Genomic DNA, 67,720 nt, shown 5'->3' on the forward strand with positions numbered 1-67,720 from the left:
TGAGGAATGAGCTGGAAGAAGGGAAAAGGCGTTTCTAAAGGAAAGGAGGAGTGGGGAAGGCTGGGGAGCTGCCCTGCCCTGGGAATGTTGGCTAATCCTCTGGGAGGAGCATCGCTCCGCTCGGGCCGCCCGGGCACCAGGGCGCAGGAGGAGGGGGAGGGCAGGGGGTGATGGGGAGGGTTTGGGGGGGTTTTGGTGATAAGGAATGTTGGGTTTTTAAGGGAGTGTTATGTTGGGGTTGAGGTTGTAGGGGGAAAAAATTCCAAGATGAATTGGTAAAAATCGGAAGTTGATTGGTGATTGGTAAAAATTCAAAATGCATTGGTAATTGGTAAAAATTCAAAATTCATTGGTAAAATTCAAAGTTAATTGGTAAAAATTCAAAATGCATTGGTAATTGATAAAAATTCAATTCAAAGTTCATTGGTAATTGGTAAAAATTCAAAATTGATTGGTAAAAATTCAAAATTCATTGGTAATTGGTACAAAATTCAAAATTAATTGGTAAAAATTCAAAATTAATTGGTAAAAATTCAAAATTAATTGGTAAAAATTCAAAATTAATTGGTAAAAATTCAAAATTAATTGGTAAAAATTCAAAATTAATTGGTAAAAATTCAAAATTAATTGGTAAAAATTCAAAATTAATTGGTAAAAATTCAAAATTAATTGGTAAAAATTCAAAATTAATTGGTAAAAATTCAAAATTAATTGGTAAAAATTCAAAATTAATTAGTAATTGGTAAAAATTCAAAATTCATTGATAATTGGTAAATATTCAAAATTAATTGGTAAAAATTCAAAATTAATTAGTAATTGGTAAAAAATCAAAATTCATTGGTAAAAATTCAAAATGAATTGGTAATTGGTAAAAATCCAAACTTAATTGGTAACTAGAATTGTGTGTGGTTGATTAGAAGTGTATAATATCACAGAGTAGAAAGCTTAAAGTTTAACCTTAAAGTGCTTTACAGCAACAAAACAGTTAACCATTATTAATGAAATACTACGAAACTCACTACTATAATATAAATAAAAAATAAATAAGAAATAATTAGAAGAAGTACTATAAATAAGAAAAATAAAGATAAATAAGAAAAAGTAAACAAGAAATCATTATAAGAAAGGTAAAAATTCAAAATTAATTAGTAATTGGTAAAAATTCAAAATTAATTGGTAAAAATTTAAAATTTATTGGTAATTGGTAAAAATCCAAACTTAATTGGTAACTAGAATTGTGTGTGGTTGATTAGAAGTGTATAATATCACAGAGTAGAAAGCTTAAAGTTTAACCTTAAAGTGCTTTACAGCAACAAAACAGTTAACCATTATTAATGAAATACTACGAAACTCACTACTATAATATAAATAAAAAATAAATAAAAAATAAATAAGAAATAATTAGAAGAAGTACTATAAATAAGAAAAATAAAGATAAATAAGAAAAAGTAAATAAGAAATCATTATAAGAAATAATATAAATAAGAAAAAATAAAGATAAATAAGAAAAAGTAAATAAGAAATAATTATATGAAATAATATAAATAAGAAAAAATAAAACCATCTAAACCTAAACACAAAATTCCATCTCGAACCTTCAATCCCAACCTCAACAAAAATAAAAAATAAAAAAAATTCCACCCAGTGAAGAAGAAATCCATCAATCCTCATCTCCCTGACGTGGGGAGGGAGCAGGCTGAAAAGCAGCAAAAAAAGGGATTTTTTTGGAAGCTTTTGTGATTACAGGCACTGGTGAGCAATATTTCTCCCAATTTTCTTTCCTCTCCCCTGGGAACTGTAAAAAAAATAAACTCACCAGGAGTTCGGGCTGCTCAGAGAGGAAAAAATCTGTGTCCAAACCCATCGAGCATTAAATTAAAATCGAGCTTTAAATTAAAAACCCATGGATTCAGGGAGCTGAGGACACTTGTTTGTGCTCCCCTCCCAGTCTGCACCCCAGGGTGTTATGATTTCATCATTAAAATGATAATTTATTTAAATTTTTACAAACTGAGGTGCAGCCCCTCTTTCCAAAGGCTGTGTGGAAAACTTGAGAGGGAGGAGAGGCTGAATCAGATCCCCAAATTCCTAAAACCTGACCCAGACATCCACCACATCCCATCATATTCCATCAAATCCCATAATAATAAATAAAAATAAATAAAATTTAAATATAATAACAATAATATCTCATCTCCAGAGCCCCTTGCTGGATAAATGCAGATTATTCCCTTCCATCCCTCACTTCCCAAGGAACAGCTGAGGGCACTTTTGTGTTCCTTTCCCAGTCTGGGGCCCATCTGCATTATAAATATAAATATAAATATAAATATAAATATAAATATAAATATAAATATAAATATCATCCCATCTCCTCCTGCCCCATCTCCAGAGCCCCTTGCTGGATAAATGCATTTTTTTTCCTTCCATTACTCACTTCCCAAGGAAGTGTTGCTCAGCCCTCAATAATTCCCTGGATTTTTGGCCCGTTTCTCCCTGAGGATGCTGTTCACACCCTGCAGGCAGTTTTGGTCTCCCTCAGTCCTGCTGGAATAGGTGCAAGCAGGAAAAAGCAGCCTGGAAAATCATCAGATCTTACAGGGCTTTGGGTTTATTTTTAAACTTTACAGGAATTGGCAAATCCTGTTTCCATTCAGGCTGGTGCTTTCCTGGATTCATCCCGAATCTGGAGCCAGGGAGTCACTCCAGCTCTGCTCCTGCAGAAATCCCAGAAATCCCACCAAAAATCCATCCAGAACACCAGAAATCCCAGAAAAAATCCCAGCAGAAATCCCAGAAAAAAATCCAACCAGAACACCAAAAATCCCAGAAAAAATCCCAGCAGAAATCTCACCAAAAATCCATCCAGAACACCAGAAATCCCACCAAAAATCCCAGCAGAAATCCCACCAAAAATCCCAGTAGAACACCAAAAATCCCAGAAAAAATCCCAGCAGAAATCCCAGAAAAAATCCCAGCAGAAATCCCAACATCCCCCAGATTTTCCCCCAAAACCACCAGGAACAGCTTGGGACAGATGAGTAATGCCATGATTAACTGACACAATTAAAAGGCAAATATAGAAATCCCACCAAAAATCCCAGCAGAAATCCCACCAAAAATCCCAGTAGAACACCAAAAATCCCAGAAAAAATCCCAGCAGAAATCCCAACATCCCCCAGATTTTCCCCCAAAACCACCAGGAACAGCTTGGGACAGATGAGTAATGCCATGATTAACTGACACAATTAAAAGGCAAATATCATTATGGATGTTTGTAGAAGCTTTATACATTTCTAGTTGTGTTTTATACATTTCTAGTTGTGTTTTGTACATTTCTAGTTGTGTTTTATACATTTCTAATTATGTTTTATAGATTTATAGTTATGTTTTATACATTTATAGTTATGTTTTATATGTTTTAACCCCCTTGGGTTGTTATCAGGGTTTGGGACATTTGGGAGGGTGGGATTGGCACTATGACCTCTAATCAAAATTTAAGGATTTAAACTCCACCACTGGACAGCAAAGGAGCTGATGGACAGAATTTTGGGACAGAATTAAAAGGTTAAAAGGTAAAAAATCCTGGTGGGAAAAATTTTAATATTTTAATAATTCCCCTATTCAGTCTTCTGCTGTATTTTTTATAAGGTTTTAATAAACCTTTCTAAATTTTTTTCGGAAGTGAGCAGCATTTCTCACAAGCTCGCCCACTCTGAAGGTGATTTTTGCTGATTAATTTTTGCTGATTAATTTTTGCTGATTAATTTCTGCTGATTAATTTTTGCTGATTAATTCCTGCTGATTAATTTTTGCTAATTAATTCCTGCTCAGCTGCAGGCCAGAGGGCTCCAACTTCAGCTCCCTGAGCCCAGGAATGCCAGGCTGGGCTCAAGCCCTGACTTTGTCCCTTCTCAGTTACCAGCAGAGGCCTGGAGGGCTCAGCCTGGAGTCATCTCTTATTTTTGTTTGACTTGGAAGACAAACTACAAAAATAGATGTGTTTACTCCCAGCATCCAGCAGTTTTATGTTTCTCAGAGGATGAGCAGTGCTGGGAATGACTCCTCACTGAGGTGACCTCGAGCTTGTGGATGATTCCTTTTATGCCAAAGCTCCCCAAAAGACAGCCCAGCACAAGGATAAGGTTATTTGTGGGGTGAGGAGCAGCAGCCTGAGCTCTGAGCCCTGAATTTTGGGTTCTTCCAGCACAGAGATTTTATTTTTTTCGTTGTTCTTGTCTGGAATTGAAGGAATTCCACAGCTGCAGCAGGCCCAGAAACACTGACCCCAAAAAATCAGGCAGGACGCAGCTCAGAAACATTGATCCCAAAAAAACCTTTTTTTTTTTTTTGTTGTTCTTGTTTGGAATTGAAGAAATTCCACAGCTGGAGCAGGCCCAGAAAGACTGACCCCAAAAAATCAGGCAGGATGCAGTTCAGAAACATTGATCCCAAAAAAACCCCCCAAAACAGGCAGGAAACACCTGAGAAACATTGACCCCAAAAAAAGAGGGAGGAAACACCTGAGAAACACTGACCCTATAAAAAAAACCCACAAAACAGGTGGGAAACAGCCTCAGAAACATTGATCCCAAAAAAAACCAGGCAGGACACACCTGAGAAACACTGACCCCAAAAAAAGAGGAGGAAGCAAATTCAGAAACACTGACCCCATAAAAAAAAAATCAGGCAGGAAGCAGGTCCAGGAACACTGACCCCAAAAAACCAGGCAAGACACAGGCTCAGAAACATTGATCCCAAAAAAACCCAAAAAAACAGGCAGGACACACCTGAGAAATATTGACCCCATAAAAAAACAAGGCAGGAAACATGTCCAGGAGCACTGACCCCAAAAACCAGGCAGAACACAGGCCCAAAAACACTGACCTCATAAAAAAAACAGGCAGGGAACAGATCCAGAAACACTGACCCCAAAAAGCAGACAGGAAACAGGCTCAGAAACACTGATCCCAAAAAAAAAAAAAAATAAAAACAGGTAGGAGACACCTGAGAAATATTGACCCTATTAAAAAAAAACAGGTGGGAAACAACCTCAGAAACATTGATCCCAAAAAAAAACAGGTAGGAAACACCTGAGAAACACTGACCCCAAAAAACAAACACTGACCCCATAAAAAAACTAGGCAGGAAACAGATCCAGAAACACTGACCCCAAAAAACAAAACAGACAGGAAACAGTCCCAAAAACACTGACCCCAAAAAAAACCAGACAGGAAACAGTCCCAAAAACACCGACCCCAAAAAAAGCCAGACAGGAAACAGTCCCAAAAACACCGACCCCAAAAAAAGCCAGACAGGAAACAGTCCCAAAAACACTGACCCCAAAAACCAGACAGGAAACAGTCCCAAAAACACCGACCCCAAAAACCAGGCAGGGCACAGGGTTGTATTGATTTTTAAATAATTTTGTTAATTATTTGTTGAATGTATTGGAGAAAATAAAATACTGTGATTACTGTAATTATTATGATGATTGAAATGCATAAACTTATTTTTATAAGTTTTTTTTTTTTTACTTATGGTGTTAAATTTTATTAAATAGGTTCTGTAATGAAGTTTAATTATTAACTTTAATTTTTGACACCTTTTTTTGAGCTGTTGTATGTTTTTGTGAATAGATTTTGAGTGATTAGCTAGATTTATATAATATTTCTTTTTAAATTTATATCTTGAAATGTATATTATTATTATAAAATTATCAATAAAATAAGAATTAAAATCAATATTAATTCACATTTATGTTATTTATCATTCAAATTTGCATTATTTATCCTTATTAAAATTGTAGCAATTATACTTTATATCAATAATTATAATTTTTATCTATTATATTATAAAGTAGACACTGTAATTTTTATATATCATTACAATTTACATCAAATTTTAACAAACTGCACCTCTCTGAGAACCTCAAGAGAAAAAAATCCCCCAGAAATCTGAAATTCCTGCTCCATTTCCTTCAGGAAACACGATCTGAATGCTTTTTTCCCCCCATTTTTTTTTCAGTTTCCTTGCCAGGAACCCCAAATAGCTCCAAAAATTGGATTCAGTTCTGAGCAGCACAAGCAAAGTCTGCAGGGAGAGGGGAATTTTTAGCCTATTCTTTGGAGGGGATGATTTCCTTTATTTCTTGACTCCTTTGTCCTGTTTCCATCCTGTCAGGAGAGCCCGGAGCACTTGGAAAAACCAAATTTGAGAGAATTCCCCCAGGACTGAGTTTCCTGAGGGATTTCCACCCACGTCAGGAGGCTCCAGGAGCCCCGAGAGCTCCCGGCCTCCCCAAGAGCTGAGATCTCCTACAATTGTCCTCTGGGAGAGAGAAAAAAAACCAAAAATAACAATTTAGGGTGGTTTTTTTAATGTTTATTTTGTTGCTGTTTGGGGTTTGTTTTTTGGGTTTTTTTTGTTTTTTTGATATTTTGTTTTTGGGGTTTTTTTGTTGAACGTATTGGAGAAAATAAAATGCTATGATTAGTGTAATTACTATGATTATTAAAATGCATAAACTTTTTTTTTAAAGTTTTTTTTACTTAACTTGTTAAATTTTATTAATTTTTTGGTTGGTTGGTTGGTTTGGTTTTTTGTTTTTTTTGTTTTTGGGAGTTTTTTTGTGGGTTTTTTTTTTGTTTGGTTTTTTGTGATTTTGATGGTGGTTTTTTGTCTTTTTGTGTGTTTTTTGTTGCTGTTCTTGTTGGTTTTGATTTTGGGTTTTTTTGGTTTTTGTTTTTTGTTTGTTTAGTTTTTTGGTTTGGTTTTGTTTTGTTTTGTTTTGTTTTTTGTGGGGGTTTTTTTTGGTTTTTTTGGGGTTTTTTTGGGGTTTTTTGAGGTTTTTTTGGGGTTTTTTTCCTCTGCAGCAATGCAGAGAACACTCCAGGCAGCAGGAACCCACCACACCTTTCCGTTAAGCTCTAAAAACCCTCCCCAAATTAATTTCTCCTTTTTAATTGACGGATTAACAACCCCAGGGCAGTGCAGAGCCCTCTCTCCTTCCTCCCTGGGGAGCAGCTCCCCCTCCAGCAGCTCTTGGAGAAAAAAAGGTGCCTGAGATTTGTGCAAAACCACCCAAACAATCCCCGTTTCTTCTGGGGATAAAAGACTTTTGTTCCAGAGCCGGCTGCTGCCGTTCCTGAGCGGGAAAGAACAAGCAGAGCACAAATATCCCCCACGAATAAGTGGCAGAAATGTCCCCTCTGCTCTTCCAGGGGGTGTCAGGCTCTTTCTGAGGGATAAATTTGCTTTTTCAGCCACAAATAAGTGGCACTGTTGGGTAGAAATGTCCCCTCTGCTCTTCCATGGGGTTTTTTGGCTCCTTCTGCACCATAAATTTGCTTTTTCAGCCCAGAATGTGAGCAGACACCACTGCTGCAGAACCCAGCAAAATCCACAATTTTTTCACCCCACAAGTCAGAGCTCTGACCCCGCCCTGAATCCAGCATTTTTCCAGGGTTGCAGGTCAAAAAGCAGATGGGTTTAGTGCAGGGATTCCTGGAATCATCTTTTGTTACAGTTGATCATTAATTAACTCTATAATCCTGAATCATCTTTTGTTACAGTTGATAATTAATCAGGAGCGGCAAGGCTTTGCTGGGAACAGCTCTGGAAGGAGCTGGAGACTGAGCCAGGCTGTGGATCCTGGAGGGCCCCAAGTCCTGGAGGATCCCAAATCCTGGAGGATGCCAAATCCTGGAGGATGCCAAATCCTGGAGGATCCCAAATCCTGCAGGATCCCAGATCCTGGAGGATCCCAGATCCTGGAGGATCCCAAATCCTGGAGGACCCCAGATCCTGCAGAATCCCAAATCCTGGAGGACCCCAAATCCTGCAGGATCCCAGATCCTGCAGAATGCCAAATTCTGGAGGATGCCAAATCCTGCAGAGTCCCAAATCCTGCAGGATCCCAAATCCTGGAGGATCCCAAATCCTGGAGGATGCCAAACCCTGCAGGATCCCAAATCCTGGAAGATCCCAGATCCTGCAGAATGCCAAATTCTGGAGCATGCCAAATCCTGCAGAATTCCAAATCCTGCAGGATCCCAAATCGTGCAGATTCCCAAATCCTGGAGGATCCCAAATCGTGCAGAGTCCCAAATCCTGGAGGATCCCAAATCCTGGAGGATCCAAAGCCCCTTTTTCCCCACGCTGGAGCAGAGTGAGACATGGGAGGGGTCACAAAGCCCAAAACATTTGAATTTCTGGTCGTGAACGTTCCAGACACGGGAGGAGCTCCAACAGTGACCTCATGGAAATGCCTGCTGCCAGAAAAACACTTGGCCAGGCTTTGGAGGGAATTTTCCTCGTCTCCAGGATGTTCGTGGGGATTTTCTGAGCAGCCACATCCAGCAGGACTGACAGGGAAATGCTGCATCTGTTCTGGAGCAGCCACTGCTGCAGTTCCATCACCCAGGAATTGTTTTCCTCTCTCCTTCAAGGCTCTCCCGGGACAAAAAATGGGATTTTTTTGGTCTCCTGTTTTCCCCTCTAGTCATTATCTTGCTGTGGAGGGGCTCAGCACCACCACAGCTTTGCTGCTTCTTGGTGGCACTGAGGGAATTCTGCTGCTGCAGCATTTGTACACCCAGAAATTCCCTTCCAGCTGCCTTTTCCCAGCTCCCAGGGCACAAAAACCCTGCTCCTCACCACTGCTGTCTCCATGGGACAACCCCAAAATCTCCCCATGAACTTTGCAAGCCACGTTGGTGTGGCTAAAATCATGCTGTGCTAAAATAATGTGTGGCTAAAATCAGGGTGTGCTAAAATCCTGGTGTGGCTAAAATCCTGGTGTGCTAAAATCATGTGTGGCTAAAATCCTGGTGTGCTAAAATCATGGTGTGCTAAAATCCTGGTGTGGCCAAACTCATGCTGTGCCAAAATCATGGTGTGCCAAAATCCTGGTGTGCTAAAATCATGGTGTGCTAAAATCATGGTGTGCTAAAATCATGGTGTGCTAAAATCATGGTGTGCTAAAATCCTGGTGTGCTAAAATCATGTGTGGCTAAAATCCTGGTGTGGCCAAAATCATGCTGTGCTAAAATCATGCTGTGCTAAAATCACGTGTGGCTAAAATCATGGTGTGCTAAAATCATGTGTGGCTAAAATCATCTTGTGCTAAAATCATGTGTGGCTAAAATAATGGTGTAGCTAAAATCCTGGTGTGCTAAAATCCTGGTGTGCTAAAATCATGTTGTGCTAAAATCATGCTGTGGCCAAAATCCTTCTTGCAGGAGCAGCAAGAAGTGAAATGATCTCAGCAAGCACCAGAAATCCCGAGAACAAAGGGCCCTTCACGCAGGAAGCAAGCACGGAGGCGAGCTCCTGTGCAAGCCCAGGGAAAGCTGATTTTCCAGGTGCTGACAGGAATGCTCTGGCCCAGGTAGGCAGAGCCACGCCCAGGTGTGAGAACAAAGCAGAAAAATGAGAGTTATTCACACCCTGAGTGACTTTCGTTTTGAATTCTTTAAGATAGAATCATCTTTCATTGCAAAAGGGTTTTTTGTTTTCTTTCTTCCTTCTTCCTCTGTTTCTGTGGGATATGGATGAAGATATTTCTATATTTGGGGATATTTCTATCTGTGGGATATGGAGAACGGGCTCATGAACAAGCAGGAAACCAGGAGGATGAATGAACCCTTTCCTTAAAACCCAAATTAAAATTCCCTGGTGCTCTGAAGCACTGCCTGATTTCCTCTCTCTGCTTTATTTTTCTCTGGATTTCTGAGTGTCTGGTCCCAGCTGTGCTAGAAGGAATATCCCAAGCAAAGGGGATTTTTCTGCTCAGGCTGGGCCAGGCTCCACAGCAGATGAAATGTGTCCAGCAGCAGGTGAAGGGCAGCTGGTGCTTGGGAGAAAAGTGCTCTTTGTCACAACATCTGTGCCCAAAAGTGACACAATCCCAGCCAGGACTGAGAGCTCAGAGGGGAAAAGGAGTGTGAGAGAGGGGAGCTGGCTCCAGGAAGAAATAGGAGCTCTCCCACACCATAAATGCCTTAAAGCCAATCATCTAAAATTAAATCAGTCTAAAATTAAAATAATAACCCCTCGTGGGTCCTGCTACAATGCATCTTTCCTAGTTCTGTTCCTCCAAATAATCCAGTCGTATTTACAAAAAGATTCTAATTCTATTTCTCTCTCAGCCATGTCTGTCCCATCCCATGGCATTTCTAAATCAGCATTTTTTATCTCAAGGTTTGCACACAGATGCACTGGGTGAGCCTTCAGAGGGGGCACAGGGTCTGAGACAGCTGCTCCTTCCAGGCACCAATTCTTCATCAATTCTTCACTGATTCTTCACCAATTCTTCACCTATTCTTCACCAGCTCTTCATCAACTCTTCATCAACTCTTCACTGATTCTTCACCAATTCTTAATCAATTCTTCACCTATTCTTCACCAGTTCTTCATCAATTCTTCAGCTATTATTCATCAATTCTTCACCAATTCTTCCCCAATTCTTCACCAATTCTTCACCAATTCTTCACCGATTCTTCACTGATTTTTCACTGATTTTCACCAACTCTTCACTGATTTTCACCAACTCTTCACTGATTCTTCATCAATTCTTCACCAATTCTTCACTGATTTTTCACTGATTTTCACCAACTCTTCACTGATTTTCACCAACTCTTCACTGATTTTCACCAACTCTTCACTGATTCTTCATCAATTCTTCACCAATTCTTCACTGATTTTTCACTGATTTTCACCAACTCTTCACTGATTTTCACCAACTCTTCACTGATTTTCACCAACTCTTCACTGATTCTTCACCAACTCTTCATCAACTCTTCACTGATTCTTCACCAATTCTTAATCAATTCTTAATCAATTCTTAATCAATTCTTAATCAATTCTTCACCTGTTCTTCATCAATTCTTCAGCTATTATTCATCAATTCTTCACCAATTCTTAATCAATTCTTCACCTATTCTTCACCAGTTCTTCATCAATTCTTCAGCTATTATTCATCAATTCTTCACCAATTCTTCACTGATTCTTCACCAATTCTTCACTGATTCTTCACCAATTCTTAATCAATTCTTCACCTATTCTTCACCAGCTCTTCATCAACTCTTCATCAACTCTTCCCTGATTCTTCACCAATTCTTAATCAATTCTTCACCTATTCTTCACCAGCTCTTCATCAACTCTTCATCAACTCTTCCCTGATTCTTCACCAATTCTTAATCAATTCTTCACCTATTCTTCACCAGCTCTTCATCAACTCTTCATCAACTCTTCCCTGATTCTTCACCAATTCTTCACTGATTCTTCACTGATTTTCACCAATTCTTCACTGATTTTCACCAACTCTTCTTTTTTCCCACCAGTTCAGCAAGCTCTGGAGGTGCCTCGTGGAGCCAGGAGCTGGGATGGGACAACAACAGGGAATGAATCCTGCAGGAAAATCCTGCCTGGCTATCAGCAGAGTGGAGCATAAATCACACATAAATCACTAAAAAAATCATAGATAAATCACACATAAATCAAAAATAAATCACACACATATCACAGATAAACCACATGTAAATCACACATACATCACATACAAATCACTCATAAATTACATATAAATCAAAAATAAATTTCACTGATTTTCACCGATTCTTCTTTTTTCCCACCAGTTCAGCAAGCTCTGGAGGTGCCTCGTGGAGCCAGGAGCTGGGATGGGACAACAACAGGGAATGAATCCTGCAGGAAAATCCTGCCTGGCTATCAGCAGAGTGGAGCATAAATCACACATAAATCACTAAAAAAATCATAGATAAATCACACATAAATCAAAAATAAATCACACACATATCACAGATAAACCACATGTAAATCACACATACATCACATGCAAATCACTCACAAATTACATATAAATAAAAAATAAATAAAAAAACCACACATAAATCACAGATAAATCACACACAAGTCACACAAAAACCACACATAAATCACACCCAATTCACACAAAAATCACGCAAAAATCACACATAAATCACACATAAACCCATCCCTACCCCATCACCCGACCCCACAGAGTTTCCACAAGGAAATTCCATGCTGGAGGGTGACAGCTAACTCAGGGCAGCATCCCCAGTGTGCCCCACACAGATAAATCACACACAAGTCACACAAAAACCACAGATAAATCACACACAAGTCACACAAAAACCACACATAAATCACACCCAAATCACACAAAAATCACGCAAAAATCACACATAAACCCATCTCTACCCCATCACCCGACCCCACAGAGTTTCCACAAGGAAATTCCATGCTGGAGGGTGACAGCTAACTCAGGGCAGCATCCCCAGTGTGCCCCACTCTGCAGGATCAGCTGAGAGAAGGGGCCCTTTCAGACACTCCCAGATTATTCTTTCCTTAATCACTTAAAAAGTCTCTCTTTTTTTTTTCCCCTTAAAAAGTCTCTTCTTTAATCACTTCCATCCATCCTAACCAGCAGAGCTGGAAGCAATCACCAGTGCCCAGTTAGAGAGGGGAGGGAGAACAGGGAAAACTTCTCTGAATTCACTCAGATTTCAGTGAAGCGACGGAGCGAGCGCGAGGAACCGTCCAGGACATGTCAGTGTGAGTTTATTACCATGTTATATTGCCATGCAGATCCTGCCAAATTAGCTGGAGAGTTTTCCACAGAAAATGAAGCACTTGGAGCATTCAAGTGCCCGGGATGAGCTGGGGAGCAGCAGATCCTCTCCTGGTATGTGCAGCGGGTTCCAGCTTCCTTTCCCCTGGCCTCCCTCAGAGCAGGAATGGAGCATCCTTCCAATAAATTCTCTGTTGTCCTTGGCTCTGGAAGATGATCTTCCTGATCTCAGCTCAGCTTGACAGATGGTTTGTGTTTGCAGCACCCCCAGCTGAGTGTTCCAACAGCTGATAACCACTGAGACATCTTCCTGTGCTTCACCTGGGCCAGCCAGGGACAGGGAAGCACAAATAATAAACACGGAGCTGACCAAAGGAAATGTGGTTTTGTGTCTCCTGAGGGGCCTCTGAGCATGGAGATCTTGCAGGGGAATTAAATACACACGTAGCTGAACTTAAAAAAAAATAAAAAAACAACAGTGAAAATGAATTTCTTTCTGTCCTCCCTGCAGTGCTGGTGTGGGAGCTGCCAGGACAAAGCTCTGCCTGTGGGAATGGAGAGGAGGCAGAGCCAGGGATCCCCCACATCCGTGGGCACAGTCCCTGCCTGGCCCTGCAGGCTGGCACAGCTGCCTCAGGAGCTGATCCAAGGCTCAGCAGATGGCTCTGTTCTAGTTCTATTTATCCAAAATATCTCTACAGGAAATTTAGGATGAAACCAGCTTCACCTGAGAGCCCCAGCACTGCTGGGAATGCTCGGCTGGGGCTCTGCCCTTGCCTGGACACCCTGAGCTCCAGCCTGGGCTGTCTGCTCTGCTGCAGGGAAATTCATTTCCCCTTTGTTATTAAAATACTCTGAGAAGTAAAATACCAACTGAAATACAATTTTGCTTTATTGGGGAGGCTGTAGCAAATAACTCTGGGTTTCTTTGCAGGGTTCATTACAATACTGCAGCCCTGCCAGGCTGAAGGATGTTTTCCTTTTAAAAGCAGTTGGATTGAACAACAGGTGAGCAAAAGGAGCAGCAGCTCATATCAAATATCTGTACCCAGTGAGCAGACACTGCCCTCAGGCAAAACCTTGTTATCCTCTAGCAGGATCTCCTTGCCTGGAACAGAACTCTCTTGTTTTTCTTCAGTCTTGTCAGAAAATGTCATCTCGTTTTCCTCCCTTTTTTTTTCCCCCTCCAGTTCACTTCCCCCTGTAGTCACCCCTGGTTATTCCTCTGGGTGGTATCAGAGCAAACAGCAGGAAAAAATCAAACAGAAAATTGATTTAAAATAAAAAAAAAAAATTAAAAAATATCCTCAGAAAGAGAGCAAAGATTCCATTTTACCTCACAGTGCTACCAAGTGGAGAACAAGAGGTGGTTCTGCTGCAGGCAGGGTTTGAGACACAACAAACTCCTCCAGGGGGGGATTGGCCACAAACTTTATTTCTACAGAAAACTGGGAACGGCTCTAAAGGGGACAAAGGGGACAGCAGACAGTGATGAGCAGGAACAACAACAATAAACACCAAAAACAACACCAGAGAGGGTTTGGAAGGATGAAGCTGCCCTGGATTTTTGGGATAAACCACAGGGGGATTTGGAGGGATGAAGCTGCCCTGGGATTTTTGGGATAAAGCACAGGGTGGTTACCTTGATTTGGAACGATGAAGTTGCCCTGCCCTCCCCACACCTGTCCCACACTGTGTTTTCAATCCATTGCAGATTTTGGGGATAAACCAGAGGGTGCTTTGGAAGGATGAAGGTGCCCTGGGATTTTTGGGATAAACCACAGGAGGATTTAGAAGGATGAAGCTGCTCTGAGACTTTTGGGATAAACCAGAGGGTGCTTTGGAAGGATGAAGGTGCCCTGGGATTTTTGGGATAAAGCACAGGGTGGTTACCTTGATTTGGAACGATGAAGTTGCCCTGCCCTCCCCCCACCTGTCCCACACTGTGTTTTCAATCCATTGCAGATTTTGGGGATAAACCAGAGGGTGCTTTGGAAGGATGAAGGTGCCCTGGGATTTTTGGGATAAAGCACAGGGTGGTTACCTTGATTTGGAACGATGAAGTTGCCCTGCCCTCCCCCCACCTGTCCCACACTGTGTTTTCAATCCATTGCAGATTTTGGGGATAAACCAGAGGGTGCTTTGGAAGGATGAAGGTGCCCTGGGATTTTTGGGATAAAGCACAGGGTGGTTACCTTGATTTGGAACGATGAAGTTGCCCTGCCCTCCCCCCACCTGTCCCACACTGTGTTTTCAATCCATTGCAGATTTTGGGGATAAACCAGAGGGTGCTTTGGAAGGATGAAGGTGCCCTGGGATTTTTGGGATAAAGCACAGGGTGGTTACCTTGATTTGGAACGATGAAGTTGCCCTGCCCTCCCCCCACCTGTCCCACACTGTGTTTTCAATCCATTGCAGATTTTGGGGATAAACCAGAGGGTGCTTTGGAAGGATGAAGGTGCCCTGGGATTTTTGGGATAAAGCACAGGGTGGTTACCTTGATTTGGAACGATGAAGTTGCCCTGCCCTCCCCCCACCTGTCCCACACTGTGTTTTCAATCCATTGCAGATTTTGGGGATAAACCAGAGGGTGCTTTGGAAGGATGAAGGTGCCCTGGGATTTTTGGGATAAAGCACAGGGTGGTTACCTTGATTTGGAACGATGAAGTTGCCCTGCCCTCCCCCCACCTGTCCCACACTGTGTTTTCAATCCATTGCAGATTTTGGGGATAAACCAGAGGGTGCTTTGGAAGGATGAAGGTGCCCTGGGATTTTTGGGATAAAGCACAGGGTGGTTACCTTGATTTGGAACGATGAAGTTGCCCTGCCCTCCCCCCACCTGTCCCACACTGTGTTTTCAATCCATTGCAGATTTTGGGGATAAACCAGAGGGTGCTTTGGAAGGATGAAGCTGCCCTGGGATTTTTGGGATAAACCAGAGGAGAATTTGGAAGGATGAAGGTGCCCTGGGATTTTTGGGATAAACCACAGGAGGATTTAGAAGGATGAAGCTGCTCTGAGACTTTTGGGATAAACCAGAGGGTGCTTTGGAAGGATGAAGCTGCCCTGGGATTTTTGGGATAAAGTACAGGAGGATTTGGAAGGATGAAGCTGCCCTGGGATTTTTGGGATAAACCACAGGAGGATTTGGAAGGATGAAGCTGCCCTGGGATTTTTGGGATAAACCACAGGAGGATTTGGAAGGATGAAGCTGCCCTGGGATTTTTGGGATAAACCACAGGGGGATTTGGAAGGATGAAGCTGCCCTGCCCTCCCCACACCTGTCCCACGCTGTGTCTCCACTCCATGCAGATTTTTGGGATAATGCACAGGGTGACCTGTCAGAGCAGAGGCAGCTCCCCAGGGAGGGCTGAGGACGAGGATGAGGCACAGGGAGGGGACACTGCCGCAGCTGCAGGGTCACACCCAGGCCTTGAGCTGGCTGCTGCAGCCCCTGGCACAGCACGGAGCCCCCTCCCCAGGGCGGCACCAGCGGCCCCCCTTGTACAGGGCCAGGCTGTAGGGCTGGAAGCACACCAGGAGCTGCAGGCGCCGTGCCAGGCTGCAGTAAATGGCCATGGCCACCACCAGCAGCGGGGACATGATGACAAAGCCCAGGATGATGAGGGCAGAGGAGCTGTTGTCGTCCAGGATGCTCTTGCAGTAGCGGGCAGAGGAGTGCAGCACCTGTGGGGGGAGAGAGAGGCACAGCCAGGATCATTCAGCTGGAAAAGAGTGACCTTGTCACTTCCTATAACTCGAGAGAGGCACAGCCAGGATCATTCAGCTGGAAGAGTGACCTTGTCACTCTCTATAACTCCTGAAAGGTGCCTGTGGCCAGCTGGGGTTGGGCTCTTTCTCCAGGAACTGACAGAACCAGAGGACACAGCCTTAAGTTCCACCAAGGAAAATATAGGTTGGATATTAGGGAAAAGTTTTTTATACAAATGGTGATAAAGTTTTTTACAGGAAAGGTGATAAAGTGACCTTATCACTCTCTACACTCCCTAAAGGTGGCTGTGCTCAAGTGGAGTTGGGCTTTTCCTCCAGGAACTGACAGAACCAGAGGACACAGCCTTAAGCTGCACCAAGGGAAATACAGGTGGGATATTGGGAAGAAGTTTTTTATGGAAAGGGTGATGAAGTTCTGGAATGGCTGCCCAGTCACCATCCCTGGTGTGTTTAACAAAGCCTGGATGTGGCACTGGGTGCCAGGGTTTAGCTGAGGTCTTGGGGCTGGGTTGGACTCCATGGTCTTAAAGGTCTCTTCCAACTCAGTAGTTCTGTGAATTCTGTGAATTCTGTGAATTCTGTGAAAAGTCCCACATGAACCCACTCTGCCAGGGCCTCCTCTGTCATGTGGCCTGGTGCTGACAGCAGTGGCCAAAACACCCCTGAGTTTCCAACGTTTTCATGGAAAAAGAAAACATTTTCTTTTGCTCCCTCTCTCAGAGCTGAGCGATCTTCAGGTTCAGTCTGGGACTGATATCACATCTTAATCAAGCTTTCAATTATCCCAGCCTCCCTGTGAGAGAAGAGCACTGCACACTGCTCCTGGAGCAGGCAGCACTCATCTTTATTCAATCATCCAACAGCATTTGATGGGCACAAACCAAATTAAAAAACCTTCTGGTGCTACATTGGTGTGGGTGGCATAACACTGGGAATAAAAAAAAAAATTAAAATTATATATAAAAAAGTATTTTAAATTCATATTAAATATATAAATTTATATTTTCTATAAATAAAAAATAAATATACAGAAATCTGTTAGCTTCTGCAGACAGAGGTCAATCATTCCATGGCTCTCCAGACCCCTTTGTGATCTGCTCTCTGTACACTCATTTCTGCCTGAAAAACCTGCCAGGAAACACTCATCTTTATTCAATCATCCAACAGCATTTGATAGGCACAAACCAAATCCAAAAATCCTCCTTGTGCTACATTGGTGTGGGTGGCACAGCGTTGGGGGTAACAATAAATAAATAAAATTATATATATATATAATTTATAAATATACATAGTATATATTTATATTATAGCTATTTATGTAAATAAATATAAATATTAAATATATAAATTTATACATAAAAATTAAAATACAGAAATCTGTTATCTTCTGCAGAGGTCAATCATTCCATGGCTCTCCAGACCCCTTTGTGTTCTCTGCTCTCTGTGTACACTCATTTCTGCCTGAAAAACCTGCCAGAAAGGACCATTTGCAAAGAAACCCTCTCTGGGCCTGGCTGAGTGGTGTTTCCAGCCCTCCTTCCACGCTGGCAGCAGCAGGGCTGAGCTGAGCACTCGCTTGTTCTGCACTCCAAATGCTGCAGGCAGCCCCTGTGTCCCCAGACTTTATTCTGTTCTCCTTTCAGCACAAGGCATCAAGCTAAAAACCAACAATAAATCCATCTAATGGAGCTGCAGGGCAGAAATCAGCCTCTGGCTGCTGGGCAGGCTCTGAAAAGTCGTGGCCCAAAGACAGGGTGAAGCCACAATCCTTTGCTGTGATTGCATTAAAGGAAAGGTTGAGTTTAAAAAACTCCTCACAGCTCCCAGCAGCTCGGGGGTTTTCACTTCTGGTCCACTTGGCTGCACTCAAAAACATTCTGCATCTCCTCAAAGCCTTTGTGTGAGTGTGCAAAGGAGAACTTGAGGTTTTCCAAGGTGAGGGAAGCTGGAAGGGGCACTTCTGGGAGGTTTTTTCCCATTTTCAGTCCAATTTGTTTATGACTTATGAAAAAGGCACATTGGGCTATAAGGAAAACAGGGAACTGCTTTTGCACATCCACCCTTGATCAAGTGATCCCAAAAATGTTTAAAGGAATATACCAAGAAGGGATTTGTAAATAAGGAAATGATGCAATGCAGAGGGCAGCAAGCAGAGACAAAGGAGACAAAGGAGCTCATTTTTGGTGTGAGGAATGCACAGGATGTTTGGGAGCAGGATTGTTAGATTGGCATGAGAAGGGGATTGGATATTCTGTCAGATTTTACTGATCATTAGGCAGGTCCTAATGAATCTTAAACTTGCTTAAACAGAAAGCAGCAAACCCTACCAGAGCCCAGGCTGGCAGCTCTCAGTGACAGAAATCCCAGGGAAGAGAGAAATAATTGTGAAATTAAAATGCAAACAGCAATTCCATGGGGGCAGGGAGTGTGTTCACCTCACCTGGCACTTCCATGGAGACACAACTCCATTGCCCAATTTCCCACAAGACCTGTCCTTGTCAGCCCAGACTATTCACACAGGGAAAAAAAATCTGTGCCCAAAGCCAAATTTTGGGGAGTTTTGCCTGGCCTTGACAGGCACTGCTCACCTGGGGCTCAAAGGAACCCTCAGGTGTGGCCCTGCCCTTGAGGAGTGCCACTTACCTGGGAGTGGCACTGGAAGCCAAAGTAAACCACCACGATGGTAGGAAGCAGCACGACGGTGAAAATGACAAACATCAGGAGCAAATTCAGGAGGAAGACCAGGGAGTTCATGGTTCCTATCACCAGGGTCCAGGCCAGGCAGCACCAGGGGCTGCGGGGCTCCCTGGGAAGGAGCTGCTCATCCATGTCATATGGGGGCAGCCCAGGGATCATCCGGGATTTTTCTGACAGGATTTCTGCTCCAAAGTCCTCAGGGTCCTGGCCAGACATCCTTCAAGAAGATCCACCAACCCACGCTCTTATCCGACATCCTTCAAGAAGATCCACCAACCCGTGGAAAAAATATTTCCTCGCTTTTGGTCTAACAGAGCTTGCAAAGGCTTCTTCTGCCTCTTCCACACGTGGGCAGGAGCCCTCAAGGAGAGATCATCGTGGAGCCAGCAAGGAAAGGTCTCCTTGGGCCCCCCAGGCCCTGCTCAGCACAGTTTGCTTCCTTCAGATGCTTTTCCCAGCCTCAGTCCCAAAGCAGATCTGCTGGAAGGTTAGCAGTAGCTTTGATTTTGGTTTAGAATCCAGAATCCTACTGAATTTGCTGTTGTTTTTCCCAGGATTACAATCCCAAAGGGTTGCTGTGGTAGCTGTGATGGGCTGCTCAGTGGGCTTTGGTATCCCCCTCCACCTTCCAGCTCAGCTGGGTGTTCAGGATGGCAGGCTTAGGTTCAGGATTTCAGGCTCAGGTGCTCAGCAGATCAGGCTCAGGTGTTCTGCAGATGAGGCTCAGATGTTCAGAATATCAGACTTAGATGTTCAGGATGTCAGGCTTAGGTTCAGGATTTCAGGCTCAGGTGTTCAGAATATCAGGCTTAGGAGTTCAGGATGTCAGGCTTAGGTTCAGAATTTCAGGCTCAGGTGTTCCAAAAATCAGGCTCAGATGTTCAGAATATCAGGCTCAGATGTTCAGAATATCAGGCTTAGATGTTCAGGATGCCAGGCTTAAATGTTCAGCAGATCAAGTTTAGGCATTCAGCAGATCAGGCTTAGGAGTTCAGGATGGCAGGCTTAGGTTCAGGATTTCAGGCTCAGGTGCTCAGCAGATCAGGCTCAGATGTTCCACAGATCAGGCTCAGATGTTCAGGATATCAGGCTTAGATGTTCAGGATGTCAGGCTTAAATGTTCAGCAGATCAGGCTTAGGTGCTCAGCAGATCAAGCTGAGGTGCTCAGAATATCAGATTCAGCTGTTCAGAATATCAGCTTTAGGCACCCACAGGCAGTTCCTTGTCTTCAAATCACCTTCCCACGCTCTTCACCCTGCACCCAAGCAGATATTCCTGCCCAAGTCTCATGCCAAGGAGGAGAGCAGTGAAGATGAAGGACAGGAGCTGTTTCCCAGCCTCCGAGCCCTGCTGCCCTCCCCGTGCAGCAGAGATGGAGCAGCGTGTGGTGGTGTCACTGCTCTCAGCTGCCTGCAGCCACTCACACCCAGCAGTGAGGTCCCTTCTGAGCTCAGCTTTGCAAGGCTGCTGTGTTTACAGAACAGCCTCAGTGCTCTCTGTGCTGGCCAATCCTTCACATCTGTCTCCCCACTGATGGGATTTAACACGCTCCAAACATCCATCCCCGGGTCAAGATGGTCCCTCTCCACCTTTAATTATTTTGCCTCTGATTCATTTTCTAAAATACCTCTCTAGATTAAAAAAAAAAAAAAAACAAAAAACAACAACCTTAGAGAAATTGATAATAATCACTGTATTCCTCAGAAATCAGCTGTCCCCTGCAGTCATCTTTTATTGTTTGCAGAACATATTGATACTCTCGTGGAGGAGGCACAGCAATTATCAATTATTTCATCTCCCTCATAAGATCAATATTATTTAAGAATTTCAGTGCCATCTCCATGTCTGTGCAGCCTCCAAGATACAGTGGCAGTAATAAGAGAGAGATATTAAAAAATACAGAGAGAAACAACCCCTAAAGCAGACAGCAGAGTGTGACAAGTCCATTTCCATCCTGTTCCTTCCCTGCACTCCAGGGCTGGATGGCTCCCAGGGGGTTTGCAGGGCAGCAGCCTCCACTCAAGCTGCAAAATGTGAAATCTCTTCTCAGATCTGTCCAGACATCCCAGGGGAAATAACTGCTGGATCCATCCTGTTTTCAGTGCTGCACAGGCCAGAGACAGCGTTAATAATAAAATCTGGAGCTGTGCAGGAAACCATAAATGTGACAAGCGGCAGGGAGCTCTGGGAGTCTCGGTGGTTACTCTGCCTGTCTAAATTCTGGTTAGATTTAAAGACATAATATTTTTCAAATTTGATTTATGCCTTTGAAGTGGAAAAAAGGACGAGTCACACAAAGAGAAAGAACCCAAACCCAAATCTATAGGAGGAGAAATCAATTTTAGGCTTAAATCGTGGGGAGATGAACTCAGTGCTGGGCAGCTAAAAATCCTACAGCTGCTTTTACCATCTGCTGGTGATGGCACAGGGTGTGGTGAAACACAATCTGAGCATTCATAAAAGTGCCATAAATTCTAAGAAGCTTTGCTAAATCCAGGGAAACTTTCCAAAGTTCTTTTGCTGTCGTGAAAATGCATTTTAACCTTTTCAGGGAGGTCTGAAAATTGTGTTCTGTGCATTTCTTTTCTAGTGGTTCTTGTAATAACCGAGCCAACTTTGTGTCAGACAAACATCAGTGATATGAAGAAAGATTTCTCCATAATTCTCTGAAATTTCCACATTCTGGACAAGAACTTTCCCAGAAGTGGGGAAGATCTTGATGATGGAGCAGTTTATAACAGGAGCATGATTGCTTCGAGATGCTGGAAGTGGTGATGATTAAAGAGCATCAGAAAAATCCATCAGTTCTCTGACGCCGAGTACTGCTGCTCCCATGGAATCATTTTCTGGCAGCACCATCTTGTGGTTTGCACAGTTCATAAATTTTCAATTTATGTCTCCCATTCTCTAACCCTAACCCTTGCAGGATGCTTTAATACTTGTTATCCACTATGGAATCCTTCCAGCCACTGAAAACAACACCAAATCTGCTCACACTGGTGGCTGGAGCACTGCTGGGGATACAAAATCCCAAATCCCTCACTGAGCTACGGGAATGCACATTCCAAGCAGCCCAGCTCCTTTTTCCAGGGAATTTTGGTACAGCCACACTGTGTGTGCCTGCTCCCAGCTGAGCTGTGGGTTTGGGCTGCTTTGGGTCACACCTCGGGCAGGTGACGAGGGCGTTGTGGTCACATCAGAGGGCTGGGATCAGGTAAAGGTTCTTCAGCCAGAGGGTGAAGGTTTCTGGTGACCTGAGGGAATGGCTGGAGCTGTGTCAGGAGAGGTTTAGGTCGGATTTTGGGAAAGGTTTTTCCCCCAGAGGGTTTTGGGGCACTGACCCACTCCCCAGGGAATGGGCACAGCTCCAAGAGCTCCAGGAGGGTTTGGACAACACTCCCAAAGATGCACAGACTGGGATTGTTGAGTGTGCAGGGCCAGGGGCTGGGCTGGATGATCCCTGTGGGTCTTTCCAACTCAAAATATTTCTTGATTCCACGGCTGTCCTCGGGCTGGGGCAGAGGATGCCCAGCACAGGGAAAAGCCACTGTGCTGTGAGAGAGGAGCCGGGGGAGGCAGAAAGGGCTTGGGAAGACCTGGGAAAAGGGTTGGCGAAGGACTGGGAAAAGGGTTGAGGACAGGGGAAGGACTGGAGGAAGGGCAGGGGGAGGGAGGATCGGGAGAAGGAGGAAAAAGTGGAGGAAGGGCTGGAAGAACGACTGGGAAGGATCGGAGCAAGGACCGGGAAGGCTCGGGGGATGGACCGGGGGAAGAACCGGGGGAAGGGCTGGGGGAAAAACCGGAGGAAGGACCGGGGAAAGGCTGGAAGAAAGACCGCAGGAAGGACCAGAGGAAGGACCGGGAAGGCTCGGGGGCAGAACCGGAGGACGGACGTGAGGAAGGATTGGAAAAAGCACCGGGAAGGCTCGGGGGCAGGATCAGAGGAAGCAGCGGGGCAAGACCCAAAGAAAGCCCGGGAACGCTTGCGGGCAGGATCAGAGGAAGCAGCGGGGAAGGTCCGAAGGAAGCTCCGGGAAGGCTCGGGGGCAGGATGAGAGGAAACTCCGGGAAGGCTCGGGGACAGGATCAGAGGAAGAAGCGGGGGCAGGCTGAGGGAAGGCTGGGCAGGCTCGGGGCAGGATCAGAAGGAGCCCCGGCACTCTGGGAGCAGGCTCAGGGCAGGCTGAGGGAAGGCCGGACAGGCTCGGGGGCAGGATCAGAGGAAGCCCCGGCAGGCTCGGGGCAGGCTGAGGGAAGGCCGGGCGGGCTCGGGTGCCGCCCCGGAAGGAAGGCAGGCAGGCAGGCGGTCAGGCAGGAAGGCGGGCGCCGTGCCGCAGCCATGGTGGTGCTGAGCGCGGCGCGCTGGCTGCGCAGCCGCCTCTCGGATCGCTTCTGGAGGGTGCAGGAGGTGCTCAAGTACGCGCGGGTGAGTGCCGGGTCCCCGGCGTGTCCCCGCATCCCCCTGGCCTGGCCCTGTGCCCCGGGCAGGGTCCCCAAGCCGCTGCCCCATCCCTGCAGAGCCCCAGGCTGGACGGGGTTGGAGCAGGGAGGGGTCCCTGCCACGGTGGGCTCGGAGCTGCCTTTTCCACCCAAACCATTCTGTGCTTTCCTCGTGCTATAAAGCGGTCTCTGTTTAATTAAATACGGCGTTCCTTCACTGTGTTTCCTTCCTGAGTGCTTTTTTTCTTTTTTGTTTTACTGGGCAAAGAAGGTGGGCAAGAAAATTAACCTTGTTCTCAAGTGCATTTTGAGGTTTTTTGCGTTTTGGATTTTTGCTGGAGTTTAAGCTGCTGTGCTGAAGCTAGGGGTGTACCTTTCTCAAGGGCATCCCAGGCTGTATGTTAAAATTCTTTAAATTACATCTTGCTGTAATGAGGTAGAAAAAGCTGAAGGAAGTGAGAATATTTTGGTTTTGCACCAGTAATTCCTGGTGCAGCACCGGCTACATTTTCTTGTAAATTAAACAAATGAAATTTTTTGTTTTCTGTTTGATAAATCAGAGGCTCATGCCCCATCCCTGTGTTCATACAGACACAACAGAGGGGAGCTCAGGAATGAGAATAAACGCGAATTCAGTGTTGGATGAAAGCACTGCCTGTGATTTTGTGATTGCCTTTCCCACAGAACCACGGCACAAAGTGAGGCCTGGTTTTGCCTCTGCTCAGCTGAGATTTTTCCACCCTGCTCCAACTCCTCAGCTTCATGTTTTTCATGATAAAAATTACATTTCCTTGATATTATATTCCATATGCTATTATATTCCATATATTTCCACTATAAAAACCAAGCAAAGAATATTTTCATTACGTGCCAGCCGAAGGCTTAGGGCGTGCTTGTGAAAGCTTCAGTGATCCTTATTACGGAGAGCTGTGAATGCAAATGAGCTTTATTAGTGTTATATATTCAAATCTAATTGAATAAGACCATTCTGGGGGCTTTTTTGCAGCATTTTCGTGGCAGGAAGAACCGCTGCTACAAGCTGGCGGTGAGGAGCGTGCGCAGGGCTTTCGTGAAGTCCACCAAGGCCAGGAGGGAGAAGAAGAGATTCCTCAGAGCGGTAAAGAGCAAAATGTTGGGTGGAAACATCAAAATGGGAGCAAGGCAGGAGTGAAACAGCTGCTTTTCTTACTCTGGGGGGGTTTTAAAAACAGTGGGTGAAGAGTTGGAGTTGAAAGCAGCATTTTTTTTGTGGGTCCCTTCCAGCTCAGGATATTCCATGAAAATGTTGTTTTTAATAAGTGTGAGCAGACCAGCGTGGCAAAGGGTTTATTTTAAAGTGTTTTGTCATGCAATAGATTGATTTTTACACCCTCAGCTCTGGATCACAAGGATTGAAGCAGCTTCCCTTGAACATGGTTTGAAGTACCCAGCCTTCATAAGCAACCTGGCCAAGGTAAGGATGTGGTTTGGAGGATAATTACTTACTAATTAGAGTGATGAAAGGCTTGTGAAAGCAGTTTCATCCACTTCAGGAACTAAGTTCTGCCCTAAACTATTTCTCTTCCCTGTATGGATTATTCCCTTTTATCCTGGTGAACACTGTGGCTCTACCTCATGTTCTGTCCCCAAAACTTAGGAATGAGACTTTTAAAATGCTTTTTTATGCCATTCAATGACAGCTGCTTTTCCTTTTTACTTCAAGAAATTTAAAAATACAGAGCTTGGGTTAGCAAAAAACCCAAAAACCTAAGAAATCCTTATTCTTTTCACTACAGTTGTGATTTGGTGAGCGTGAGAGTGCAGAAACTTGGTGCCATCGTCCCTTGTTTTTAAAATATGCTGGGAATTTGTTTCAGTTTGGTGATTCTGTTTTAATTTGAGCTGAAACAGATGCTGTGGATTAACCTGGAACACGTGGCCTTGAGGCAAAATTAGAGAGTCTTCTTCAGATCTTGGTTTCTACCACAAAAACTTTAGAGAAAGTCAGGAAATAATTTTTACATGGTGGGTTAATGAGACATCCATGGCCAGGGAGTGTCTGACAGTCTTCAACAGCTCCAAATTGCACAGGGCAGAAAAAAGTTAATCTGCTTTAAGACCTCAGGTCTTAATCCTTAAGAGTGTTTAATCATACTTAATGAAGGGTGTTTATATAAACAGTAAAGACTGTTCATTATATTTAATAAAGTGTTTAATAAATTTAATTTTATTTAATTAAAAAATTTTACTATATTTAATAAAATCTATTTAAATTAAATATATTTAAAACTAAGCACTGCAGTGTTGTTCCTAAAAATCACAGTCCTTAACCAACAATTTTTCTTGCCTTTAGTCCCAGGTGGAGCTGAACAGGAAAGTTCTGGCTGACTTGGCTATTTATGAGCCAAAGACATTCAAGTCCCTGGCAGCTTTAGCCCAGAGGAGGAGACAGGAAGGGTTCCTGGCTGCCCTGGGAGATGGAAAAGAACCAGAGGGGATATTTTCACGTATTGTGCACCACCACTATTGATATCAGAGCCTGGGTGTGTGTTTCAGAAGCAGGGATTTGATTGTGAAGCAAACCTGTCGCTGCTGAAATGGAAAATGCGGAACAAATGCTCTGAGGATCGTGTGGGTGTGAAGCTGCTCCTTGATGGCCCTTTCCCCGTGTTGTTGTTGTTGTTGTTGAAACCTGTTAAATTAAAAGCACACTTCAAAGTTAGCAGTCAGGCCGTACAGTGACTTAAAATAAAGGTTTTTTTTTTTGGCAACTGCTAGTAGGAAAAAACCGAATTTGTGTGGTGAATTCTGAACAGGGAGAATGCAGCTGGGATGGGGGGAAATGTTGACCCTCACAGGTGGAGCCTGGGAGTGAAGGATACACATAGTTTGTATTGTTAAAGATTTAATAAAGACATTTTTATTCAAAACTGCTATGGGGAAACAATTTGTGTTAATTCTGGCACTTCATTGGGAAAATACAGCCGGGGGATGGAGGGTGGGCCCTCACACACATCCCTGTGTTAAGGACACACATAAAAACTTAATAAAAGTAATTTTTTGGTAATTGCTGGCGAGAAACAATTTTTGTGGTGAGTTCTGGCGCTGCACAGCAAAAAAGCAGCCCAGAGCGTGAGGGAGATGTCAGCCCTCAGACACAAGCCCCTAGGTGAAGGACAAGCATAGCCTGTTCTGTTAAGGACTTGACAATAAACATCTTTTTGTTGGTAACTGCAACAGGGAAACAATTCGTGTGGCGAAACTCTAGCGCAGCACGGGGAAAACCCAACCGGGGCGGGGAGCGGCACCTCGGCCCTCACACACGAACCTCGGCGGGCCCCACGTTGAGGACACGCGTAGTGTGGGTTTTTAGGGAGTTCACAAAGATATCTAACTCGGTGAGCGCATAGTCTGTTTATTTACGGAGTTAACGAAGATATTTAACTCGGTGAGCGCACCTGTGTTAAGGACACACATAAAAACTTAATAAAAGTAATTTTTTGGTAATTGCTGGCGAGAAACAATTTTTTGTGGTGAGTTATGGCGCTGCACAGCAAAAAACCAGCCCAGAGCGTGAGGGAGATGTCAGCCCTCAGACACGAGCCCCTAGGTGAAGGACAAGCATAGCTTGTTCTGTTAAGGACTTGACAATAAACATCTTTTTGTTGGTAACTGCAACAGGGAAACAATTCGTGTGGCGAAACTCTAGCGCAGCACGGGGAAAACCCAACCGGGGCGGGGAGCGGCACCTCGGCCCTCACACACGAACCTCGGCGGGCCCCACGTTGAGGCCACGCGTAGTGTGGGTTTTTAGGGAGTTCACAAAGATATTTAACTCGGTGAGCGCACACTCTGTTTATTTACAGAGTTAACGAAGATATTTAACTCGGCGAGCGCACACTCTGTTTATTTACGGAGCTAACGAAGATATTTAACTCGGTGAGCGCTGTGTTCCAGCCCCCTCACGCCCCGGCTCTGAGGGCGCCGCAGCCCCGCCCTATCCGAATTCCCGGCCGCTGCGTCACCGCGCCGCGCGCGGCCCGGGCGGCGTCGTGCGTCACGGCCCCTCAGCCAATCAGCGGCCGCGGTCCTTCCGCGCTCCGCCAATCGGCGTCGGGCGGATGCTGGTGGGGGAAGGAGAAGGAGCGCGGAGCCAGCGAGGCGGCAGCGGCACAAAATGGCGGCGGCAGCGGCAGGCGGCGGCCCCGCGGGCCCTCAGGCGGCCGGCGCGGCTCCCGCTCCGGTACCGGGTCCCGGCGCGGTGCTCATCGGCGACCGGCTGTATTCGGGCGTGCTGATTACGCTGGAGAACTGCCTGCTGCCCGAGCACACGCTGCGCTTCACGCCGTCCATGAGCAGCGGCCTGGACCCCGACACCGAGACCGAGCTGCGCGTTACCGGCTGCGAGCTCATCCAGGCGGCCGGGATCCTGCTGCGGCTGCCTCAGGTGGGGCTGGGCGGGGAGGGGAGAGAGCCAGCACTCAGCTGGGCCCTTCTTTGTGCGGGCCTCGACGTCCCGGTTGGCGGGCGGGGCCGCCCCGCGGTTACCGGCCGGGCAGGCCGCGGGGCCGCCCGAAGGTCGGGGGTCGTTCGGGGTCGTTCGGGGTCGTTCCGGGGCCGCTCCGGCCTCGCCCGGCTGCCGGAAGCGGGTGATGTCAGCGCCTTCCTGCGCCGCCCCCGGCTGAGCATTGTGCAAAGGCGGATTTTCTTAAGGCTCTTTCAGAGCCGTGGTGACCTCGGGAAGGTTTCGGTTTCCCCGGAGAATTTAAAGGCCGAAGAGCCTCGTTGCTCTCTGAGCGTGAAACTTTCCAGGCAGCTTCTAGCTAGCGATGCTTAGCATATTCAAATGTATGCAAATCGTGACGCGATTAGATTGCTCCTCACTTTCCACGCCCAAAAAGCAAATATTTTTCTGACGTAGTTTCACAACTTTGAATTTTTTGGTTTTTTAGGTTTTTCTTGGGGCCGCGGGGCCGCCCGGTGCCCGGGGGTCGTTCGGGGTCGTTCGGGGTCGTTCCGGGGCCGCTCCGGCCTCGCCCGGCTGCCGGAAGCGGGTGATGTCAGCGCCTTCCTGCGCCGCCCCCGGCTGAGCATTGTGCAAAGGCGGATTTTCTTAAGGCTCTTTCAGAGCCGTGGTGACCTCGGGAAGGTTTCGGTTTCCCCGGAGAATTTAAAGGCCGAAGAGCCTCGTTGCTCTCTGAGCGTGAAACTTTCCAGGCAGTTTCTAGCTAGCGATGCTTAGCATATTCAAATGTATGCAAATCGTGACGCGATTAGATTGCTCCTCACTTTCCACGCCCAAAAAGCAAATATTTTTCTGACGTAGTTTCACAACTTTGAATTTTTGGGTTTTTTAGGTTTTTCTTGTTTTTTTTTTTATTATTAATTTAACAACTCAGAGCATATTTTCACGTTTTTTATAAAAGAAATTTGGGATTTGCTGTCTGTATTTGACTTGTAGGCACTATTTCAAGCGTTGATAACATTCTAGGCTATTTAATTACTTCAGCAATTCTAGTTTTCTTTAGATACCATGAAATTTCTCCCACGTTTAGTTAATCTAGGTCTTAAATCTGTTCAATTCTCTTTGCAATTGGTACTTTTGTTCATGGCTGTTGTGGTTATCTCTGCTTTTAGGTGGCCATGGCTACAGGACAGGTGTTATTCCAGCGTTTCTTTTATACCAAGTCTTTCGTGAAGCATTCCATGGAGGTAAGAAGGCATTAAATGACATTTGTTGCCATATTTATCTTCTGATCTCTCATGGCAAGCTGTTATCTGAGGTGTGATCAGTGTTAGGAGCTAGTCTGGAGTTTATAGTTGTAGAGAAATGTGATTTTACAAAGCCATTTAACAGTGATTTTTGTCAAATATTTGGTATTTTCTTGTTTCACCACATTTTTCCCCCCCTCATTATCCATCCTTACACTGTTGTAGGAGCTCAGTTCCTGAACTGGAAATAAAATGTAGAAAATATTCTGTTTTCTGCTTATTTTTCAGCATGTTTCCATGGCCTGTGTTCATCTGGCATCCAAAATTGAGGAAGCCCCCAGACGCATTCGGGACGTGATCAATGTGTTCCATCGCCTCAGACACCTGAGGGAGAAAAAGTAAGCTGAGAATTCAGAAGAATCTGGATCACCTGTGTTGTGTTGGAATTATTAAACTTCACAGCAGCATCATTCCCTTTCTCATAAATCAAAAAATATTTTGAAGGGATCTCGTGAAGTGACCTGACCTGTTTTAATAAATACTTTTTTTTTAAAGTTATAAATAATGATTTTTTAAAATTATTTTGAAACAACTCAGCCTGAGTGTCCTTAAGGTTTAAGATGATCATCTTGTCTTGCAGAAAACCTGTGCCTCTAATACTGGATCAAGAATATGTGAACTTGAAGAATCAAATAATTAAGGCAGAAAGAAGAGTGTTGAAGGAGTTGGGATTTTGTGTTCACGTGAAGCACCCTCATAAGGTTTGTACTTTCTAAATTCACTACATAACCAACGTTTCACGTCCTCTAAAGCTCTGAGGAGGCTGCCTGGACTGCACACGATGATCAGTGAACTCAGTGAGATTAGTTTCTTACCATCCTGATGTTTTCTTTCTCATTTAAGAGGCTCTTACTAATTGCTCTCGTATCACTGCTGAGTGACGGCGAGGCGGATGCGGGTGCTCAGTATTCCTGGAAGGCAGATTGGATCAGTAGGTAGCTGTGGTGGTAGAAAAAAAATCACCTCAACTTAGATTCCCCCCAAGCAGGGAGGAATTTGGAGGCCTGGTCACTCCTGGGAGCGTGCTGAGGTATTAAAGGTCTGTGAGCCAGTTTGGGGTTTGTTAAAACCACGCTCAGGCTTGGCTAGAACTGAGGCAAGGCTCAATATAAAAGTAACAAGTGTCAGAGTGGATGATGCTTGAAAGATACAATTGCCTCAGATGTTGAAATTGTGCCTTAACTGGTAAAAGAACTTGTATTTTTGTGCCAGCACGATTTGGGATCTTGTGTTTTCTCCTTTAAAAACCTCCTGTTCAGAGCTGCCTTTTTGAGTTTCTTGACATTCAGAATTTCCTTTTGTCACCCGCCCCAGGGGGGCAGCTGTACTTTGTTAATGGGGTGAATTCTGCCATTATTCTTCCCCTCTGCAGTCTTGTTTTCCTTCCAGACTTGAGGAAAAACCCTCAGAGCTGAACAAACCGTGGCACAGTGTTAGCTGTGTTCTCTGCAAGCACTGCCAACTTCCCTCACTGCTGATTGCACTCAGCAGCTTTTTCTCCCCAGGCTGCAGCTAAAAAAGGATTTGTGAGGTTTGTAGGAGAACAAAATCCATCCACAAAAATCCCTAAATGAAAATCCATCCACAAAAATCCCTAAATGAAAATCCATCCACAAAAATCCCTAAATCAAACCCAGGTGGAGACAAGGCCTGGCCGAGTAGCAGGACAGAAGGTCAGATAAACACTGGGGATGGTGCAAACACTTCATGTGGAGTGTTTTAGGCCTTGAAAGAGGATCACAGATGCCTGATGGATGGATGTCCCTCTGAAATAAGCAGGTGGCTCTCCAGATGCTTGTTAATAACTCAATGACCCATATCTTCCAGATAATCGTTATGTACCTTCAGGTATTAGAATGTGAACGTAACCAACACCTGGTCCAGACCTCATGGTAAGTTGATTTTCTTTGTTCTAAGAGACCAGAAGGGGCAGTAGCAGAAATATGTCACTTGAGGCACTGGGCAGCATTGCTCAGCAGTGCTTGGGGCCACCCCAGACAGCTCCACTGTCCTTGGTGTGCCCCAAACTCCTTCCCAAATGTTGAGCGGCCTCTTAAGTTCGAGGCAGTGTTTTAATGGTAAGGTAGCTTTCCACCCTGACTTCTCACTTCTCTCTGCTCTCACTTTCCAGCTGAAGGGAAAAGGTTTGGGGGGGTTAGAGTTGTTCCCTTGGGGTCTTCTTAAAGGAAAACTTGGGGGTAATTCAAGTGTGTTGCCAGGGCCTGAGTTTGATTTCAGGTGTATCTAAACCTCAGCACAGATCAATTTCTTTTATCTATGTGGAAATGCAAGATGTGAGCTTCTGAGACTGGATAGATGGATAGCCTGGATTCATATTTGCCAAGAAATGTTCTCTGCCTTATTGCTCTCATTTAATAAATATTTGCTCGGGGGTGGGAAGCTTCTGTAAAATTCCACATCTTAAACTTTATACCAAACAATGCTTTTTATAAACCACAATGCTTTTTTTAACAATACCAATGGTCTTAAAAAAAAAAAAAAAAAAAAAAAAAAACCACCTTTAGTGAATCCAAAGACCATATTTCTGCTGACTGAACTGTCTGGTACTGTGAGCTGTGTGTAGAGAACCAGTTTTGACTTTTCTTTTCTGTACTCTTTTGATCAAAGGGTAGCCTCTGAGGGTAAGTGACTAAGACTTCTCCTCTGCTGCCCATGGTGCAGGGATAGCTGCCGTCTTCAGTCAACCCAAAGCTCTCCAAAGAGAAGGCTGGCTCTAGACAGGTGGTATATACATGATAGTAGAGTAACTGGCCAACTGCTTCTTGTGCTTATATTTTTTATTTTTTTATTTTTTTTACTCTGCATTTTTTCATTGTTTGTATATTTGATAACCTGAGCGTTGAATTTTTGAGATTTTATTTTTGTTTTCTGATGTTCTATTTCTCTTAACTGTCATAATGTGGTGTGTTTCTTATAGGATAAAGTGAATTGAGGTGGGGTTTAAATCTTTAAAAGGGATGAGTTAACAACAAAAAAAAATGAGTAGTTTGAAAGCTACAATTACCTCGAATGTTTAAGTGAAAAAACTAGTACATGTGTGAAGCTTGGAGACAAAATGTGATATTTAGAGACACTTCCCAGAAGCATTGCATGGAGCAGTGGAATGGGAGTTCTGGACTGCCAGGAAAAAGCTGGTTATGGAAGGAAGGGAGGGAGGGGCAGGGAGGGAATCACCCCAGCTGGGAAAGGGGTCAGAGGTTACAATAACACATCTGTGTGCTGTGCTTGTTGCTTCCAGTACCCAAAAACTGGTGGGTATCCAGTATCCTTGGTTTTTGAAATGTGCATTTTTACAACATTACCTTTTTCTTAAGCTATTGTGACAAGGATTCATCTCCTCCTGTGTCTGACTGAGCCCACAGGGAAGATGTGCAAGAGGCCAAACTTGGAAGCTGCCATGGTTCTCAATTTGGCAAATCAGAAAAAAAACCTTTGTAGCTTCCAGGTGTTCAAAGTCATCCTTTCCTTTATCACTCCTTTGGCCAAAAGGTTTGTGCTCCCTTTGTAGAGGGACACAACAGCAGGTTTAGAAGTTCCTTTCTCCCAGAAAGATGAGCTGGTGGTCAGTGTTGCTTTTTTTGGGGCAGCAGTTGCTGTTTGTGTAAACAAGAGCTGAGGACAGCTGGGCCAGGTGGGAGTTGGAAACTCCTGGGATTCCAATCCCTCCTCTCTGTCCTTGGGAACCTTGCAGGTGCCTGGCCTGTGGTCTCTGCTTTGGATGTCTTGGGGGTCAGTGAATCCTTGTATACTGGGTACCCACGTGGTTAATTATTACCTTATTAAGGACTGCTATTATGTCTGGTTTTAGTTTTTCTCATCTGATATTTTACTGACGTATGTGCTCTCAAGTCTAGATCTTCTAAAGCACATCAGCTGACAGATTCACAGGAATTTACTTTGTGTATTTAAGATTTAACAACATAATGCTTCATTGTACTGACTGGAATATGTGCAATATTTTACAGTTTTCTCATTCTGTGAATATTCATTTTAAGCAACCTTACTGAAATGGGACAATTTGGAAACCTTATTTCATGTGCCAAAGAGGAGATCTGCCTGAATACTGACTGTTCTCCTGAACTGATGTTCCCAAACACCCTGATTTCTCCTATGGCTGACTTTTTGCATCAAAAAGAATTCTGTTCTGGATGGAAATGGACCCTTAAACCCCACTGGAAGCTGACCTGTGCTGAAGAGGACTGCATTTCATGGGAGAACTGCTCCAGGAGCTGCAGCTTTTGCCAGACACCTGGTTCTGCCCTATTGCAGGGGGACATGTGAACCTAAAATTCTATAACTTGAGTATTTCTGAGCACACTGTATGTTGTCTTGATGAAAAGAACTTGTTTATTGCATGAGAGCAGGCCAGTAGAGATCCAGCAGCAAAAGTGAAGTTAAAATTGGTTCTCTTCTCACCACTGAATTTTCAGCAGTCAGACTTTGTTTCTGTCACACGTCCCTCCCCTTGAGGGATTTAATTTAGTTATCTCTTTTATTTTTCTTTTAGTAAAATCATTCAGCTTCTCTTTAGATTTACAGGACTATAATGTTGAAGTCTAGTAACTGAATGCAGAAAGAAATAGCCCTTGTAGAAGTAAAACCAAGTCAAAAACCCAAAAAAAGACCCCCAAAGAGCTTTGCAGTGCCTTGCAACCTCCTGCTCTCCTGTTTTTCAGGAACTACATGAACGACAGCCTGAGAACAGATGTCTTTGTGAGGTTCCAGCCAGAAAGTATTGCCTGTGCCTGCATTTACCTGGCAGCCAGGACACTGGAGGTGAGCCACACTGCCCTGGATTTGGGGTTTTTTCAAGGCCTTTTAACAGGAGGAGAAATCTGAGCTTTGTCTCTGTCTCCCTTTCAGATCCCACTTCCAAATCGCCCACATTGGTTTTTACTGTTCGGAGCAACCGAGGAAGAAATTCAAGAAATCTGCTTAAAAATCTTGCAGCTCTACACAAGGAAAAAGGTTTGGTTCTTTTTTTATGTTGGGAGCCCTCAGTGAAGGCTGCAGCTCAGAGCAGGAGTTGGAAAATTTGAGCCTTTTTGAAACCACAGCTGCAAGCCTGGAAGTGAACAAAGAGCAGCCAATGTCTGGGACTCCTTGGATTTTCATTCCCCTCCCTGGGAGTGGGTAGCCAGGAAATTCAGCTCTCACAAGTGCTCCTGTGTTCACAGGTGGATTTATCTGATCTGGAAAGTAAAATAGAAAAGAAGAAGTTGGCTATTGAAGAGGCAAAAGCACAAGCTAAAGGTCTGGTACCTGAGGGAGTTCCAAGCTTGGATAACACATCGGGATTTTCCCCCATCCCAAAAAATGGTAAATAACTTTTTCACGTCTTTGATGGATATTTACCCTTTTGGGAAGCATTTGCAAGTGTGGTTTAGAGTTTGTTGGGGATTTTTTTTAAGATGGCTTCTAGCACTACTCAACTGGCAGGGTTTGAATAGCATTGTAACTTTGTGATTTCTTGAGTCAGATAAAAGCTAAAATCAAATTAGTCTGAAATTAAGACTAGTTTAAACCCATATAGACCCAGGGAGTTTCTTTTATGTGGATTTGGTAATAAAGTCAAGTCCTTGCCACTGGCATGTTGTGCTGAAGCAATATTGAAGCAGAGGTGCTCTGGCAGGGGTAACATTTTGAGATGTTGGGTGAGGAATTTGTTGGTTAAAGTTTCCAGTCTGGTGCAGTCTCACCCAGAAGACACATTGATCTTCTTCCCCAGTTTGCCTTTCAAACAATGCTGAATAATGGGCAAGGAAAGGAGGTGATTTTCTGCCCTTTTTTTTGCAGTTACTTCAATATTTGGCAGAAATGTTTCAGATGAATTTCTGCCTGCTGTGAACTTGTTCAGATCTGTGTTTGCACACACTCGGGGTGAGAGGAGCCTCAAATCCTTTCAGGTACTTGCCAAAGAGGTAACAAAGGTTTCTTCTTGCAGAGTCTCCAAAAGAGGTTAAGGGAAATAAACCTTCACCCCTACCTGTGCAGGCCATGAAGAATGCCAAAAGGAAAACAGAGGGAGCCAAGAGAACCAGCTCCAACAGCCCAGTAAACGGGTAAGGTTTTACCAGGAAGCAGCTGATTTTCTCTCACGAGGGATTAAAACAAAATAACTGAGTGTTCTTGGTCTCTGGCAGTGTCCAGAAAGGAAGAGAGAGCAGGAGTCGAAGTGGAAGCAGAGATCAGAGTTACTCAAGGTCACCATCGAGGTCTGCATCCCCTAAGCACAGGTAGGTGAGCTCCCAGTGCCTCCCAGTCCCTCCCAGTGCCTCCCAGTCCCTCCCAGTGCCAGCTTTGATGGCTCCTCACCAGGAGGCTCAGGGCACCCGGCAGCATGAGCTGCTCCTTGACTCCTGACTGAGTCCAGCTTGGGTGGTTGCAGTATTGCTGTAGCTCCTGGAAATCAGGATTTTTACTGTAGCCAGGTGGAAGTTCAGGACACCAGATGAGTTCTCCTGGGAGAACAGCAAAATGCAGGAGGGAGGTCTTAAAATTCAAAATGTGAAGGGCAGTCTTAAAATTCAAAATGCAGGAGGGAGGTCTTAAAATTCAAAATGTGAAGGGCAGTCTTAAAATTCAAAATGCAGGAGGGAGGTCTTAACATTCAAAATACAGCAGGAAGGTCTTAACATTCAAAATGCAGGAGGGAGGTCTTAAAATTGAAAATACTGAAAGGTGGTCTTAAAATTCCAAGTACAGAAGGACATTCTTAAAATTCCAAATATAGAAGAATGTTCTTAAAATTCCAAATACAGAAGGACATTCTTAAAATTCAAAATAGAGCAGGATGCTCTTCAAATTCAAGGAAACGGCAAAATATGGAAGGATGTTCTTCAGATTCAAAATGAGGAAGAATGTTCTTCATATGCAGAATGAGGAAGGACCTTCTCAAATTCAAAATGAGGAAGTAAGGTCTTAAAATCCAAGAAAGCATCAAAATCCAGAATTAAGTTCTTCAAATACAAGGAGACTGCAGAATATGGAAGGACCTTCTTCAAATTCAAAATGAGGAAGTAAGGTCTTAAAATCCAAGAAAGCATCAAAATCCAGAATTAAGTTCTTCAAATACAAGGAGACTGCAAAATATGGAGGGACCTTCTTCAAATTCAGAATATGGATGGACCTTCTTCAAATTCAGAATATGGAAGGACCTTCTTCAAATTCAGAATATGGAAGGACCTTCTTCAAATTCAGAATATGGAAGGACCTTCTTCAAATTGAAAATATGGAAGGACCTTCAAATTCAGAATATGGAAGGGCCTTCTTCAAATTCAGAATGTGGAAGGACCTTCTTCAAATATGGAAGGATCTTCTTCAAATTCAGAATACGGAAGGACCTTCTTCAAATTCATAATGAGGAATGTCTTAAAATCCAAGAAAGCCTCAAAAACCCAGAAGGAGGTCCTTCAAACTCAAGAGAACCACGTCTGCTGTGTTTTTCCCGCAGGAAGAGCGAGAGCTACTCCACGTCCAGCGGCTCCAAGTCGCAGAGCCGCTCGCGGAGCCGCAGCGATTCCCCTCCGAGGCAGTTCAACCACGGCTCCGCCTACAAGGGCTCCAAGGCGCGCGGCTACAAGAAATCCAAGGACTACAAATACTCGGCGGCTCGCAAGGCGCGCAAGTCGCGCTCGCGCAGCTCGTCCCGCTCGCGCAGCCGCTCCCGCGAGCGCTCCGAGCACTCGGGCAAGTACAAGAAGAAGAGCCACTACTACCGCAACCACCGGCACGAGCGCGCCCGCTCCTACGAGCGCGCCGGGCACCGCTACGAGAGGGAGAGGGAGAGAGAGCACCCCGGGCACAGCCGGCACCGCCGGTGAGCCCGGGCTGCTCTGGGGGCTCCTGCTGGGGCTGCTCCTGGGGGGAGCTCTTCCTGGGCTACTTCCCAATGGAGTTCCGGCTGGTGAGCCCCAGGGCTGCTCTGGGGGTTCCTGCTGGGGCTTCTCCTGAGGGGGTTCCTGCTGAGGTTCCTGCCAGGGCTGCTCCCCGAGGGGGCTCCTGCTGGGGGCTGCTCCTGGGGGGAGCCCTTCCTGGGCTGATTCCTGAGGGGGCTCCTGCTGGAGCTGCTCCCTGAGGGGGCTCCTGCTGGGGGCTGCTCCTGGGGGGAGCCCTTCCTGGGCTGATTCCCAAGGGGGCTCCTGCCGGGGCTGCTCCCCGAGGGGGCTCCTGCTGGGGCTGCTCCTGGGGGGAGCCCTTCCTGGGCTGATTCCCGAGGGGGCTCCTGCTGGGGCTTCTCCTGAGGGGGTTCCTGCTGGGTCTGCTCCCCGAGGGGGTCCGTCCTGCTGGTGAGCTGGGGCTGCTCTGGGGGGTTCCTGCTGGGGCTGCTTCCCAAGGGGGGTCCTGCTGGTGAGCCCTGGGGCTGCTCTGGTGGGGGTTCCTGCTGGGGCTGCTTCCCAAGGGAATTCCTGTTGGTAAGCCCTTCGGGGCTGCTTCCCGAGGGGATTCCTGCTGGGGCTGCTTCCCAAGGGGGTTCCTGCTGGTGAGTCCTTCCTGGGCTGCTCCTGGCGGGATTCCTGCTGGTGAGCCCTGCTGGGGCTGCTTCTTGGGGGGATTCCTGCTGGTGAGCCCTGCCTGAGTTGCTCCTGGGGGAATTCCTGCCCAGGGCTGCTTCCCAAAGGAATTCCTGCTGGTGAGCCCACCAGGTTGCTTCCTGGTGAGCCAGGGCTGCTTCCTGGAATTCCCAGAGGGAATGCCCTCTGGTGAGGTGGAGTGGTTCCTGAGGGAATTCTCTCTGGCACCCCAGGCACAGAGCTGGGGTCTGCTTCCCCAGCGAATGCCCACCTGGGCTGCTTCCTGAGGGATTTCTATCCAGCAGCTGGGCACAGTTGGTGAGATGGGGCTGCTTCCCTTGGGAATTCCCTCTGGCACCACTGGTGAGCCAGGGCTGCCTCTCTCTGCCAGCAGAGCTCCTTCCCCGTGGCTTGTGCAGGGTTAATCTGGCTAGTGAACCAGCCCTGGCCTGAGCCAGCAGTTTGTGCCCATCCCTGAATCCAAAGGAAATGCTGCCAGGGCGGGCAGTGATGCCAGGAGTGCCCTGTGCTGGGCTGTCACTGTCACCTCCCACTGGAGCTCCCGTCCTGCTCCTCAGGATTCCCAGTGCAGTGTTGGGAATTTGGGAATTGCAGCCCTGCGGGCAGCAGCTCCGTGGCCCATCCTTGGATGCTGTGCCCAGCAGTTCTTCCCCGTGGAACTGGAAAGCTCCTCAGCCCCCCAGGAGTGGTTTGGTGCTAACAATGCCCTCTGTTCATGCTGGCTCGGTGATGTTGTACAGGTGGGAGGTGACTTTTTTTAGACCTGTTGCCTATATTAGGTTCTCTGTGTATATATATTTTGCAGTGTTACAGTACAGTATGGGAAAAATGGCCTTCCTAGCCTTTACACTTTACCCACAATGTAAATAAGCATTTGTTTAATACAGGTGAAGATATATACAGCAAATTCAAAACTTGAATTCTATCAAAAAAAAAAAAACTTGTGTAGAAAATTCTGATAAATGTGAAAGTATTTAGCTCTGTGCATTGAGAGTAGTATATTTTTATCTGTGCAATGCTGTGTGCAGGCCACCAGCTCAGAAGACATTTCCTATATATCCCTTTGAAGTGGTTGAAAATTCTTTACTCAGGATCTTTGACACTCTGAAGAATTCGTAGTTTGTCAGTCTGCATGCTTGATGAACAGAGCATTTAAAAGCCAATTAGCAGAGCCCCACAGCCCAGCAGTATCAGTTCTAGTGGTATATCTGAGCTGTTACTCTCATGCTCCCTAATTTCATTAAAGTATTTGATTTTCTATTACATTCACTTGAGTTTCTTATGAGCTACACCACTTGTGCCTACTCATAAGGAAAGAAATTGGTGCAAAACGAAGAGATTTTTAAACTGTAGTAGTTTCAAGACTTGGAATTCAATCCCCATTTCCTTAAAGACAAGAATTTTGGGCACCAAACATAAAAATCCCCCAATCCACAAAGATTTGAGGTGGAAAGTGTGTTTTCTGTGACTTGAGGAGCAGCTGGCAGGTCCCAGCTGAGTTTCCTGAGCTGTGTTTGCTCTGGGCCTCCTCACCTGGACAAGGAGGAAGAGCTGGGCTTGATCTCTGGGGAGAATCCCATCCCGTGGGCTTTGTGCCACTTCTTGGGGGCTGAAAATGTTGGGGTGGCTGAACATCTGCTGGGTTTGCTGGAACATTGGGGGCTGAACATCTGTAGGGGGTTTGATGGGACATTTAGGGATGAAAATGTTGGGGTGGCTGAACATCTGCTGGGTTTGCTGGAACATTGGGGGCTGAACATCTGTAGGGGGTTTGATGGGACATTTAGGGATGAAAATGTTGGGGTGGCTGAACATCTCCTGGGTTTGCTGGGACACTAAGGGATGGCAAATTTGGGGTGGCTGAACATCTGTGTTTGCTGGGACAGTGGGAGGTGAAAGTGTTGGGGTGACAACATCTGTGGTGGGTTTACTGGGACACTGGGGGCTGAACATCTCCTGGGTTTGCTGGGACACTGAGGGATGGCAAATTTGGGGTGGCTGAACATCTCTGCTGGTTTTGCTGGGACATTGGGGTCTGAACATCTGTAGGGGGTTTGCTGGGACATTTAGGGGTGACAGTTTTGGGGTGGCTGAATGTCTGTGGTGGTTTTGCTGGGACATTGAGGGGTGAAAATGTTGGGGTGGCTGCACATCGCTGGTGGGTTTATTGGGACATTGGGAGGTGAAAGTGTTGGGGTGACAACATCTGTGGTGGGTTTACTGGGATGCTGGGGGCTGAACATCTGTGCTGAGTTTGCTGAGACATTGAGGAGTGAAAATGTTGGGGTGGCTGAACATCTGCTGGGTTTGCTGGGACACTGAGGAGTGACAGTTTTGGGGTGGCTGAACATCTCTGCTGGTTTTGGTGGGACATTGGGGGCTGAACAGCTATAGGGGGTTTGATGGGACATTTAGGGGTGACAGTTTTGGGGTGGCTGAACATCTTTGGTGGGTTTGCTGGGACAGTGGGGGCTAAACATCTGGGTTTGCTGGGACATTTAGGGGTGACAGTTTTGGGGTGGCTGAATGTCTGTGGTGGCTTTGCTGGCACATTGAGGAGTCAGTGCTGCTGCTGAGCAGGGCAGGGTCCCGTGGCTGGAGCTGGCAGAAGTTCACCTGAAACAAAAAGCCCCAGGTGCACGTGTGTGTGTAAACAGCTCTCAGCCCTTCAGGTGAGTTATGGCTTTGTTTTCTGCACCTCTGGTGACTCCTCCGTGGCTCTCGGTGAGCAGAACCTCCCTCAGGGTGGTCTCTGATCTGTTCCTGGTGTTCACCTGCAATTCCTTCTGCCCTGGGATGTTCTCTTTGAAGGGGCAGCACTGAAACCTGACTGGCAGCAGGCATACAGCCTTGGCCAGGTGCTGATGCACATTCCTCAGATAAATCCTCTTACCTACTCTGGCCACCCACCCCATCCTTGCTGGGAAATAATCCTTCATGTTTTCCCAGAAATGGCTCACCCAGCAGTAAATTCACCGTGTCACAGCTGCAGATGTGTCACCAAAGCTTTCCCAGGTGAGAGCCCGGAGGATTCTTTCCCAGAGGTTGCCAAGCCCAGCTGTGCCAACATCCCGAGCACAAAGAGGTCACTAAGGAGTTTTGGGATTTTTAAAAAAAAAAAAATTTTCCAACCCCACCAGAGTGGTGGTAATGCACAAAGGAAGGAAATTGTTCTGAAATGAGGGAAGGAAGGTGATGGATTAAATTAAAACACCTGGGCAAGAGGAGTGTTGCTGTTTGTGAGACAGAAGTTGCTGGAATGGAGCTTTATTTGGAAGAAAAGACAAAACCAGGTATCAGTCTCCAGGGCAGCCTTGCTGCTGGCTGCCTGCCACAGCTGCTGTGTGCTCAGGGCTGAGCTTTTCCAAAACCCAGCCTGAGAGAGCAGGAGTCCAGGATTGCAGAAGCCCCTGCTCAGCTCTGCTCACAGCCAACACTGAGGCAGGAGAAATGTCTGGAAGGATTTTGTCATCCTCATCTCCCCTGGGAATGTGATGTAACATCAAACCTGAGCTATGCAGCAGCAATACTTTAATATAAATAAGTCCTGTACATTTTTGGAGCTGTTACAGGTATTTAGAATTAAACCAACAAAAGGGAAATGAGGCAGACACTGCAGCTGTTTGAGGCTTTTCCACAGAATTTTTCCAAATTACCAAATCTTTGTTCTTCAGTTTCCCAAGTCCAAGGGCTGAGTCTATCCTTGACCTCTAAAGGATGAAAATGTTTTGAAAGTGTAGTGATCTTTAAGAAAGCAAAGAGCAATATTATGCTCACAGGTGTAATAGAGCCTTTAAACCCCCATTACCAGTTTCTGCATGAGTGTGCAGATCAGTAGCAAACGGGTTATTTATTGATCTGGGAAGGCACGGGGCTGAGGATGAGCTACGGGCAGGATCCTGTGGTGATTTCCAGGACCGGGTCACCCACAGCGAGGACGGGACAGAAATGTGGTGCCTGGCACACCCTGAAAAGCCTCGGCAGGAAGGTGGGGAGTTCAGAAAGGGGGATTCATTCCTTCCTCTGCTTCATCCCCCGTTCAAGAGCTGAATCCTCTCCTGCTCGCTCCTGGCTGCCGGGGGGAGCGAGTCCACCCTTGTCCCGTTCTGTGGGGCCGACAGTGAGGGTCAGAGGGCTCAGGGGCTGCTCTGCGGCCACCGCTGTCACAGGCAGAGCTCTGGAACTGGTGGAACAGGATTTGGAACCAGCCGGGAGCGGGATGGGCTCGGGCCGTTGTGGGAGGGGGAAGAACCAATTCCCCTTCCCCTGGGGGCTCACCCTGCCCCGGAGCCGGGAGGGGACAGAGCCAATTCCCCTTCCCTGACCGTTCTCTCCGTGCCCCGGAGCCGGGAGGGGACAGAGCCAATTCCCCTTCCCCGTGCGCTCCCTTCGTGCCCCGGAGCCGGGTGGGGGAAAAGAGAATTCCCCTTCCCCGGGCTCTCTCTCCGTGCCCCGGAGCCGGGAGGGGACAGAGCCAATTCCCCTTCCCCTGGGCGCTCTCTCCGTGCCCCGGAGCCGGGTGGGGGAAAAGAGAATTCCCCTTCCCCGGGCTCTCTCTCCGTGCCCCGGAGCCGGGAGGGGGAAAAGATACTTTCTCTACCCCGGAGCCGGGAGGGGACAGAGCCAATTCCCTTTCCCCGTGCGCTCCCTTCGTGCCCCAGAGTCCCGGGGCGGCGGGGCCGGCTCCGCTCGGCGCAGGTTGAGAACCGCGTGGGCTCCAGAAGCGCCGGGAGCGGAGCGGGCCGAGCCGAGCCGAGCCGAGGCAGCATGGCCCAGCCGCGCTGCCGCTCCGTGCTCATCACCGGCTGCAGCCGCGGCATCGGGCTGGGGCTGGTGCGGGGGCTCGCAGCCGCCAGCCCCTCCCCGGATTTGGTCTTTGCGACCTGCCGGTACCCCGAGAAGGCGCAGGTAAGAGGGGAGGGGGCGCCGGGGGTCCCCGGAGAATGGTAAAGGGGTCGGGAAGGAGGAGAAGGCACTTTGGAAACGCGGAACATCTCGAGCATCCCTGTACCGGCAGCGAGAGCTCGGGCTGGGGATGGAGCCGGGCTGGGGATGGAGCCGGGACGGAGCAGGGGCAGGAACCGGACCGGGTGGAGCCGATACCGGGCAGCTCTCTGGAGCTGGAACCGATACCGGGCAGCTCTCCGGGGCTGGAGCCGATACCGGGCAGCTCTCCGGGGCTGGAGCCGATACCGGGCAGCTCTCCGGGGCTGGAGCTGGGGTTTACCCATGATAGGGAGCGTTCCAGGAGGAGGAGAGCGAACGGGACACGGCCGGGCAGCTGGTCTTTGCGACCTGCCGGTACCCCGAGAAGGCGCAGGTAAGAGGGGAGGGGGCGCCGGGGGTCCCCGGAGAATGGTAAAGGGGTCGGGAAGGAGGAGAAGGCACTTTGGAAACGCGGAACATCTCGAGCATCCCTGTACCGGCAGCGAGAGCTCGGGCTGGGGATGGAGCCGGGACGGAGCTCCCGGGCTGGGATGGAGCAGGGACTGAGCAGGGGTAGGAACCGGACCGGGTGGAGCCGATACCGGGCAGCTCTCTGGAGCTGGAACCGATACCGGGCAGCTCTCCGGGGCTGGAGCCGATACCGGGCAGCTCTCCGGGGCTGGAGCCGATACCGGGCAGCTCTCCGGAGCTGGAGCCGATACCGGGCAGCTCTCCGGGGCTGGAGCCGATACCGGGCAGCTCTCCGGGGCTGGAGCCGATACCGGGCAGCTCTCCGGGGCTGGAACCGATACCGGGCAGCTCTCCGGAGCTGGAGCCGATACCGGGCAGCTCTCCGGGGCTGGAGCCGATACCGGGCAGCTCTCCGGGGCTGGAGCTGGGGTTTACCCATGATAGGGAGCGTTCCAGGAGGAGGAGAGCGAACGGGACACGGCCGGGCAGCTGCAGCATCTCCAGCGCTCCTGCCACCCCCTTCCTTTCATCCCCGAGTTTCTCGCTGGATTTGCTGCTGGAGATGTCTGTGCTGTCCTTGCCCGGAGCCCTGCAGGCGCAGCCCATCATCCCTCAGAAACCTTTCCCGTGGGGAAACCCGCCACAGCTTTGCTTCTCTCCTTTTGTGTCTGTGTCCCCAGCAGGAGCCGTGTGCCCTGTCTGCCTCTTTTTCTCTGCTGCACTTGCAGCAAGTGAGAAAGCCCAGATGAGTATGAATTAATCACTTCTCTGAGTTCCCCTCTCTGCTGGGCAGGGCTCAGAGTTCCTGCTGGAATCGGGAGGTTTTGGTACCTGCTGCTCGTGGATCCACTTGCATCTCTCTCTCCCATTTCAGCCCAAGTCCCTGCTGCTGTTGCAGCATCGCAATAATTTCTCTTGTAGACTTTTATAGGAGACTTTAAAACTCAAATTTCACAGACAAATTTTCACACACCTCTCAAATTTTTGGGAGGCAAATCGCTGGGGGTGACCAGTCACTCTGTGACCGCGGTGTCACCTGTTGTATGTGCGGGCTGACCTCGGGAAGAGAGGGGGAATTTGGGCAGCACAGGAACCCATCCCCTGCTCCTCCCGGAGCTGCAGGAAGCCGAGCTGAGCCCTGCGACTGTCCCAAACCCCTCTGGCATTTGGAGGGAGAATCGATACCCACAGCCCCATCCCTGCATCTCCCCTGCATTTCCAGCAAGGCAGAAGGGAAATTCCAGAGGGAAACAGAGCCCTTGTGTCTGTCTGTCTGTCTGTCTGTCCCCCTTCTGGGGGATGTGGTTCCTTTCACACAGATTGTGATCACGCTGTCCCAGCAATAAACCAAACACAGCAGCTTTGTTTACTGCTTAGCTACAAAAAAAAACCTCTAAAAGGTGGTGCTGGGATGTGGGACAGGGTTGGCCAGGTAACAGCTGCAGTCTGACCTCTGCTTCTCCAGAAGGATCTCTGCAGGTCCTCATGAAACTGAAGGAAAAGATCTTAATTTTACAAAAAAAGTCTCCAGCACAAAGGTACATTTAGGGTATTTCTGAATGAAAGTGCAGAGAAACAGCCCGGCAAGGCTGGGATCAGGTGCACAGCTCCCTTTGAGGGGCTGCTGCTCCCTGTGGCTCTTTTTCTTTTTTTCACCTGTGATTTTTCATCATAATGATCTCGGATCCATTACATGGAGAAGTGAAATGGTTCCTTCAACAGGAAGAGCTTCCTAAGAAACATTACACGGGCAAATCTCAGGACAACTCATCAGTTTGGGGAGTGTTTTTGTGTTGTCAGTATTTAAAAATCCGCAGCAAAAAGGCTGTAAACCTGCAGAGGAAGATGAAACAGCCTTCAGACAGTGCAATGTGTCTGGGAAGAGTCTGGGTCACTCCTTGCTGGTGGGAGAAACCTGGAAAGCCTCTGGCAGGGTGTCTCCTGTAGGCAGGAAACTGGCCAGGAGCCACATTCCAGCAACCCCACTGGGGATCCTGCCGGCCACATGGGGTGCATCCTGAGCTTTTGCATTTTTTAGGGGGGCAAGTTTTGTCCTCGGTGGATCAGGGTGGGTTTTTGTTCTCTGTAAGGACCTCCAGGCCATGTGCTGTGCTTTGGCAGGACATCAATAGAAACCTCTGCAGTCAGCTGAAAGCAGATTTCTAACAGATGGGTTTGGAAACTCCACAAGGAAGAGAAATCTTCACTAAAAGGTATTGTAGTGGTTTCACCAGCATTATCTGCCCCATCTGCAATGCATGGAGCCGGCACAAAACTTTCTGACCCTCTGAGAGTGTTCCCACTTGGGGCTGGCAGAGGGCAAGAACAGACCTGCCCCAGCCTCCAGCACTGGGGATTTTGGTCATGGCAGCACCAAATTCAGCTGCTGCTCTCACAGCTTGGCTCCAGCCTGGCAGTGCTGCTGAGTGTGGCAGGAAAGGCAAAGGTGCCATGATTTCCTTTCCTTTCCTTTCCTTTCCTTTCGAACTCCCAGAGTCCAGGTTCCTGCTCTCCAGGGATTGGCACTGCAGGCTCAAATTAGGGCACATGAAATGGGCTTGGCCCATCTCAGACCTGTTTGTGGGAAGTTGAGGGAGTTTTTCTTTCTCTGCACACCTGGGTCAGTGCTTTTTCTCTTGACTGCAATTCAGAGGGTCTGATTTTGGTTTTTTTGTTGATCAATAAAAAAATCCTCCTTGGTACAAGTGAATTGTCCCCCACTGCCTCTCCTGCACGAGAGGATGAACCTGGAGAACAGCAACTTTGGACAGTTCCTTTAAATTCTGCTCTCCTCTGGTTTGGCAGAGCAGCATTTTCCCGTGGCAGAACGGAGATGGGCAGAGCTTAAATGAAAAGGCTTTTAAAAATAATCTTCTAATTTTTAAGAGGAAAAGTGATTAAATACACTTAACTGCGGGCAAACCCAGCTCCACCTTGGGCAGGAATCTCTCAGCAGAGCGATGCCTGAGTATTTTGGAGCCCTCCAAACAGCGGACAGAGAAGAGCCCCTAAGGACCTGCTTTTCCAAAGATGCTGTGGAAATCTGACTGTGCTTTCCTCTCCTCACCAGGAAAAGCAGCACATCTCCTGTAACTCCCTAACCTTGGGTAATGCTGAACAGCTGCAGGCTTTTGCATGTGAGTCTGTGCTGGCAGAAGTTGTGAAAACTCGAGCTCTGGGGCTGAGGAGCTCCTAGGTGGCCTCCCCAGAACATTTGCCTAACAAATGGGCTGCAGATCACACGATAACGTGCAGCAGGCCCGCAGGCAGCCAGATAACCACTGCCCCTCCTGGAAAAGCACCACCGGAGACTCCTCCAGCCACCTCTGATCCCAATCTGCTTTTTCTTGGGCTGCTCCAGCGCTGAGAGTGGGAGTAGCTACAAATCTGCTGGGAAATAATCCTGGTGTCCTGTTTTTGCTCTCCGGATGGGCACAGCCCCAGTGCTGTCGTTACCAGGGAGCCAGCACAAGCTGGAGTTCTCCCCACACTCCTCTTTTCCCTCTTTGCTCCTTCCTCCCCCATCCAGCTTTCCTATAAAAGGGAAAACTCTGCCCTAAAGGTCTGCACTGAAAAACGGTGCAGCCCTTGGGGTCCCCCGTGTGATGGGGGAAGGAGGAGATGGCCGCGGGGTATATAAATAAATCAATAAAATAAACAAATAATTTATTTAATAAATAAATAAATCAATTTAAAAGTGCCCAGAGCTGTGGGATGTGCACAGGAGCATCTCCCGCTCCTCCTGCTCCCCCCAAACCCCAGCGAGCTCCCAGGTGAGCAAATCCCTCAGTGCTCGAGTCCTCTGCAGAGCTCCGGGAAGCTCCCAGGGCTGAATGTGCAGGTTCCCTCGCTCTGAAGCAGATTTGTTCCAAGCTGTGCCTGTTCCCTCGTCTCTGCTCGCTGTCTCTGTCAGCTTTGGGGCTTGGTTTTCCCTTTAACACATATTTTAGCCATGTGGTTTGCAACTGGGAAGAGCAGCTGAGCGATCTGTGCACCAGATTTATCAGGCAAAGGGGGCATTTCTGAATACACATCAGGCAGAGAGGGCATTCTTGAAGTCTTTCTAATTTTGGGTTATTGCAGAGTCGTTTTGTTTGATTTTTTTTTTTTTTTTTCCTGGAAGTGTTTTACACTTCCTACAGCAGCGAGGTCTGGTTTTTCTGGAGTCAGAGAGGGCTGTGGGTCAGGGCAGTGCTGTGGAAGCTGTTCCAGGGTTGAACAACGAGCTGGCTGTACACCGTGATACTGAAAAGCTGTCTCAGAGGGACGCAGAAAAATAGGATACACCTCTGGCTTTGTCCCGAGTGCAAGCAGGATGAGGTGAAGGATACCCAAGCACCTTCATCCTGCCCGCAGGGCTGTGTTTGTTTGGCTTGATCGCTTCCAACTGGCTGAGTGGGGCCAGGCCCTTTCCAAGAGCTGTAACTGAAGTGGATAATGCTTTCAGAAAGAAGGCAAAGTAAATCTTGCTAAATGACAAAGACAACAAAACATTCCTGGTTGAAATCTAGCAATAAATACCCTGTGTGCTGATGAGTCTGCGTCTGGAGCCCTGAGTGCCAGAGGATCTTGTTTAAATCAGAAAAGGCTGACTCTTTGTTAATCGTAATTAAAAATCAGCAAGCAGGAAACAACAGATGCTAATCAGAGTTTAATTCTTGTTTTGGACTCCCCACGAGCTGATTCTCAGGGGTGATTGTTCAGGTGCAGAGCAGTTCTGCAGCTACTATGCTAAACAAACACACTGTTAGGGAGTTGTGTTGTGGCTTTTTGTTGGGCTTTGTTTGTCTTGTTTGTTTTTAAATTATCTGTCACAGCACACTAATTAAAAATGCCTTAGCTGGGATATGTTGGCTCTACCTACTTGTCTCAGTCCTCCTTTTCTCATGTTCCTTCCAGTCACAGGAGGGGAAAAATGGGCTTTCCTGCAGCTTTTAGATGTTCTAACTGGATTTTTCAGCTTATATCAGGTGTAACATTCTTGAAGACCAAAGCTGCCTAGATCAGCTTTGTGCCTGGGAGCTGCTTCTCAGAAATTGAAACCCCTGAAGTGGGAGTCACTTGTTAACTGAGTAATTAATTGGAAAACCCATTGAATTTTTAAATCTAATTTGCATGCAGCTGTTGTAATTTCATGTTGTGTACTGGAGAATGCTTCAGTTCTTAATTGAAAATATTGCTTGCTCACTTCAGAAGCCTCTCAGTTGCTGCTGCTCCTCAGAGCAGCTCTTGCCTTTCAGCAGGAGCTGGTAGCTCGTTTCTGTCGGAGAGTAAAGCATATAAAAAAAATGAACTATAAATAAATGGACAAACCTGGAGCAGCCAGAGCACTCCTGGAGTTTATTAGGCACTGAGTGATACTGTCAAACTGAAATCCAGTGACAATCCAAAGGCACAGAATTACTGCAGGCCTTGACATGGCAGAGCTATTTCATCAACAAACAAGACAGTGTGTTCTGGGCCTTTAATTTATGGAAATCTGTCCCACCAAGCCCTGTCCAAAGCAAGGAATGTCTTCTGGTTTTGTGCTTCTGACTTGTTTTTCCTTCCCCCTCCCCTTAATAGCCTTAGCTCCAGTTGTAGATTGGCCTCGGTGGGAGAACAAATCTCCCGAACAAGCCTGGAGAGAGCCCTGCAGGGTCTGATGTGAGATAAAAGATGTGATCCATTACGCTTTGTCAGAGGACACCGAGTCCCTGAAGTGTCTCCAAGGGGCAGAGAAGGATTCTTTCCAAAGCTGCCCTCCTGACCCCTATTCCCAAAGGGCTCCTAAAGAAAGGGATTTGCTGGGGCTGGAATGTTTGGCCAGGTTGCTGCGTCTCCTGAACATGACTGGGAATATGGAATCCATCTGCTGTCTTTGGCCACGCTTCCCACTTGGCTTCATGGCACAGAAACCTGAGTATTCCAGCTGGGCCCATAAATCCAGTTTGGACACACTCAGTGCAGCCAGGAGAGCACGGATTCCTGCAGGAACACCAGCCTGCCGTGCTGACAGGCACTGAGAGATCCAGCAGGGAGGGAATTGCTCTCCTGGACAGTGGCTGATTTCTTGGTGGGCTTCACCTCCACTCACAAGAACTGCTGGGGAAATGAAATTCCCATGGGGAAATTTTCTTGCAAACAGAAATTCCAAATGGTTTTTTAAAAGAATTCCTGTTGCCCTGAAGGGGTGTCCAGCATTAGCTGAGCTTCAGGAGAATTATGATTTTCTCATAGAACTGGGGAGGCTGTGGATTTTTACTGGAATGCTGAGAAATATCCCACTAAAAATCCAGCACGCTGGAGTCTGGACTAAGCAGGGGAAGAGTCCAATTTCCTGATCTGGCTCTTAGGAAAGCTGCTCAGCAGGCTGGAAAACAAAGGAGAATCTCTGCCTTCAGTCCAATCAGGAAAATATTTCAGTTGCAGAATGGAGGTGCAGAATTCAAAGTGATTTATGCAATAGCCATGGAGATATATATATATATATATATATATACACCTCCACTCACAAGAACTGCTGGGGAAATGAAATTCCCATGGGGAAATTTTCTTGCAAACAGAAATTCCAAATGGTTTTTTAAAAGAATTCCTGTTGCCCTGAAGGGGTGTCCAGCATTAGCTGAGCTTCAGGAGAATTATGATTTTCTCACAGAACTGGGGACGCACTGGATTTTTACTGGAATGCTGAGAACTGAGCACTAGAGCTGAGAAATATCCCACTAAAAATCCAGCACGCTGGAGTCTGGACTAAGCAGGGGAAGAGTCCAATTTCCTGATCTGGCTCTTAGGAAAGCTGCTCAGCAGGCTGGAAAACAAAGGAGAATCTCTGCCTTCAGTCCAATAAGGAAAATATTTCAGTTACAGTTCTGGAGGTGCAGAATTCAAAGTGATTTATGCAATAGCCATGGATATATATATATATATATATATATATATATATATATATAATAATTCTTCTTCCTAGGAACTGCAGCAGCTTAGCAAGCAATACAGCAACATCAAGCTTCTGCAACTGGGTGAGTAAAGGGCTTTATTTCTGAAATTTGTTCAGCTTAGGTGAGTGCATATTTCAAAAATTGGTCTCCTCAGTGATCAGTAGCTGGACACGATCTCCAGCAGCTGAAAACCATCTTAAGATAACACTGGGGAAACGTAATTCTGTAAAATCTATGCATTTTCACCTGTGTGCTGCCCAAACGTCCCCACTGAGCCTCAGCTTTGGTTTGGCACGGGTTGTCTCGTGCCAGGCACACCCTGCACTGTTCACTTGGAGCTTTTCCTGTGCAGATGTGGTCTGTGAGAACAGCATCAAGAAAGTGGTGAAGGAAGTGGAAGAAATTGTGGGAGACAAAGGGCTGAACTGCCTCATCAACAACGCTGGCATCAACGTGCTCGCCTCGCTGGAGGAGGTCACAGCAGAGACCATGCTCACCATCTATGAAACCAACACTGTGGCCCAGCTGATGGTCACCAAGGTGAGGATGGGCTTAACCTGGGGCTTTTCCACAGGTGAGCTGGACTTGTCCAGGTATTTGTCCCCTTGGAACTGCACAGAGATGGTCCTGACATGGAGCTGCTGCCTGTGAACCTGGTATGGGGTCACCTCATGGCAGGTGGGGAGAGGAGGCTGCTGGAGGAAGGTTTCCTCTGGCCACTGGCTCTGAGGAGGCATCACCACGCTGTGCTGGAGCTCCTGCTGTGAACGAGGAATGATCCAGCTCCAAGCCCCATCACCAACTGAAAGCAAACTCTGTTTTTCACAGGCGTTCCTCCCGCTGCTGAGGAAGGCAGCACAGCTGGGCACGGGGATGGGCTGTCACAGAGCTGCCATCATCAACATGTCCTCTCTGGCTGCCTCCATGCAGCTCGTCCAGGCCAATGAGATGTTCCTCAAGGTCTATCCCTACAGGATAGCAAAGGTTTGTGGGCTGTCCTGGGCTGTGCTCCCTGGCTGAGGGCAGGTGGAGACCATGCTGACCTTAGCAAGGGGTGCAGCACCTCTGTGGACACAAAAAGTGTTCTTGTTCTCCACGTGGGTGGAAGTGGGAGCTGTGGAACGCTGCAGCTGGAGCGACTCCTGGAGAACAGGCTCCCAAATCCCTGCTCTGATACAGATCCACTCCTGAGGGATTTGGCATTTGGGGAAGAGCTGATGGCATCGAGTGTGGGCTCCATCAGCTGTGCTCTGCTCCCAGAGAGAGAGCAGGCAGGAAACTCAGCACAAGGTGTGCTGACCTGTACCTGGTGATGTCAGTCAGTGACAGGTGGGATTTTTAGTTTTCTCACATCCAGAGATTGAGTTTGTACAGATAGTCAGGATCACACATACAGCTTCTCCTACACCACCTACTCATAAGCTGTTAAATGCTTGTTTTCCCTGTTCAGAAGTAAATGAATGTTTGTGTAGTGATTAGTGCAGAAAAACACAGTCCTTATGTCAATATTATTCTCCTCTCAGCTCCTGAGGCGTTTCAAATGCTACTTTATCTTCCATTACTGCCTAGTTTCGTTTTGGGGCAGTAAGTTTGTGGTGGCAGAGCTTTCAGAGTTCCCAGAAAGTCTGGATGAGTTACTGAGAGCCTCTTCCTGCCCCTTGCTGTGCCAGCAGGGTGGAAGGGAGGTGCCCACCAGCTGGGCTTGAGGTGGTGCTCCAGGCCCATAAACAGCAGATTAATGGGTGGTTTCCACTCCTGCAGACTGCACTGAACATGATCACCCGGTGTCTCGCTGCAGACCTGAAATCAGACGGAATTCTCTGCATCTCCTTGCACCCAGGCTGGCTTCAAACAGACATGGGTGGAAACATGGTGAGTGCCAGCGCTGGAAATGTGACACTGGGGCTCCCTTGCTGTCCCAACCCCCTGGCTGCACACCTCCGTGTGCTGTGGCACACAAAAATGCCACCACTGAGTCAGAGATGACACAGATAAATGAGTGACACACTCCATGCACTCTCTGAAGGCTAAGAACAATTTTATTAAGAACCCATTCCTTTTTTTACTCTAGTTTGCCACAGAAAGGGTGCTAAGAAACCAACCTCATATGGAAAACAGCTCATTACAAAACACCACTGTGGATTGTTTTAATTCTTCCTCTCCAGCTCCCTCAGACCAATTCATGGGAAAGCTTATCTAGCTTTTTCTCTCTCTCTGTCACATCACACAAAAAATACATCCCTGTTCATTCTAGAGCCTCCTGAAATGTATTTAATTCTCTTCTGCAGGATATTCCCAGTAATGACCTAAGCTTGATTCATTCCAGGCTCCCATGCAGGTGCAGGAGGCTATCCCAGGTATTCTCTCTGTTCTGGACCGTCTCGGTGAAAAAGAAAATGGTTCTTTCCTGGACTGGCAAGGGGAAACTCTGCCGTGGTAGAAGTGCACAGAACTCCACAGGAACAGCTCCTCAGTCACAATTTAACCTTGCCACTCCTGTCTGTGTCTCTAGGGGTTTTTACACGCTTGTTGAAATAGCCAGTCTGACACTCAGCCTCTCTCTAGGTGTGTTTGGAAAGAAAAGGGGCTGAGTCTTTCACTTGGTATTGCTACTGCTCTGCTCTAACTGCAAACACTGCTGTGCTCTCGGTGATGGGCATCTCCTGGAATGGGCATCCCTCTGAAATGGATTCAAACCTGCAGGTTAAATCCAGGGGCTGCTGCTTCCTTTCCACTTCCAAAGCCAAAGTGGGCTTCTGGCTCTTGGCAGAATGAAATGACCTGACCTCAGGGTAAGGCCAGTGCAGGCTGTCAGATTCCAGGCTGCTCAGTTACCTCTAGAAAAAAAAACTCCTTTGATTTCCTTTGTTCCTAACTGAGCCAAGGCTGAAATTGCCCAGCTCTAAACCAAGGGAATTTGGTACTCCTGTGAATTCCGTGGCAAACTCTGAGTGTCCCCAAGTTGCCAGTGTACACCAGGCACTTGCTTTGTTCCCAGTGGGTGACTAACAGCCTCATATGGGGGTGGGAATGTTGTTTTGTACATAAACTTCTGAAATGTCTTCAATAAAGTCTTGATTAAACAAACAGTCTGTTTAGCGAACTGTTTACTTCATTTAATTTCTCCTTGTAGGTTTCCCTTTCCTGACAAGGAAACTTTATTCCTAATTTTCAGGAAGAAACTCTAGCCCATGTTAACCTTTCAGGGTAGTTGGGTTTGACACAGTGGGGTGTACCTAAACCAGAGGCAGACCCTTGTTCTGGTCTGAAATACTACAAGCAGCTGGTGAATAAATCTCTGACAGACCCTTGTTCTGGTCTGAAATACTACAAGCAGCTGGTGAATAAATCTCCTGTGTTCTGGCTGAGGTAGGTATAAAAGCAAAAAGCTCTTTGAAGTCTGGGGTTGGCTTCCACATCCCTCCCTCATGCCAGCTGATTAGGCACTTTCATGCTGTGCCAAGATGGTGGGTTCCTGTGCCGAGCCAGAGAGGACAAACAAGAGCCAGGTAAGGGGAGAGGACAGGTGTGGCTGTCCCTGGACAGCGGCCACCGGGACCTGCCCCCGGCTGCAGACGAGGGTGTGGCAGGAGAGGTGTGTGTGCTTCCATGATCCCCGCGTCAATGAGGACAGGCTCTCTGGAACAGCACCACAGAGCCCTCAGGGAATCACGGAACCCTTCGGGGAACCCTTCAGGGAATCACAGAACCCTTCAGGGAATCATAGAACCCTCAGGGAATCACAGAACCCTTCAGGGAATCACAGAACCCTCATGGAATCACAGAACCCTTCAGGGAATCACAGAACCCTCATGGAATCACAGAATCCTTCAGGGAATCACAGAACCCTTCAGGGAATCACAGAACCCTTCGGGGAACCCTTCAGGGCATCACAGAACCCTTCAGGGAATCACAAAATCCTTCACAGAACCCTTCACAGCACCACAGAGTCCTCACGGAATCACAGAATCCTTCAGAGAATCCTTCAGGGAATCACAGAACCCTTTGGAGAATCCTTCAGCGAATCACAGAACCCTTTGGAGAATCCTTCAGCGAATCACAGAACCCTTTGGAGAATCCTTCAGCGAATCACAGAACCCTTTGGAGAATCCTTCAGCGAATCACAGAACCCTTTGGAGAATCCTTCAGCGAATCACAGAACCCTTTGGAGAATCCTTCAGCGAATCACAGAACCCTTTGGAGAATCCTTCAGCGAATCACAGAACCCTTTGGAGAATCCTTCAGCGAATCACAGAACCCTTTGGAGAATCCTTCAGCGAATCACAGAACCCTTCAGGGAATCACCGAACCTTTCATGGAATCACAGAACCCTTCAGAGAATCACAGAACCCTTTGGAGAATCCTTCAGGGAATCACAAAATCCTTCACACAACCCTTCACAGCACCACAGAACCCTCAGGGAATCACAGAACCCTTCAGGGAATCACAGAACCCTTTGGAGAATCCTTCAGGGAATCACAAAATCCTTCACACAACCCTTCACAGCACCACAGAACCCTCAGGGAATCACAGAACTCTTCAGGGAATCACAGGGGGGGCTGTAAGGGACCATGAAGGGCCATAAAGTCCCGTGAAGGACCATGAAGGCCATAAAGTCCCATGAGGGACTGACACCGGCCCCTCAAGGGGCCCTGAGGGACCACAAAGGACCATAAAGCCCCACGAGGGACCCTGAGGGGCCGTGAGGGACCCTGAAGGGCCGTGAGGGACCATGAAGGGCCATGAGGGACCATAAACGGCCGTGAGGGACTATGAAGAACCACAAAGTCCCACGCGGGACTGCCACGGGCCCCTCGAGGGACCCTGAGGGGCCGTGAGGGACCATGAAGGCCATAAAGTCCCACGAGGGACCGACACCGGCCTCTCGAGGGGCCCTGAAGGGCTGTGAGGGACCATAATGGGCCGTGAGGGACCATGAAGGGCCATGAGGGACCATAAACGGCCGTGAGGGACCATGAAGAACCACAAAGTCCCACGCGGGACTGACACGGGCCCCTCGAGGGACCCTGAGGGGCCGTTACCCGCGCGCGCCGCCAGGCGGCGCTGCGGCCGGCCGGAAGTTCCGGTGGCGGCGGGGCCGGTGGGTGATGGCGGCGGTGGCGGCGGGGCCGTGAGGGGAGGGCGAGAACCGCGGCTCGGGGGCTCCGTGCGGATCCCGCCAGGGGCGGGGCAGCGCCGGCAGTGCCGGGAGGGCTGAGGGGAAGGAGGCGGCCCCTCGGTGACGGTCCGTTTTTATGTCGCGCGGCTGCTCCTACCGGCCGTAGGGAGGAGCAGGGCTGTGCCAGGGAGCTCGGCTGGAGTTGCCGTGTTTTTAAAGTTAAAACAGCGCAAGGTTTATTAATAAATCGCCTCCCCGGCTCAGCTGCTCCTCAGCTGACCCCCACAGCAGAGCCCCACAGACTGAGGGTAAAACCAGGAGGATGTTTAGGGTCTCAGCCTGTCTTTTGGGGATGTGGGGTTGAATAGGGAGGGTTTTTTAATGCTGCATGTTTGCATGACTGAATAAATGTTCTTATTTGAACAGTCATTGCTGGCTCTGCCAGTGAACAAAGAGAAACAAAATGTTAATATCACGGCTGAGTTCCCAGTTACTGAAGGCTTCGAGAATTGCAGGTAAATTGGTATTGTGTGGCCAAGATTTCTGTTTGTTTGGGTTTATTTTCCTGGGGTAATTGGGCTCCCAGAAGGTTTTTTTCCCACCAAGAAGTGCAGGAGAGAGGAGGCTGTTGTTGAGTCAGTGGTTGTCAAATGTTTTTACGTCTCTGATTTATTATCTAATTATGGTGTGGCTTTGGTTTGACCTTAGGAGAAGATTCCTTAGCAGCAGAGAGGTTTGATACACCAAACACTTCCTTACCATTCCTAATTGATTTTCCATCAGAAAGCACAAGAACGTAACACTTCATGGAATCATGGAAGGGTTTGGGTAGGAAGGGACCTTAAAGGCCATGGAATTCCAAACTCCTGCTGGGCAGGGACACCTCCCAGTGAAGGAGAGCCTTAAAGACCATGGAATTCCACTCCTTTCACCTCCCAGTGAAAGGGAACCCTAAAGACCATGGAATTCCCACCCCTTCAGCTCCCAGTGAAGGAGAACCTTGAGGAGCATGGAATTCCACTCCCTTCACCTCCCAGTGAAGGGGAACCTTAAATACCATGGAATTCCAAACTCCTGCTGGGTGGGGATATCTCTCAGTGAAGGAGAACCTTGAGGAGCATGGAATTCCACTCCCTTCACCTCCCAGTGAAGGGGAACCTTAAATACCATGGAATTCCAAACTCCTGCTGGGCGGGGATATCTCTCAGTGAAGGAGAACCTTGAGGAGCATGGAATTCCACTCCCTTCACCTCCCAGTGAAGGGTAACCTTAAATACCATGGAATTCCACTCCCTTCACCTCCCAGTGAAGGGTAACCTTAAATACCATGGAATTCCACTCCCTTCACCTCCCAGTGAAGGGGAACCTTAAATGCCATGGAATTCCACTCCTTTCACCTCCACCCTGCTCTGCCTGGGCAGCTTACCCAGTAAAATATAAAATATTTTTAGCATGGCAGCATTGTAGTTAAAACTGAAAACCCTTCCTTGCTTTTGTGATGTCGATACATCTTCTGTGAGTGTCTCCCTTCATCATCTTGCTCTGGCCAGACCTGTCTGTTTTCCAAGGAGTTTTCCAAGGACAAACTGGCAGTTTGAGAGCTGGGCAGAGCTTTTCCCTGGAAAATTCTGCCTTTTGAGGTGCAACCCCTTTCTCCCAAAGGCCACCTCTTGCCCAGGTCGGTGTCCTCGTTCCTCTGCTGCCGCTCTCCGTGCGCACGCTACAGCACCCAGCCCCCCAACACCAGCGGGGCCCAGCCCCAGCAGTGGCACTCGCTGGACCCTGAGCTGGAGGAGATCCTCATTCCCAGGAAACTCTCCATCAGCCCCTTGGAGAGCTGGCTGACAGTGAGGTACTCCCTGCCCAAAGCTGAGGGGGCTCAGGAAGAAGCCAGCCATGAAAGCCCTCAGCCCTTGGAGTGTCCCCCTGCTGCTGGGACAGGGATTGTGGAGGAAGGAGAGGGAGCCCTGGGTGACAGAGTGCAGTGCAGGAATGTGCTGAAGATCCGCAGGAGGAAAATGAACAGGCACAAGTACAAGAAGCTGCTCAAGAGGAGGAAGTTCATCCGCAGGAGGATAAAGGAGGGGCGCAAGAAGAAGCGTCAGGTGAGCTCGGGGGAGGGGGAGTTCCCTGACAGAAATGTGCCCACACATCAGCCCAGCTTCTGTTTAGGTGGATTTAGGGAAAAATGAGCTTGAAAAAATCAGCTTGTCTTGCTTGACTTTCCCTACAGAGCTGAGGAATAAAATTGAAACAAGGAGTTCTGTGAGTCAGAGAATTTAAGAAAACCAGCTGATACATCACTTTTGGGTCAAATCCCTGATTTAGGGATTTTTTTTGTCTTGCTCCTTGCATGGACACTAAGAACTCTAAAGCTGAGACTTTTCCCCTTTGAATGTAGCTTTATTTTATTTATTTAGCCTGAAGCTGTGCCAGGGGAGGGTCAGCTTGGGCACCAACAGGAATTTCCCCATGGAAAGGGTGTCCAGGAACTGCCCAGAGAGGTTTGGAGTCCCCATCCCTGGAGGTGTCCAAGGAATTCCTGGATGTGGCACTCGGTGCAGGGTGGACATCACTCACAGCTGGACCCAGTAACCTCAGAGATCTTTCCCAGCCTCAGGGATTCTGTGATTCCAAACAAAAATGTGATGATTGCTGGGCTTGAGAGTGATTTAGAAATTACTCCATGAGAGTAATTTAGAAATATGTGTGATTAATGGAGATGAATTTAGTATTTGTGTGAAGGATGAATTGATGTGTCCACCCTGGATCAGGGAGACTGCTTTAATCTTCATTTCTCCCCTGTCTTGCCACCATCCTCAAGTGGTTTTTATTCTATTTTTTTTTTATAAAAGCCTTTTACTTTACTAGAAGGGGCGAGGGAAAACATGGGGGTTTGTTCAGGCTGGGGATGTTCTCCTTCAGCACTGCCTTTTGTGGGATATAATTTAGTTAATTCTCTAGGAATTTTCACCTTGCCCAGATGCAAATTAGGGTTAATTGTAATTCCACTGCTTCAGTTTTGCAGTGAATTCTGTAAAATCCTCTTATTTTCCTTTTTCCTTACCATTTCATTGTTCACCTTCTCAGTTTTCCTTTCACAGAACTTAAAAAATGACACTGCCAAATTCCCTGTGCATTTTAATGCCTTCTGGTGTATTTTCTGCAGTAAAATTCAATATTTTGACACTTAAAACCTTTGTTTCCTTTGTGTGTGTTACACCAACACTGTCCTTGGGACACGTGGGCAGTGGCTGTTGTTTCTAAGCTGTGTTACCATTTTTTTTTTCTCTCTTTTTTTTCCTATTTTAGATAAAATTTGAGAAAGATTTGGAGCGCATCTGGAAAAAAGCTGGCTTGAAAAGTGCTCCTGCAGGGTGGCAAACCCCCAAGATCTACCTGAGGAGTTCCAAGCGATAAAAAAAAACCCACCTGTCACAAAATTTTAACCTGCAATTGTAATTAAAAAAATATTTAAGTATGTATATTGATGACAATTAACCTTTTTCTGATTGTGATGAAAACAGTAGGAAGCAGTTTCCCAAGGACAAACTGGCAGCTTTTCCTCCCCAAAGGAGAGGTGGGAGCTCTTTTCTGTGGTCATTGCTGAATTTCTGGAGTCCCTCTTTGAGATGAGGCTGAACCTAAGAAAAATCAGGTGTGGGAGAAGGGATCAGTGCAAGAATTCCTGTTGTTTATATGGCACAAACCTTTGGGAAAGTTCTTTTCTAAATTGCATTCTTTCACAGCCTTACTGCAGAAAGGTTGGGGTTTTCCTAGGAGTTGTGGTGGGGTGGGAATTGGATCAGAATTCCGTGGAATTTACCTGCAGGAGCTTTTGTTGTCTCTTATGTGGAGCCTTGGGCATCGTGTGAGCATCCTTAAAAGGCACATTTCTTCTTGTGTTCTATTTTGTGCTAATAAAAAATGGTTATTTTTTGTCTTTGACTGACCCCTTTAATGTAAAACATCCAGATATTGCTCAAAGTAGAAGCTCAGAGCTAATTATTCATTAACTACAAGAACTTTTGTGCCTGAGACAAGCCTGATACAATCAGCTGCTTTTGCATGGTTGAAGAGAGTTGTGAAAGCTGTGAAAAATACAGGTGTTTAAAATAAACCCTGACAGAGGACTTTTTATCTGGGTTCTGCTTTGGGTTCTGCTTTTCTTTTTGGCCTTTGAGGCACTTCTGGGTGGTTTAGTGTGATTTAATTTTTATATTTTGGCAAAGAGATGGAGTGGGCTGAGGGGGAAAAGGATAAGCTGGGAAACTCCCTGAAAATAATTCCCTTTTTTCTGCTAGGAGAGAATAAACTGAAAGGGAGGAAGATAATTTGGAAATCATTGCCACACAATGTGCATTTTAGGACATCCTGAGCCCCATCCCACCCCTCACAGGCAAGAATTCCTTCCCAACATCTTAAATCTCTCAGGATTTGTGTTTCCCATGTGGAAGAACTCCTGTTTTACAAGGCACTGATCAGGTTTTACACCCCAGGGCTGTGTCAGCTTCCTTCAGTGTTCTTGAGCACAGGATGGAATTTGAAACGCACTTTACTGAACAGAGAGATGGAAAATACCCCTGCTTTTCTGTAGAGGGAGCATGAGTCCAGGATATACTCACAAAGCTTTATTAGGAGCTGCTTTTCCTCTCCAAAATATCTGAATCTGCACACTTAACAAAGGTTTATGTGCCTGTGTAGCTGTGGTAACAAAAATAAAGCTGCAAACAGGAAAGCTTTGATGTAAGATTCCCCAAATATTGAAGATTTCCATTATTTTGCTGTTCTGAGAGGAAATGGTAGAAAACCAGACAAATTCATGGTGTTCCTTACAGAGCTTGGAGATAACTGAGTGGATTTTATGTCACTGATTGGGCTGGAAAGGTCCCTGAAAATTGGAATATCAATCTAATGTCTCTCATTTTTCCCTAATTCTTGGATTCTGTGCAGGCAGCAAGCTCAGCTGAACAGAAGAAATTCAGGAATTTCCTCTCAGTGATCAGGTTTGGCTGGAATGAGTTGGCTCTAAAATAGGAAATAGCTGACTTGGAGGGGATGAAAACTGAATTTTGTTTCTCTGAATCAAATCCCATTGCAAATGTGGAGGGTGTTGCCCCATTTTGGAAAGCTCAGAGCCCAGCAATGTGGTGGCAGTGGCAAAAATACAATTTCTTTTTAATGTTAGTAACTAACAGTTCCTGGCAAACAGGATTTGGACTTGGAGAGCAATGATTCTTACCAGAGCAAGAACTAAATACATTTTTAAGAGTCTTGTATAGAAAATGTGGTGTTCCATGACACCAGCATGGATTCTTGAGGTTTTTTTAGAGGCTTCTGGACATAAAATAAAAGTTATTTCAGCCACAAATAAATCCAGTTGAACTTAAAAACACATTCCAGCTGAGAACCAGACCTGAATGTATGTGGGAAGGGGAAAAATGGGAAATAACTGTTTCCTGCAGCTTTTTCTTAAAAGCCTAGATCAATTTCTAGTATTTTGTATAACTAGAAAATTGCTGGGTGCTCCATGGTGGTAGAGATGAGGTGTTGGAAATGACAGGAGATTTTTAGGATTGAAGCAGAAGCAGGAGATTCATGATACTGCTGCACACAACTGGAGCAACAAAAAGAGAAATATTCTTCCTGTTGTATTGGCTTCTGAGAGCTGGTTTGCCTAAAACCTGGTTTTTTGAGCATGTTTTGGGGGGTTTTTTGTGTGTGTCTGGTTTATTTCTATTTGGGTTTTGTTTGTTGTTGTTTGTGGGGTTTTTGTTTGCTTTGGGTTTGGTTTTTTGTTTGGTTGGTTGGTTTTGTTTTGGGGTTTTTTGACATCAGAGGGAAAGGACAGGAGTGATGCCTCCTCCTTTTGCTGCTGGAGGAGTTCTCTGCAAAAAAAAAAAAAAAGAGTTGTTCTGATATTTTTATTGTAAGTACTGTTATTTCTTCCACCAATAGGCTCCCAAAAGGGAGTAAATCAGCCAATATCAGGGGATGTTTATAGCACTTGGTGTACAAAACACTTTCAGGGCATTAATAGGACCTGAGTACCATTAATAATTAATAAATTAATAGTTCTGAGCAGGAACAGTGGGTACCTTTACTCTGGTGAGCTCATGCCCTGTTAAATGAGGCACTTTGATGTGAAAAACCCAAAAGTTGGTGTACATTGGCTGTGACCTGCTCCTCCTCAAATGCTGGAGCCAGCTCAGCTTTGGTGGGACTGATCCCTGCTCCAGAGGTTCCACATGGAACAAACCAGGCTTGTTCCCACCAGCTGCAAACCTGGCTGAGGTGGGATCACTGATCTTACAAACAGCACCTGGGCCTGGCTCAAATGCCATCTTTTCTTTTCACCATTCATGCTGTTCTGTGTTTTCCAGGAAAACATCTTGGTTTGGGGTCATTTGGGCTGAAATTCTCCAAAAATAACAGCACTCAGTACCCAGCCTGGAGCATTTGTGAAATGGGTTTGAAAAGTGTTTTGTTTTTTTTTTCCTGTCTGCTTCTTAAATAAATAAATAAAAATATCAATAACTGTAGCTGCTGTAAACATCTGAGGTAGCTTGGAGCAAACACAGGGTGCTGGTTTTCCTGTGGAAGAATCCATTCTTGCTTGATTTTCCCTACAAAACTGAGGAATAAAATTGAAACAAGGAGTTCTGTGAGTCAGAGAATTTAAGAAAACCAGCTGATACATCACTTTTGGATCAAATCCCTGATCTAGGGATTTGTGTTTTGTCTTGCTCCTTGCATGGACACTAAGAACTCTAAAGCTGAGACTGTCCCCCTTGAATGTAGCTTTATTTTCTGCAAAATTATGGGAAGAAGGAGGAGTTGGAATGGACAGTGGCACCTTGACAAGTCTAAATGGAAGTGGCTAAAATTTGGTTTGAAGTAGAAAATGTTTAAAAAATGAGGGGTTTTTTTTTCACTTGTTCAGTAATTGAGGCTTGGTGCTGCTCGGGCAGGTGTTGGCTGAGGGAATTGCACTGCCTTTGGTCTGCAAAAAAACACTCCTGGAGCCTCTCAGCAGCTGAAATACTTTGAAATTCCTTTCTCACTTGTAAAATGATTGGTGTTAAGAAGAGGATGTGGAATTGTGAGCAAGGAGTTGGCACAGCAGGTGAAAAAGTAACAGAGTGGGATTTTTGTGTTTTAAAGGAATTAGTTCATGGCAGGGTGATCTGGCTGAGTTTTATCAGCAGCCAGCGAGGAACTGGTTAAAGCTGCCCGAAAAAAGAGCTGGAAGAAATGGAGCTGGAGTCAGCAAAGTGTGAGCAGCAGCAGTTACTCACTGCCTCACCCCCTGACTCAGGCTGTGTCCTCAGGGACAAGGGGGTCCCTGCTGTCAGCACCGGCACTGCCAGGCCAGGGTGACATGGCACAGCCAGGCCAGGGTGGCACAGACAGGCCAGGGTGGCACAGCCAGGCCAGGGTGACATGGCACAGCCAGGCCAAGGTGGCACAGACAGGCCAGGGTGATATGGCACAGGCAGGCCAAGGTGGCACAGATAGGCCATGGTGGCCCAGCCAGGCCAGGGTGACACTGCCAGGCCAAGGTGGCACTGCCAGGCCAGGGTGACACAGCCAGGCCAGGGTGACATGGCACAGCCGGCTGGGATCTGCCCAGCAGCACCAGGATCATCCCCAGGATAAGTCTGGAACTGCTGACCCTAAATTTCCACCTTGTTCTGATGGAGAAAATGGCATTTCCAAACTGTTCTGAGGTAAAAATACACATTTCCAAACTGTTCTGAGGGAGGAATGTGAATTTCCACCTTGTTCTGAGGGAGAAATTGCATTTCCACACTGTTCTGAGGGAGAAATATGCATTTTCAAACTGTTCTGAGGGAAAAATATGCATTTTCACCTTGTTCTGAGGCAAAAATTGCAGTTCCATCTTGTGCTGAGGGAGAAATATGCATGTCCACCTTGTTCTGAAGGAGAAATTGCATTTCCACATTGTTCTGAGGGAGAAATATGGATTTCCACCTTGTTCTGGGGAGCTGCATTTCCATGTTTTTCTGAAGGAGAAATATGGATTTCCATATTTCCCATCTTGTTCTGTGGGAGAAATTGCATTTCCACCTTTTTCTGAGGGAGAAATTGGGATTTCCACATGTGTTGTCATCCCCAAAGTGGAGTGGGAACTCTCACTTGATTTCTAAAGGAGGCAAAGCAAGCAGCACCCTGGAGATTTTAGCTAAAATTATGGTTGCCAGAGTCCTCTTGGGTTAATCCTGAGCAAATATGCTTTTCACACAGACTCCCCTTAAAAGCTGACCAGGCTCCATGTTTATGTGTCCAAATTTGGCAGCAGGATTCTACTGAATTATGGCAAACAACCTCCTTTCACCCAAAGTATTTTTATTTTTTAATGAAACAGCCTGCAAACCTGAGGTAAATAACACAACTCTGGGAGGCACCTTTGAGCACCCTCTTCAGGACCAACCCATTAATTTTCCCACTCTTTTCCCAGTCATTTCTGATCTCAAAATAAGCTGGAATCCCACTTCTTAATTATTTTAGGCGGGTGCAGTGGATGGGCTGCAATTAGTGTCAAAACCTCCTGGTCCCAGAGCTCTGTTCCCACGTGCAGAGAGGCCACAAAATGTGCTTTGAGGCACAGCGCTGGTGGCCACAAAGGGGACACAAAATGTCAGCTCTCAGCTCCTGAGGACTCCCAGAATTTTCTTGTTCCTCACAGGGATGAGCAGAGCTGGGTCCTGTGGCTTGAGCTTTTCTCAGGTTGGAGAAATCTGATTTAGTTGGAGGAGTGAAATTCAGTTTGAGCAGTGCTGGGTGCTGTGCCTTGAGCTTTTCTTAGGTTGGAGAAATCTGATTTAGTGTTGCCTATTGGAGAAGTGAAATTCAGTTTGAGCAGTGCTGGCTGTTGTGGCTTGAGCTTTTCTCAGATTAGAGAAGTCTGATTTAGTGGTGCCTGTTGGAGGAGTGAAATTCAGTGCTGGGTGCTGTGCCTTGAGCTTTTCTCAGGTTAGAGAAATCTGATTTAATGGTGCCTGTTGGAGGAGTGAAATTCAGTGCTGGGTGCTGTGCCTTGAGCTTTTCTCAAGTTGGAGAAATCTGATTTAGTTGGAGGAGTGAAATTCAGTTTGAGCAGTGCTGGGTGCTGTGCCTTGAGCTTTTCTCAAGTTGGAGAAATCTGATTTAATCTTGCCTGTTGGAGGAGTGAAATTCAGTTCTGGGTGCTGTTGCTTGAGCTTTTCCCAGGTTGGAGAAACCTGCCTTTGTGCTGCCTGTGGGAGGAGTGAAATTCAGTTTGTGCTCAGGGTTTGTGGGGTGGTCAGCCTGCTCCAAGGGTTTGGCAGTGACCTGGAATACTGGACAGTGCTGCAGGATTTTTGGACACTTTTTCAGCTCAGTTGCTTCTCCCCTTTTTTCCCCAGAACTTTGTGTGGGGTTAACAACTTCCACGTAAAATGCCTCAAAATCTGGAATGACAGAGGATGCAAAATTCCTGCTCCTTCAGAGATGGCACCCAGCTCTGGTGGCTTTTCCCTGGAATTCAGACAGTGGATGAGGAGCAGCCAGGAGCTGCTGCTTTCTCCCCCATTTCTGGGGACAATCCCAGGGGCTGAGCAGATTTCAAAGGGTGATTTGATGCCTCAGCCATTTCCTCCTGAGCCTCCTGCTGTCTGCCAGCTGCCAAATTGGACCAAGACTGGAGATCCATCCCCCAAAGTGCAGCCTGATGGATTTTTTGTGGATTTGGGAAAGCTTGAGATGCTCCAGAAGCACATGGCAGTGAGTCAGTCCTGGACTCTTCTGTCTCAGGCACTCCAGGTTCAAAAGTTGCTTTTGGGGGATCTTCTGTATAAATTTAGAAGCTTTGGGAGCACTCAGTTGCAAGTGGCCTTGAAAAAAATCCTGATTTTTTAAGGAAAATCCAGTTGCTGGCTGCTGCTGTGGACCTTAGGGAAGGATTAAGAGATGCAGAGACATGAACAGAGCCACTCCTGGAGTTCTGATTGCTGTCACTCCAATTCACACATTTTTCCATCCTCTCATGGACTTTGAGCTGTTTTTTCTTCAACACTCCTGTGTTGAAGGCACCCCTGGCCCTCAGAATAGATTAGGAGATGAGTACTTAATAATTTAAATTAAATAAAAGGTAGAAAATGTCATTTCACTGGGGTAAAGAAGCAGCAGGTAGAAATGACTCCTAGGGAATGGGAATACTGGGAAGATCTGAGAGGCAAGAGGGATGAAATGGGGCCAGTGGAAAGTTAAAACTGAGAGTTTTTCTCAAAATCTTCCCAAAATCTTTGCAGCTGGTCCAGGCTCTGCTCCCAGTTCTGCCACTGCTGTGCTCTGTGAGTTTGGGTGACTCATTTCCTTTTGTGTTCCATGGCTCCCTCCTGCTCCTGTCTGTTTAGATTCCAAATTTTTCCTACCAGGAGCTGCCTGTGCTGCGTGGGACAGATCCAAGTGTGCTGTGACCAAGAGAGAGCCCTGCACACATCAGTGAGGGACCAGAAAACACATTTAATGTGATTTTAGTTATTTTTAGCAGCATTTAAATTGAAACGATCATCTCAAGTACTTAAAACTTTTTTTTTTTCCAATAAAATAATTTTTCTAGAGAAGTGATTTTTCAGATTTACCTTCACACAGTTTGGTCATGACAAAAAAATATTAAAATTAACAAAAAGCTATAATTTACACCTGCTCTGTGGGTGTCTGTGAGTTGCTGCTTTGTGTCTCTTTTTCCATCCCTGATTTATTTGCTGCCTGTTGTTTTCTCATTTCTCCTTGATCAGTTGTTTTTTTTGGGTAGCTTCTGTCTGGAATGAAAAAATATATAAAAGAAAAAAGAAAAAAAATCAGTGTTGGTTTCCTGAGCAATTTCTCTGTTTTTCTAACTGGTTTTTATTAATGCTTTTGAGATGAATCCCAGGAATCTGAAGCTTTCCAGCCAAAGGAGGTGTTTAAACGTTGTGCCATCCGAGGGTGCTGGAATGCAGGGAGTTTTGGAGATGCCTTTGGGTGCAGACAGAGCTCTGTGACCTGCTCCAAGGACAGCAGAGCTGGAAGGACACACAAACAATGGATTAATGGGAATAATCCACACAGCTGGAAATTTAATGGATGCTGCAGTTTAACTCCTCACTTGGGCACGTCCAGCTCTGTCCCAGACACTCTGCACAGCCCAGCGTGTTCAGCACATCAAAACCCTCTCAGCATTTCCATCTGAATAAATCCCTGCATTCCTGGACGTGCACATGGATGGATTTCTGCTGCCTGGGTTGTAGGGAAGTGGAGATTCAGGGCAGGAGGGAGTTGAGGAGCTGCAGAGGACAGCCCCAAACCCACCTGCTGTTCCCATTCCCCTGGTTTTCCTTCAAAATGGAGCCTCAGGCTGCACCAGGGGAGGCTCAGTTTGCACATCAGGAGGAATTTCCCCACGGAAAGGGTTGTTAAAAGTGGGAATTGCTACCCAGGGAGGTTTGGAGTGCCCATTTTGGAGGTGTCCCTGCAATTCTCAGAGCTCTGGGCTGGGGACAAGGTGGGGATGAGCTTGGACTCAATCTTGGAGCTCTTTTCCAGCCTCAGTGATTGTGTGAGGGTCTCTGAAGCACTGAGTGTTTTATTTACCTTTGAAACCGACCTGTTTTGAAAGAAAATTTGCAACAACCTGAAAGCCACCTGGGCTTTTTGTGGCCCTTTGGTTGTGATTCAATCTTGGAGCTCTTTTCCAACCTCAGCAATGCTGGGATTGAGGAGTGCTCGGGCACAGTGACTGCCAGTGGGGCATTTCTGTGGACCTCACCTGTCTCTGGCTATTATATCTCTATATCTGTATAATATCTCTGCTATTTAAAGTTCCCCTGATATTTTTTTTTTTAATTCACCACAACTTAAAGGTGTCAGAGCTCTGCCCTGCTCATCCTCCAGCCCGTGTTTGCCCCAGCTGCTCTGGTGGCTGCATCTCAGGCTGCTGATTATAGTGGATTCCAGTGAAATGAAACAAAAAAAAACCATCTGCTGAGAGCATCACCTTGTCATTCTGGCTGTGCCCTTCAGAGAAGGCAAATCAGAGGGTTTTGTGTTTGTGGCTGGGGAACAAGCAGGGTAATGCTGGGGCTGAGAGGTGCCTGCCTTGTTCCAGCCCTGCAGTAATGACAGGCTCTGCTTGGCAGCCCTGCCATTGTGGTTGGCTTTCCATTTTGTCCATTCAGTTCACAGTTCTTGCTCTAAGCTGGATTATTTCAGGCTTGCTTAAGGGGTTCGTGGCAGCTGGAAGATTTGGTTTCAAGAGAAAAGTGAAAAATGAAAATGGTGTTGGTGTAAATTAACCCTGAGCTGCCGTGCCTTTCTTTTGCTGTTCCCATGCAAAGTTCTCTTTTTCAATATTTTATTTTGAATTTTATTTTACTTTTCCTTGCTGCCTTTGCCACTGCCAATTAGCTGTACTCTTGTACTCTTTATTCCTAAACTGCAGCATTCCCTACTACTTTTCTGTCCCAGGAA

The 67,720-nt window shown here is 46.7% G+C and overlaps 5 protein-coding genes across 10 annotated transcripts; 4 read left to right on the forward strand and 1 right to left on the reverse strand.

Annotated features, from left to right (window-relative positions):
• Positions 1-15,999: 15,999 nt before the first annotated feature.
• Positions 16,000-19,258, reverse strand: TMEM88B (transmembrane protein 88B). The gene is made up of 2 exons (XM_041419862.1): positions 18,989-19,258; positions 16,000-16,300 (listed from the first exon to the last, which is right to left on the reverse strand). The coding sequence occupies exons 1-2, from the start codon at positions 19,256-19,258 to the stop codon at positions 16,034-16,036; spliced, it is 537 nt and encodes a 178-aa protein (XP_041275796.1). The 3' UTR covers positions 16,000-16,033.
• A 4,013-nt stretch (positions 19,259-23,271) lies between these two features.
• MRPL20 (mitochondrial ribosomal protein L20) lies at positions 23,272-26,394 on the forward strand. Its single transcript, XM_041419384.1, has 4 exons — positions 23,272-23,469; positions 24,490-24,600; positions 24,859-24,936; positions 25,816-26,394. The coding sequence occupies exons 1-4, from the start codon at positions 23,383-23,385 to the stop codon at positions 25,990-25,992; spliced, it is 453 nt and encodes a 150-aa protein (XP_041275318.1). The 5' UTR covers positions 23,272-23,382; the 3' UTR covers positions 25,993-26,394.
• Positions 26,395-27,502: 1,108 nt separating this feature from the next.
• Positions 27,503-37,357, forward strand: CCNL2 (cyclin L2). 4 transcript variants are annotated; one of them, XM_041419380.1, is made up of 11 exons: positions 27,503-27,909; positions 29,100-29,174; positions 29,463-29,572; positions 29,815-29,935; positions 31,062-31,126; positions 33,932-34,031; positions 34,119-34,223; positions 34,433-34,574; positions 35,200-35,317; positions 35,399-35,491; positions 36,709-37,356. In XM_041419380.1, the coding sequence occupies exons 1-11, from the start codon at positions 27,640-27,642 to the stop codon at positions 37,076-37,078; spliced, it is 1,569 nt and encodes a 522-aa protein (XP_041275314.1). In that variant the 5' UTR covers positions 27,503-27,639; the 3' UTR covers positions 37,079-37,356. The 4 variants fall into 4 exon arrangements, with proteins under 4 accessions (XP_041275314.1, XP_041275317.1, XP_041275315.1 ...); XM_041419383.1 differs by lacking the exons at positions 27,503-27,909; positions 29,100-29,174; positions 29,463-29,572; positions 29,815-29,935 and adding an exon at positions 31,863-31,976 and having other exon boundaries at positions 29,946-31,126; positions 36,709-37,357; XM_041419381.1 differs by lacking the exons at positions 27,503-27,909; positions 29,100-29,174; positions 29,463-29,572; positions 29,815-29,935; positions 31,062-31,126 and adding an exon at positions 31,150-33,574 and having other exon boundaries at positions 36,709-37,357.
• A 5,114-nt stretch (positions 37,358-42,471) lies between these two features.
• On the forward strand, positions 42,472-53,175 carry LOC121344127 (C-factor-like). The gene is made up of 6 exons (XM_041419838.1): positions 42,472-42,697; positions 50,136-50,187; positions 50,459-50,646; positions 50,935-51,090; positions 51,868-51,978; positions 52,433-53,175. Exons 1-6 carry the CDS (start codon positions 42,557-42,559, stop codon positions 52,544-52,546), a joined length of 762 nt encoding a protein of 253 aa, XP_041275772.1. The 5' UTR covers positions 42,472-42,556; the 3' UTR covers positions 52,547-53,175.
• Positions 53,176-55,175: 2,000 nt separating this feature from the next.
• Positions 55,176-59,373, forward strand: AURKAIP1 (aurora kinase A interacting protein 1). Of its 3 annotated transcripts, none has more exons than XM_041419741.1 (4): positions 55,176-55,207; positions 55,652-55,740; positions 56,888-57,330; positions 58,538-59,373. In XM_041419741.1, exons 2-4 carry the CDS (start codon positions 55,689-55,691, stop codon positions 58,643-58,645), a joined length of 603 nt encoding a protein of 200 aa, XP_041275675.1. In that variant the 5' UTR covers positions 55,176-55,207; positions 55,652-55,688; the 3' UTR covers positions 58,646-59,373. The 3 variants fall into 3 exon arrangements, with proteins under 3 accessions (XP_041275675.1, XP_041275676.1, XP_041275677.1); XM_041419742.1 differs by lacking the exon at positions 55,176-55,207 and adding an exon at positions 55,214-55,533; XM_041419743.1 differs by lacking the exon at positions 55,176-55,207 and adding an exon at positions 55,215-55,351.
• The last annotated feature ends 8,347 nt before the right edge of the window (positions 59,374-67,720 follow it).

This window comes from Onychostruthus taczanowskii, unplaced genomic scaffold (assembly GCF_017590055.1).
Source record: "Onychostruthus taczanowskii isolate IOZ18803 unplaced genomic scaffold, ASM1759005v1 scaffold61, whole genome shotgun sequence".
Lineage (NCBI taxonomy): Eukaryota > Metazoa > Chordata > Aves > Passeriformes > Passeridae > Onychostruthus > Onychostruthus taczanowskii.

What these genes read in the sequence shown, in the direction of transcription:
- LOC121344127 (XM_041419838.1), top strand. Translation starts at nt 42,557, where the DNA reads ATGGCCCAGCCGCGCTGCCGCTCCGTGCTCATCACCGGCTGCAGCCGC. An exon ending in CCCAGCTGATGGTCACCAAG is followed by an intron (nt 50,647 to 50,934) that starts GTGAGGATGGGC and finishes TGTTTTTCACAG; the next exon opens with GCGTTCCTCCCGCTGCTGAG. An exon ending in ATCCCTACAGGATAGCAAAG is followed by an intron (nt 51,091 to 51,867) that starts GTTTGTGGGCTG and finishes CCACTCCTGCAG; the next exon opens with ACTGCACTGAACATGATCAC.
- TMEM88B (XM_041419862.1), bottom strand. Translation starts at nt 19,258, where the DNA reads ATGTCTGGCCAGGACCCTGAGGACTTTGGAGCAGAAATCCTGTCAGAA. An exon ending in GCTTCCAGTGCCACTCCCAG is followed by an intron (nt 16,301 to 18,988) that starts GTAAGTGGCACT and finishes CTCCCCCCACAG; the next exon opens with GTGCTGCACTCCTCTGCCCG.
- MRPL20 (XM_041419384.1), top strand. Translation starts at nt 23,383, where the DNA reads ATGGTGGTGCTGAGCGCGGCGCGCTGGCTGCGCAGCCGCCTCTCGGAT. An exon ending in AGAAGAGATTCCTCAGAGCG is followed by an intron (nt 24,601 to 24,858) that starts GTAAAGAGCAAA and finishes TTACACCCTCAG; the next exon opens with CTCTGGATCACAAGGATTGA. An exon ending in TCATAAGCAACCTGGCCAAG is followed by an intron (nt 24,937 to 25,815) that starts GTAAGGATGTGG and finishes TCTTGCCTTTAG; the next exon opens with TCCCAGGTGGAGCTGAACAG.
- CCNL2 (XM_041419380.1), top strand. Translation starts at nt 27,640, where the DNA reads ATGGCGGCGGCAGCGGCAGGCGGCGGCCCCGCGGGCCCTCAGGCGGCC. An exon ending in TCGTGAAGCATTCCATGGAG is followed by an intron (nt 29,175 to 29,462) that starts GTAAGAAGGCAT and finishes CTTATTTTTCAG; the next exon opens with CATGTTTCCATGGCCTGTGT. An exon ending in TGGCAGCCAGGACACTGGAG is followed by an intron (nt 34,032 to 34,118) that starts GTGAGCCACACT and finishes TCTCCCTTTCAG; the next exon opens with ATCCCACTTCCAAATCGCCC.
- AURKAIP1 (XM_041419741.1), top strand. Translation starts at nt 55,689, where the DNA reads ATGTTAATATCACGGCTGAGTTCCCAGTTACTGAAGGCTTCGAGAATT. An exon ending in GAAGGCTTCGAGAATTGCAG is followed by an intron (nt 55,741 to 56,887) that starts GTAAATTGGTAT and finishes TTTCTCCCAAAG; the next exon opens with GCCACCTCTTGCCCAGGTCG. An exon ending in GGCGCAAGAAGAAGCGTCAG is followed by an intron (nt 57,331 to 58,537) that starts GTGAGCTCGGGG and finishes TTCCTATTTTAG; the next exon opens with ATAAAATTTGAGAAAGATTT.